This window comes from Cucurbita pepo, chromosome LG09 (genome assembly GCF_002806865.2).
Source record: "Cucurbita pepo subsp. pepo cultivar mu-cu-16 chromosome LG09, ASM280686v2, whole genome shotgun sequence".
Lineage (NCBI taxonomy): Eukaryota > Viridiplantae > Streptophyta > Magnoliopsida > Cucurbitales > Cucurbitaceae > Cucurbita > Cucurbita pepo.
The window spans coordinates 4,009,258-4,078,988 of NC_036646.1; the positions used below are offsets into that span (position 1 = coordinate 4,009,258).

General features: G+C 35.7%; 8 protein-coding genes, 1 long non-coding RNA gene and 4 other non-coding genes across 20 annotated transcripts in view; 6 read left to right on the top strand and 7 right to left on the bottom strand.

Annotated features, from left to right (window-relative positions):
- The first annotated feature begins 3,230 nt into the window (after nt 1–3,230).
- Nucleotides 3,231–7,237, top strand: LOC111801384 (proteasome subunit beta type-5-like). The gene is made up of 8 exons (XM_023685360.1): nt 3,231–3,407; nt 3,817–3,942; nt 4,033–4,162; nt 4,791–4,897; nt 6,011–6,145; nt 6,226–6,329; nt 6,687–6,787; nt 6,875–7,237. The coding sequence occupies exons 2-8, from the start codon at nt 3,826–3,828 to the stop codon at nt 6,997–6,999; spliced, it is 819 nt and encodes a 272-aa protein (XP_023541128.1). The 5' UTR covers nt 3,231–3,407; nt 3,817–3,825; the 3' UTR covers nt 7,000–7,237.
- Nucleotides 7,238–10,226: 2,989 nt separating this feature from the next.
- LOC111801377 (receptor protein kinase-like protein ZAR1) lies at nt 10,227–14,880 on the top strand (the record flags this gene model as incomplete). The annotated part of the gene is made up of 2 exons (XM_023685354.1): nt 10,227–11,928; nt 13,895–14,880. Coding segments are annotated over 2 exons (2,337 nt in total), but the record flags the coding sequence as incomplete, so codon positions are not given.
- A 1,054-nt stretch (nt 14,881–15,934) lies between these two features.
- LOC111802620 (nuclear pore complex protein NUP54) lies at nt 15,935–20,339 on the bottom strand. Of its 2 annotated transcripts, XR_002816271.1 has the most exons (10): nt 19,726–20,339; nt 19,579–19,632; nt 19,344–19,403; nt 19,126–19,236; nt 17,704–17,769; nt 17,546–17,632; nt 17,269–17,370; nt 16,657–16,806; nt 16,178–16,453; nt 15,935–16,106 (listed from the first exon to the last, which is right to left on the bottom strand). XR_002816271.1 is itself a non-coding variant. In XM_023687054.1 (9 exons), the coding sequence occupies exons 1-9, from the start codon at nt 20,185–20,187 to the stop codon at nt 16,337–16,339; spliced, it is 1,209 nt and encodes a 402-aa protein (XP_023542822.1). In that variant the 5' UTR covers nt 20,188–20,339; the 3' UTR covers nt 15,935–16,336. The 2 variants fall into 2 exon arrangements, 1 of the variants encoding a protein (XP_023542822.1); XM_023687054.1 differs by having other exon boundaries at nt 15,935–16,453.
- Nucleotides 20,340–23,091: 2,752 nt separating this feature from the next.
- LOC111801961 (probable signal peptidase complex subunit 1) lies at nt 23,092–23,573 on the bottom strand. The gene has a single exon (XM_023686211.1). It carries the CDS (start codon nt 23,571–23,573, stop codon nt 23,292–23,294), a length of 282 nt encoding a protein of 93 aa, XP_023541979.1. The 3' UTR covers nt 23,092–23,291.
- Nucleotides 23,574–24,949: 1,376 nt separating this feature from the next.
- Nucleotides 24,950–27,844, bottom strand: LOC111801780 (60S ribosomal protein L17-2). Its single transcript, XM_023685935.1, has 7 exons — nt 27,708–27,844; nt 27,548–27,584; nt 27,358–27,398; nt 25,659–25,889; nt 25,474–25,576; nt 25,299–25,366; nt 24,950–25,220 (listed from the first exon to the last, which is right to left on the bottom strand). The coding sequence occupies exons 1-7, from the start codon at nt 27,708–27,710 to the stop codon at nt 25,152–25,154; spliced, it is 552 nt and encodes a 183-aa protein (XP_023541703.1). The 5' UTR covers nt 27,711–27,844; the 3' UTR covers nt 24,950–25,151.
- LOC111802794 lies at nt 26,109–26,237 on the bottom strand. The gene has a single exon (XR_002816328.1). It is a non-coding gene; the product is annotated as a small nucleolar RNA snoR74 (small nucleolar RNA).
- On the bottom strand, nt 26,383–26,509 carry LOC111802792. Its single transcript, XR_002816326.1, has one exon. It is a non-coding gene; the product is annotated as a small nucleolar RNA snoR74 (small nucleolar RNA).
- LOC111802793 lies at nt 26,762–26,891 on the bottom strand. Its single transcript, XR_002816327.1, has one exon. It is a non-coding gene; the product is annotated as a small nucleolar RNA snoR74 (small nucleolar RNA).
- On the bottom strand, nt 27,026–27,156 carry LOC111802791. Its single transcript, XR_002816325.1, has one exon. It is a non-coding gene; the product is annotated as a small nucleolar RNA snoR74 (small nucleolar RNA).
- Nucleotides 27,845–32,741: 4,897 nt separating the features above from the next.
- Nucleotides 32,742–36,362, top strand: LOC111801779 (flavonoid 3',5'-methyltransferase-like). The gene is made up of 6 exons (XM_023685934.1): nt 32,742–32,858; nt 33,052–33,137; nt 33,300–33,444; nt 33,656–33,787; nt 33,912–34,195; nt 36,025–36,362. The coding sequence occupies exons 1-6, from the start codon at nt 32,811–32,813 to the stop codon at nt 36,026–36,028; spliced, it is 699 nt and encodes a 232-aa protein (XP_023541702.1). The 5' UTR covers nt 32,742–32,810; the 3' UTR covers nt 36,029–36,362.
- Nucleotides 36,363–38,457: 2,095 nt separating this feature from the next.
- Nucleotides 38,458–57,252, top strand: LOC111801778 (flavonoid 3',5'-methyltransferase-like). 7 transcript variants are annotated; one of them, XR_002816188.1, is made up of 8 exons: nt 38,458–38,526; nt 38,768–38,853; nt 39,015–39,159; nt 39,608–39,739; nt 39,839–40,122; nt 43,234–43,321; nt 43,424–43,500; nt 43,701–43,779. XR_002816188.1 is itself a non-coding variant. In XM_023685931.1 (6 exons), the coding sequence occupies exons 1-6, from the start codon at nt 38,479–38,481 to the stop codon at nt 49,020–49,022; spliced, it is 699 nt and encodes a 232-aa protein (XP_023541699.1). In that variant the 5' UTR covers nt 38,458–38,478; the 3' UTR covers nt 49,023–49,217. The 7 variants fall into 7 exon arrangements, 6 of the variants coding, with proteins under 6 accessions (XP_023541699.1, XP_023541701.1, XP_023541700.1 ...); XM_023685931.1 differs by lacking the exons at nt 39,015–39,159; nt 39,608–39,739; nt 39,839–40,122; ... (1 more) ...; nt 43,424–43,500; nt 43,701–43,779 and adding exons at nt 46,877–47,021; nt 48,228–48,359; nt 48,488–48,771; nt 49,019–49,217; XM_023685933.1 differs by lacking the exons at nt 43,234–43,321; nt 43,424–43,500; nt 43,701–43,779 and adding an exon at nt 42,586–42,703.
- A 5,243-nt stretch (nt 57,253–62,495) lies between these two features.
- LOC111802621 lies at nt 62,496–68,320 on the top strand. The gene is made up of 3 exons (XR_002816272.1): nt 62,496–64,053; nt 64,138–64,184; nt 68,021–68,320. It is a non-coding gene; the product is annotated as an uncharacterized LOC111802621 (long non-coding RNA).
- A 326-nt stretch (nt 68,321–68,646) lies between these two features.
- The window catches only part of LOC111801560 (cytochrome P450 78A5-like), a 3,569-nt gene continuing 2,484 nt past the window's right edge, over nt 68,647–69,731 (top strand). The window contains exon 1 of the mRNA XM_023685588.1: nt 68,647–69,731. This exon is cut by the window's right edge and continues 1,568 nt beyond it. The gene's annotated coding sequence lies outside the window, so the exon portion shown is untranslated.

Here is a 69,731-nt window from a genome sequence, read left to right on the forward strand (position 1 = left end):
GCGACTTTGGCATGTCGGCTACCAGATCCGCTAATTCCGTGGAGACAAAACTTGCCCCCAAATCCAACTCCGATTTTCAATTTAAATTTTGAAACCAAAATAATAATAATATTATTAATTTCCGACCTGGACTCGTTTTGCCATCTGTGTACACGCTGTCAACGAGTGATTCTCGGAGAGATCCGCATTACCACGTGGCTTTACACGTCTGATTTATTTTTTATTTTTTATTTCCCTAAACCGTGTAGATTTCCTGAAGAAAATACAAAAATAATGCCACGTGTCATTTAAAGGGAGAATATAAAAAGAAACCCACACGTGATTTGGAAATGACGTGGCTCGAGCTTCGAGGTTTGCTTCCTCGTCCTTAATGAATACCAAAAGGACGTAGTAGCAATAATAATTAAATAATTTAGGTAATAATTTATTTAAATTTATTATTTATGAGTAATATCGATACAAATTAATTATTATATAAAAATAATTCAAATAATTGAATATGGAGATGTGTGACATGTTGAAAGATGCCTTATAATATAATTAAATATTTTTAAAATATTTTTTTTTCTTTTTCAAACAAATTAATTCTGTCATTTTCCGAGTTCGACCAAACATTGTGTCTTTGTTCGTGTATCACAACGTTAAGTTAAAAGATAAAAATTATAAAAAATGTAGATTTGAAATTGAGTACGAAGAAATGACGTGATTGTGATGCTCGAGTAAAGGAGAAGTGTATGAATGAATCGATTCCGAGATTGAACGTGCTTGAAATAATTATATGTCATTGGTTTGTATGAGTAATCGTCACGGTTAGAAACACTTAAAACGAGTCAAGTAAATATGAATTTATAGCCGATAGAGACTCACATTTGAATTTTTCAGGGCGGTGTTCCATGGAGACTCGTCCCGAGTGGGGTGAGGAGTTTTCATTTTAACCGGGAATGGGAGAGGGAGCCGGGAGAAAATTTTCCCCGCCCTCGTCACTCTAGAAAGATTTGAAGTTTATTATTTATGAAATATTAATGGATTTATTTAAATATAAAGTTTTCATTAATTTTTTTAAAATTAATATTTTCTTAAAAAATTTCGATAGAAAACTCGATTCTCGACAAAAATAAATTAAAATTTTCACGAGAATAAGAATTGAAATAAGAGACCGAAATAGAGATAGAGAAGGCTTTTCATCCCTGTCTCGTGAACGTCTCTAACCAAGCATTACCTAAAAAGGACTTCAGATGTCACGTAAATAAATTAATATTTAAATAAAGCTTCAAAATTGGTGACATTATATTTAAAATTAATAAATGGAGTGTGTGAATGAAATGGATTTTCAGAATATTATAAATTAAATTAAATATTAATTTTAGTTGGGTGAAGTGATTTATGGTTCGAAGTGGTCCAAATTGAATCACTTTTCCCTATGCACATTGGACTCCACTTGCCTCCACAATCCAATCCTATTTTAAGACTTTTCAAAGCATTAAAAATGTATTTTATACTTATTTATCATCTCCGAGCTCGTATATTAGGTTCACTGACGGCATGAAATGACTCATAGCCCATAGAAGAGAGTAGGTTGTGAGTCTCACATAAACACAGACAATGTGGTGACCCTCAAGTGGCGACCATCCGGCCACGTAAAGGGTCAAGACAAACATATAAAATGTGCACTTGTAGCCAAGATGCGGCATAAATAAGATGGAGGCAACAAGTAGACAAGATGAACACAATATAGGCTTGATAAGGGGACGAGTAGGGCTCGGACCTTAATTTTGAAAGTCGGGGTTTCAAAAGGGTTTGGGTATGTGGCTTTGGAGTTAAGTCCGTTCATATGAAATATGAATGCTCGCCAAATTTAGTGTCGATAGGACACCGAATGTACGATCCATGAGATCATATGACCCTTCACCAAAATCATGTTTACTCCTGTTAGACTAAAAAATGGCTCAGAATGTACTTTAGACGAGACATGGTGTCAGCTCTCCACCACCTTGAGACCTTTGACCTAAGTGACCCTCGCATAAACACAAACAATGTGGCAACCATCCAGCTACACAAAGGGTCAAGACAAACAAGTACCATGATGTGACTACGGAGATTGGTGAATCATCCAACACACCATATGAAATGTGCATTGTAGCCAAGATGAGGCAGAAATAAGATGGAGGCAACAAGTAGACAAGAGGGACAAATATTAGCTTGATAAAGGGACGGGTAGGGCTCATGCCTTAATTTCGAAAGTCGGGGTTTCGGAAGGAGTTTAGGTATGTGGTTTTGGAGTTAAGTCCGTTTGTATGAAATATGAATACTCGCCAAATTTCGTGTTGATAGAACACCGAACGTATGATCCATGAGACCATATGACCCTTTACCAAAATCATATTTACTCCGGTTAGACTAAAAATACCTTAGAATGTACTTTAGACGAGACATGGTGTCAGCTCTCAACCACCTTAGGACCTATAACATAAGCGAGTTATCTTGTAGCACATATGTGTGTCACAGTGAGGATGAGCGTTACGAGACGAGTGTCTTGGGTGACTTCCTTTGAAATTGTTCTTTCAAAGACAATGTTGAACGACACAAGTGTGTCTACATTATGCCCGCTATCCAATATAGAGTCTATAAACAATATGTCACAGCATGCTTTGCACGTTTTACAAGTTAAAACTTGTTTAGAAGCTCCAAAACGCTACTTATATCAACAGAACACGCAAATAGGAGTCGAACAAGATGAACCGAGACCAACCACACGCTTGCACTCTCTCGACCACGTGCACTCTCTCGACCCCCTCCCTCCCGCTAGCGTTATTATTTTTTTTTTTTTATTCAGAATATTACCGTTTGGGCGACAAAATTTGAATGGAAATGTCATTGGTTGGAATAGCGTCTATATGAAATCCATCAAACTGAGTAAAAAAGAATTTATATCTCATGTCTAAAATAATTTTATTTAATTAATTTTAAAATTTATAAAGATATATTTTTTATTTTTTAAAAAAATATATAAAATTATTAATGAAAATTTAAAAGTTTAAAGTATTTTCAATTATATTTAATTAAAACTTAAGAATATTAATAAAATTTTTGAAAAATTAAAAATATTTTAATCCAAAACTATATATATAAATGTATTATTATTATTATTATTATTATTATTATTATTATTATTATTATTATTATTATTATGTTTGAAGGTATTTTATTTTATTAATTTACTCTAATTTAGATTCTCCAAAACTTTTGCCTTTTTCTTTTCCTGGAGCACAAGAAACCGACCGACTTAAAGCTCTACTGAAGACGATTTCGTTAAAAAAAAATTGGCATTTCCCCAATCGTTTCGGCCGCTGTAGCGTTCGTCGTTGTTGATATACGTTTGCAATCGTCTCTGAATCCTTATTTAAACGGTATAGTCGAAAAGTTATTCCCTAATCGACTTGTGTTTTCAGTTTTTTTCTTTAAATGACGGTGATTACCGAAAATTTCGTTCAGTTTCATCATATGATCAATTTCTTTCTTGATTCACACAGTATACGATGTATAACAATAGTTTTAGGATCAGTTTGGTTAATGAGACCATGCAGAGATTCCGAGATTGTTAGCAGAGACTCTGATTTTTTGGTTTGATTACCATGTTTACAGTTTTGCCGCCTCATTGTGTATAATTGATCGCCCGATAGCAACGGATGAGTTTTCTGGGTGTAATTAGTTGATGTTTGATTGTTTTTGGGGTTCTTTTTGTGTGCTGCATTCAATTATGCTTATTAGTGGCAAATCTTTTAATTTTGATATATTTTCTTTTTAATTTGTCACAAGATCTTGAGCATGAAGCTGGATACTAGCGGTCTTGAATCGGCCACTTATTTCTCTGGTTCGAGTAGTACTGAGCTACTCGGTGGGTTATCGACCGTGCCATCTTTCGATGTTCCAAATGCTGCTAATGTGAGTGATAATGTGCTTCTTAGTTCAATAACTTGGGGGTAGTTTGAAGATGACCTTTTGCTAAATATTGACTCCCCACTGGCATTTCAGTTTGATGGATTTCAGAAAGACGCTATTCAGATGGTGAAGCCTGCAAAGGGAACGACAACTCTGGCCTTCATTTTCAAGGAAGGAGTCATGGTTGCTGCAGATTCCCGAGCGAGCATGGGAGGATACATATGTTAGTTCAGCCCTCTCTCATTAAAATCCTGCATTTTCTAATACATGACACTAATATGTTTCTCTTGTAAACCTTCTCAAGGTGCATTATTATCTCGAAAATTGTTTAGCCACGTTTTGCTATTGTACCGTTCTAAGTGAATTTTGATGCACGTGAAGAACTTATTGAGGATAATATTTTTTTTGTCATGTCTCTGACGATGGATTTCCTTCTCTTACTATGGTTGATTTATGTGTACATATTTGTTCAACCTCCGGTGGTAAATGTATATGAGAGAGGTGAAAAGGGAACATAAATTCTGACAGTTCGTTAAGGGAAGGCGTGCCCTGTTTATAGAGGGAGGTTGCAAATGGAGAAAGTTAGTCATTCTCTTAGTTTATAAAGGCACTTGATGGAGGTGCCCTCTCAAATGAAAAATTATTCAATGATGTATGGTACTTGATAGAAGTACTGTAAGATTTGCTTATCCCAGTTTTGGTTATTTTCTATATTGAATTTCACTTAGATTCCTACAACGTTTGGATTGGTCGTGTACTGGACTGTTTTTAGACATTATTCTGCAACAATGACCCTTTCACTTTGCTGTCTGCTACTTGACTAATTCATTTCTGTTTTCTGATATTTTCAGCGTCTCAATCTGTGAAGAAGATCATTGAAATAAATCCGTACATGCTTGGCACAATGGCTGGAGGAGCTGCTGATTGCCAGTTTTGGCACAGAAATCTTGGCATTAAGGTTGTATATGCATTTCTTTAGCAGCAAAGGATTGTCGATTACATTTACACCTATTCGACACAGCTTTCATAACCTTTGTTGAGCACAAAATATTTTCCTACGTTTTATAAAGTTCTGTTGCTGATCACAGCTCTTAGAACTTGAACAGTTTATGTACTGTTTGCTCAGTCAGAATCCCTTAGGAATGATATGAAAGTTATCATCAAAAGCAAGTTGTTTATTGACTGAGATGGCAAAGATATGGACTTTCCCATGTCTTCGTTTCGTGGTAGAATCAATTAATTTGTATGGGGAGAAGCTTAGCTTTTGGGTTCCTATTGATTCCAGCCTTCCCCTTTCTCTCCGTACCAATTAGAAAGGTCATTTCCAGTTTGTTTTTATTGAAAGAAAGGGAACTGAAGATTTTGGACCTTTGACTCTCTGATAGCTAACTAAACAAACTCGAGACATATTTATAAAAGACAAACTCAAGAGATAACCTTTTGGACTGAATAAAGTAATTGATCTTCTTTCTGTTTGATTTTACCATTCCAAAAATCCCCTCGGTTTTCGTTGTAAAAAACTTCAGTCCCTTAAGAGTTTGAAGGTTGGTTGATGTGAGTTATTGGTGTTGAGGTTCACTTCTACAGATTGGTGACCTGAGTATTTGGGTGAATTCACATGTTTGCATGGTGAATCATTGGCTAATAATCATAATATTGAACGAAACTTTTTAGCTTGTGTGAATTCCAGACATGGAACTTAGAGTATTTCATTTCTATTAGTTCACGACAACATCGTTGCTCTAGAAATCATAGATCACTATATTGTTAGGCAGTCAAAACAGTTGCCCTATTATTCTGGAAATGCCTTTTAGTTCTTCAAATTCCTTAATATATGTTTGGACTTGCATTGTGATTACCATGTCATGGCTAGTTTTAGTTATGGTGACATCCCTAGTCTCTTATTAAAGGAGAAACACGGTAAACGAGTTAATTCTTTGATGTTCGTCTGTCACAGAATGAGTTTTGACGTTGATTTAATGCAACTCTTCTATTATAGGCTGTTAAACTTGATCTCATAAATTTACATTTTAAATGAACTTTCTCATGGAAGTTATTTGACATCATATAGTGTCGACTACATGAGTTGGCAAACAAGCGCAGAATTTCAGTGACGGGTGCTTCCAAGTTGCTGGCTAACATTCTGTATTCCTACCGAGGAATGGGTCTTTCAGTTGGCACCATGATTGCTGGATGGGATGAAACTGTAAGTCTGTAACTTCTTCCCTTACAGATTTTAATTCGTGTTCTCTGGTAATATAAACTTCTTCCCTTGTGGGGTTGCAGGGTCCTGGATTGTATTATGTTGACAGCGAAGGAGGAAGATTAAAAGGAACTCGATTTTCAGTTGGATCTGGTTCGCCTTATGCTTATGGCGTCCTGGACAATGGGTATTGCATCTTTTGCTCATTGCTTGTCCTTCATTTTCATAGAAATAGAATCTCATAACCAACACGAAAGTCTTAAGACAACCCCTGAAATTCGCTTCTCAATAAATTGCTTTGTTTCATTACCTCTGTTGATGAAAGTTCTACATCGACTAATTTATCGAATGATTATGGGTTCATAATCAAGGAATACTCTCTCCATTGGTATGAGACCTTTTGGGGAAGCCTAAAGCATAGCCATGAGAGCTTGGGCTCAAAGTGGACAATATCATATCATTGTGGAGAGTTGTGTTCATCTAACATTTACTCTGCCAAACTTAATTTGGATTTGAGGTATTCTGATATCCGACATGTCTGCAGCTATCGGTACGATCTATCAATCGAAGAAGCTGCTGAATTGGCTAGAAGAGCAATTTATCACGCAACGTTCCGAGACGGAGCAAGTGGTGGAGTTGCTAGTGGTATTTCCCGATCGCCCCTTTCTTTATAATGTCGTTGATATCTGTTTTACAAGCATATATTTATTCGAACTTGATCCTTTTGTCCAGTTTATTATGTTGGACCAAATGGATGGAAGAAGGTATCTGGTGATGATGTTGGAGAACTTCACTTCAAGTATTACCCGGTTGTGGCTGATACGGTTGAACAGGAAATGGTTGAAATCGCTGGATAGAACAAATTTACCTCAGGTATTACGCTTTGTTTTTACTGGGAAAAATTAAGATGGTGAAAATGATCCTCTGCTGTAATTATACTAGGTAACTTTTTGCTTTTGAGAACATAGGAGGAGAAGCCAAATTGAATAAGATATTGTTTTCACTTTACTTATTTTATATTAAAAAATTTGGGTGAGTCAATTTTACTCCACGTTAGGTGGTATTATATTGATTCCATCCCCCTAATCATTGTGGCATATGCAGAACTTAGGACTGTATGAGTAGAGACACAAATTCCTAATCATTTTCTTGTTCTTTGGATCTCCAAATATATGCCCCAAAAAATCAATTGACAAATAATCCATTTGGATAATATTTGAAGTTTAGTATAATTGACTGTGAGATCCTACGTCGGTTGGGGAGGAGAACGAGACATTCTTCATAAGGGTGTGAAAACTTCTCCCTACCAGCGTGCTAAAAAAGACAATATCTACCGGGAGTGGGTTTGAGCCATTACAAATGGTTATCAAAGCTAAGTTTTGGGCGATGTGCCAGTGAGGACACTGAGCCTTGAAGGGGGTAGACACGAGGTGGTGTGCCAGCAAGGATGCTGAGTCTTGAAGGAGGGTGGATTGAGGGGTCCCCACATCGATTGGAGAAGAGAACGAGTGCCAGCGAGGACGCTGGCCTCAAAGGGGTAGACACGAGGCAGTGTGCCAGCAAGGACGCTGAGCCCCGAAGGAGAGTGGATTGGGGGGTTCCATATCGATCGGAGAAGGGAACAAGTGTCGGGCCCCGAAGGGTGTGGAAACCTCTTCCTAACAGACGCGTTTTAAAAACCTGAAGGAAAAATCCAAAAGTAAAAGGCCAAAAAGGACAATATTTACTAGTACTAGCGGTGTGCTTAGGCTCTTACATTGATTAACAATAACAACTCTACTTTTACTATTTAGTTGATGCTATATGTCTAATATGTGCAGAAATTCATATATAAATATTACATGTCTTGTCAGATCGTGCATGTTCCTATCGTCACACCTGCACTCGGTGAACTTAAAACTAAGGTTTTTTTTTTTTTCTTTTTTTTCTCATATTGCATGTTGTGGGTAGTAGCCGACCTTCCAACTACTCCCACAAGAATCCTTGAAGATTAGATTAAGCAATACAATCTAATATATACGATTTTAATTAGTTAGTTTGTGATTTAGGGTGTAAGCATGATTTAATGATATCCTTTATATATATCTTCCCACTCAAATCCTCTCTCATAATGCATTTAAATAATTATTATAAAAAAGGAAATTAATCAAGTCAATGTGGACCGTCAGATATTTATTGGCATTAGTTGTAGAGTCATGATTGCTTTTAATTCATGCTTCAATTCTCCTGTTCTCTCTTTTCTTATTCTGCTCTCTCACCCACCTGATTCTTTTTCTTTCCTTTCCATTTTGTATTTTTTTTTTTTAAAAAACTATATTAATAAAAATGCTCTATTTTTTTTTTAAAAGATGCTCTTAAATTTTAAAAACTATTAATAAAAATACTCTTAATTATATATATTTTTTAAAAAAAATACTCTTAATGTTATATTTTAAAAAAATACTCTTAAATTTTAAAAACTCTAAATATTGACATAATAATTTTAGTTATATTTTTAATTTTTTTTGTAGCGTATTTTTTATTTTTTTTTAAGTAGAAAGGTATTGTTAAAATTTTTTAAAATTAAGAGTATTTTTTTAAACAAAATATTAATATTTTACCTCTAAAACTAGTGGTTTTTTTTTTAAATTTTTTTTTTTGAAAGTTTTAAAAGAATTTTTGAGATGAAATACACAAATTTAGGGGTATTTTTATTTTTATTTATTATTATTATTATTTTTTACATCCTTTTGCCTTAATTCCAAACCTTTTTTTTTCCTTTTAGTACTTATTTTCTTTTTTAAATGAATCCCATTTGTCTTTTTTTTCTATATTATTTTTAAATTTAGTTGGTTATTCAAAATATTTTTAATGGAGGTAAATAATTAAAAAAAAAAAGGAATATAAGGAAAATATTTGATTTTTCAATAACATGAATTTCAATAATTTTAAGGTATTTTTAAAAAAAAAAATTATTAATAAAAGCAGGAAATACAAATTTGCATTTATTAATGGTTGTTAAAGAGTTTATTAGGACACCAAACATTGGCATTATGTCCAAAGATAATGATAAAAACAGAGACATACAAAAACATCCATTCTCCCCTTTGCTTTTCTTTCACTTCCATTAATCTTTTTTTTCTTTTTCTAATTATTATTTATGTCAAATCGTCTATTCCGTGTCACGTGAGTTGGAATTGCATTAAATTTTATCCTATAGTTTTAAAAGCGCTAATTTAATAATATAAACTAATTTAGAACTTCATCCCGATGCCTCTTGATCTTGAGCACATGCGTGTGTCTTTTTTTTTTTTTTTCATTTTGAATTTTTACCGCTTTTGTTTAATATTCAATTGAGAGAGCTCTTGACGGAAGTTTTTTAGCTCTCGTATCTCCCTTTGGATCTCTTTTTGACCTCTCGTTTAATTCACAATCCAGAGAAAACTCTCTGAGTTTGCTCTTGCTCCCACTCGATCTCTGCTTGAATGAGTTCTCTTGAATACCATGTCAATGTATACAAACTACTCGAAGATAGTAGTTCTGAACTACATGGACGCACATTTTTTCTTCACAATCTCATTTGCACTCTAAATGCGCGACAAACAGGTACCTGGGTCGAGAAAGTGATCATCCACATTGATCTTCAAAACACGTGCCATTTTCCATAATCATGCATTATGGTATACAAAGACTCGGGATTAAGATAAGATGCACATTTCTGGACTCTCATCTATTTTTACCGACACACTATGACTCAAAATTCTTGTAATCAAACACATCCACACCCTAAAACTAACGGTAAGAGCTCAAACCCACCATTGTACTCTTTTGACATTCCCCTCAAGGTTGAACTTAAAACTCGTCTTCTAGGGAGAGGTTTCCGTACCCTTATGCTTCGTTTAGCTCTCCAACCGAGGTGGGATCTCACAACAACGTTTAACCGTCGAAAGTTTTTCATGATCGAACGATCAGATTTAATTTTTACCAATATAATAATAATAATAATAATAATAATAATAATGAAAATTGAGTTGAAATAATGGAGATGAAAATGAGTAATTTTAATTTTTACCGTTATTTTATCCTTTTTATTTATCCTTTTTATTTATCCTTTCATCCAAAGTCTCATAGGCAACCACCTCTCTTCTTCTTTAACAACATTTCTCACTTCCTCTTCTTCATTCCGATCAACCTCCGATCTTCCTCCATATTCTCGTCGCCGTTCGATTCCTCTTTTTCTCCATTTTCTTCTGCTTACTGCTTCCTTCTCCGGTCTCCGTCGCCGCCGCTTTCGGGGAAGACGACGGTGGTGATGATGAAGAAGACTCTGTTGTTTCTCCTCTTCATTTTTCACTTTCATGTCTCGTTCAAGGTTTTAGCCCTTTCGCCGGACGGTCTCTCGCTTCTTTCTCTCAAGTCGGCGGTTGATCAGTCGCCTGATTCATCTATTTTCTCTGATTGGAACGAGAATGACTCCACGCCTTGCCGATGGTCTGGCATTTCTTGCATGAATGTTTCCGGTGATTCGCGTGTGGTTGGGATTGCTCTCTCTGGTAAGAGTCTCCATGGCTATATTCCTTCTGAGCTTGGTTCGCTTGTTTATCTCCGGCGATTGAACCTCCATAACAACAATTTTTACGGCTCGATACCGGAGCAGTTGTTTAATGCTACCTCTTTGCATAGCTTATTTCTCTATAGTAATAATCTCTCTGGTCCTTTTCCCCCTTCGATCTGCAACATTCCGAGGCTTCAAAACCTCGATCTCTCTAACAATTCTTTCGCTGGACCAATCCCCGACGAATTGAAGAATTGCAAGCAATTGCAGCGTTTGATACTCGCTAGAAATCAATTTGAAGGAGAAATTCCTTCTGGTATGTGGTCCGGGATGGATAATTTACGGCAACTCGACCTCTCATCCAACGATTTCAGTGGACCGATTCCGGAGGATTTGGGGGAACTGACGACACTTTCCGGTACGCTCAACCTGTCCTTCAATCATTTATCGGGAAAAATTCCGAAGACGCTAGGAGATTTGCCGGTGACGGTGAGTTTCGACCTCCGGAGCAACAATTTGAGTGGAAGCATACCTCAGACTGGTTCTTTTGCAAATCAGGGACCAACTGCATTTCTCAACAATCCTAAGTTGTGCGGATTTCCTCTTCAGAAATCCTGTGGGAGTTCAGAGCGTGGCTCACCGGGAAATCCGGCTTCTAGGCCTTCGTACAATGCCCCTGGAAAAGGCTTGGGCGCCGGATTAATCATTCTCATCTCTGCCGCCGATGCCGCCGGAGTGGCGTTTATCGGCCTGGTAATAGTATACATATATTGGCGAAGTAAAGACAATCCAAACGGCTGTAGCTGTACGTCCAAAGGAAAACTCGGAGGGAACCAGAAAAACGATCTATGCAATTTTCCTTGTATGAATGGACATAATAAGAACGAGGAGTCCGAAATGGAGGAACAGGAGAACAGTGACGGAAACAGAGAAGAAGGAGGGCTTGTGGCCATAGACAAAGGCTTTACGTTCGAGCTGGACGAGCTGCTGAGAGCATCGGCCTATGTGCTGGGAAAGAGTGGATTGGGGATTGTGTACAAAGTGGTGCTCGGAAATGGGATTCCGGTGGCCGTACGGCGGCTGGGCGAAGGCGGAGAACAGAGGTATAAGGAGTTCGCGGCGGAGGTGCAGGCCATTGGAAGGGTAAAACATCCCAATATTGTGAAACTGAGAGCTTATTACTGGGCGCCAGATGAGAAGCTCCTGATCAGTGATTTTATCTCCAATGGAAACTTGGCCTCTGCACTTCGCGGTACGTTCAATCATTCCTTTCCACTCGATTACCTGATTGTTCTTGTTTTTCTGTTCTGGGATTGCTTTTATTTTCACATTCTTCCTGATTGTTCTTGTTTCTCTGTTCTGGGATTGCTTTTATTTTCACAATCTGCCTGCTTATTCTTGTTTTTCTGGTCTGGGATTGCTTTAATTTTCACAATCTTCCCGATTGTTCTTGTTTTTCTGTTCTGAGATTGCTTTAATTCTCACAATCTTCCCGATTGTTCTTGTTTTTCTGTTCTGGGATTGCTTTAATTTTCACAATCTCCATGATCTCGTAGCTAGAATTCAGGTCTCTACGTCACAGAACACCAGTAATTAGTTATTACATTAGTGGGCTAGCTTTCCTACCCCTGGTAGCTTTTGGACATATGGGTTCCACTCAGCTGACCGTTCATCAATGATCTTTTCGGCGGCCGTAGACACAATTAATGCAAAGTTCTTTTTTAACATTTATCTGGGTGGAGTGGGGGAGAAAATTCCCATATTGGATAATTGTCTTCTAGTTTTGGGTCGGTACTTGAAGGGGTGTAGTTTTGGCACAATGCTTGGTGCCTAAATGCCATTGCCAAGCGTGGGATCCAACAATGGCTGTCCCCGCGCTGTGCCCACTGCACTTTCCACGTAGCCTTGGATTGTGGGCGCTGCTCCTTAGGCATTCTGAGGCTATGAGTCTAGTAACCAACCAGTCAACTCTTTGCCTATTCCCAATTAGGTCATTTCAAGTGACTTGAAAATAGTCTTAATCCCAATCATTTTAACCCTTGGGTTGGTTTATTTTTACTGAATTCGAATAAATTCGGTTTGTGTTTGAGGTTTACTGGTCAAACTTAGGGTTCACCCGAACCAAACAAAAATTTATAATATAAATTAACATATTATACATGAATAGAGTTTGTTAAAGTATTATTTTAGGATTACCAACCATCTTTGGTACTTATATACAACTTTTATATTATAGTATCTTATTGTTTTAATGTTTGAGGCTCATGTTACTAGAATGAATTAGTTTCCTAAATTATTATAGATTTGTTTGAGTTTTGTTTGTGAATTGTTAATTTTTTTTTAATGAATTTTGGATAAATATATATATATTTTTTAACTATCTCTAATTTTTGGGTTGGGTTACTAATCCAACAAACCCAAACTTTTGGATTAGTCCAAAATATTCCCTAAACCAACCCAACCCGACCCGACCCGACCCATGTACACTCCTGAAGTGTAATTGACGTATAATTTTAGAGAGTTGTAAAATTAAAAAAAAAAAACTATGAGATCAACCAAATGTAATAGTTTAATGTATATATCATGGGTTTTGGCTCGATGAAGTATAAGATCGAAAATGATTAAGTTTGAGTTGGATAGATTTTTTTGGTCTCGATGCTTTGAGCAAATTTGTCTTGGTCCAATCCTCAGCAGTTCACTGACCTATCATTGTAAGCCCAGAAATTGTAGACACAGAGATTGTAGACACGTGACCTCTATGACATTCTTGACACCTTTTCTCGTATATGTCTAATAATAGAAGAAAGCTCCAACCTTTTTGGGAGAGTAGCTCATCCTAGTTCAGAGAAAAGTAGCTTCTTAGAAAGAGGAGTTATAATCAAATAAGATCAAATTATTCATTGATTTTGATAAGTTTGTATAGAAATTCACTTCAACATTTTTTTAAATTTAGTTCATATAATTATAAAGTAGCTATGATTATATCATCCAATATTGAAACTGATACAACTAGTTTATACCCTACGCTTTATTAGCCACCATTGTCCATAATTCCTACTTGAAAACATATACTCTTATCATCATTTGGTCTCTGACTATGGAGAAAACAAGGGAAAGGCTCTTAGCTTTTGCAAATTACACTATGAATATCTGCTTATTGGTGCATATATTTTGGAAATTTGAACTAATGTGACGCATTCCTGATGTCAACCAAACAGGGAGAAACGGGCAGCCATCTTCAAGCCTTTCATGGTCAACCAGACTACGAATTGCCAAGGGAACTGCAAGGGGGTTGGCCTATCTCCACGAGTGCAGCCCAAGAAAGTTCGTCCATGGCGACATCAAGCCCTCCAACATCCTCCTCGACAACGAATTCCGCCCCCACATCTCCGACTTCGGCCTCAGCAGATTGATCACCATCACCGGCAACAATCCCTCCTCCTCTGGCGGCCTCATCGGCGGCGCCTTCTCCTATCTCAAATCCGCCCCAACCGACCGCAACAACAACTACTGCGCTCCGGAGGCTCGAGCTCCCGGCGCCCGCCCTACCCAAAAATGGGACGTCTATTCCTTCGGTGTAATGGTCCTCGAATTGCTCACCGGAAAGCCGCCGGAGCTTTCTCCGAACGCGTCGAGTTCTTTGGAGATTCCGGATTTGGTGAGGTGGGTCAGGCAAGGGTTTGAAGAAGCTAAGCCGTTGTCGGATTTGGTTGACCCTTCTCTTCTACAAGAAGTACATGCCAAGAAAGAGGTGCTTGCTGTATTCCACGTGGCGCTCGCCTGTACAGAGAGTGACCCGGAAGTTCGGCCCAGAATGAAAACGGTGTCGGAGAGTTTCGACAGGATTGGATGATGAGAAATGATTGTGGGTTATGAAGGTGGCCGCCATTGTTGTAGCAGTCAAGCTATTGCTGTAATTGCTTGCAGGAACCCATCATTCTTTTGGCCAGCTTTAGGGAAGAGTTTGCTAACAGGGCAAGCAAGATTCAGGTTGGGCCCGATTCTTTTTTTCCTTTTTGATTTTGTAATTGTTGTTCTTCTCCTTCTTCTCTGATTTTTGTGGTATAATTTGTTTTCGTTTTATATTTTGCAGTAATGAATGAGGAAAGTAGAAATTTATGCTCTGTAGTTTGAATAAGTTTATGCTATGTAGTTTGAAAAATTTCAGTCATATTCCTTTATAAGATATGATATGAAAGATACGGAAAAAAAAGGAATATGAAAATTGTTAGATGAAGATGACTTCCACGATACGACTTCTACAATGGTACGGTATTATCCACTTTAAGCATAAACTTTCGCGGCTTTGCTTTGAGCTTCCTCAAAAGAAGATAATATTCATTAATTATAAACCCATGATCATTCCTATGATCATTCCCTTTATCGAACTCATGAGTGATACAATTTTTATTTGTAAATGTTATGTGTGTTCTAAACGAAAAATAAACTTAGAAGTTGAAATTAATCAAATTCAAATTTTTTCGTTCTAAGTAACTATTGAAATTATTAAAGTTAGCTTTACTTTCACGAAAATCAGTTGTCAAATGAAATTTTTGCAAACATATATTTCAATTAAACATGAACTTGCATTTTTTTACAACATAATTATATGAAATTCTATATAATTTAAATTACAAAAACATCATGAGAAGAATTGTTATAAAAAAAAATGGTTAAAACAAATTAAGTTAAAAAAAAGTTCTAATTTTAAAAATAGAAAATTATAAATAAAAACTTTATCCAACGAACGAGTCAAGATAACTTAAAAACAAAAGTTAATTTTTAACACAAAGTGCAAAGAACATATTTTCATCATTCAAAATCTCAAAACTTGATAATATTTCGCAGTTGCCTTCTAAAACTTCCATTTCCCTTTATATATAACATTTGTTTCTCTAGCAATTGTAGCATAACCCCCTCCAGTTTCTTCCTTCCCTCGCTCTAATCTCTATAATCTCTCTGTAACTTTCACAAGTTTTAATAACAAAAACCGACACCTAATATGTAAAATAAATAAATCTTGTGGAAGGAATCATATTGAATATTTGACAAGAGATTCCGTACCTTGATAAAAAACCAATCCTTGTTTACCAACCACATTGTCTAACCAAATCTAATTCTCTTGATATGTTCCTTAAAAAAATCCGATTCGTGTAGAGTCTTCCCCCAACTAAAGAGAAAATATCGACCTTGAGGGGTTACTCAAGATATGCATATCTAACTATAAAGTATACAAAACTAAAATTTAAGAAGCCACATTTCTTCTTCCTAGCATAAGCTTTTATATAATAAAGAGGTACATCATCCAAATACCAAGAATTTAAAGGTTTTTCATGAATCCAATACCTTGCTGATGTCGACTACGCTAAGCGACCAACATAGCAACTGTTCACGCTGCCTTATCACTCAATTACAGTTCATCCCTTAACCCTGCATCGAATCAAAATCGAATAGGTATTAAACATTTCAAATTGACCACATCTTAACGAAGTACTACTAACCCAGGCTCTCTGAAGAGATGTCGGCCAGCACTAGACGAATAACTTGAGCAGCATATAAAACATTTGAAATCAGATTTTAATTTTTCCTTTTGGAAAATTCAAGGCAAATATATCAATAACAAAACAGGAAATCGGCTAGAAATGTGAACTCAATTCCTTTTAACTCAAATCATCTATCATCTCTTTGTCTTCAGCCATTATAATTTCCATGTCTCTAACATCTCGCTTTAAAACAGTTCCAAGTCTAGCAATGGCCTCGGTCTGCTGCTGCAATACCTGGCACACGACATGTAGATGATGTTGGTTAATAAATCAGACAAAAACACAACTGCATTTAACAAAATTCTCACTAACAAATCATTATACCACATTTTTCTTTTATTTTTGAAAGACTGTCAACACAATTTAGGTAAACCTCATTATGTTTATTTTCAGCAAAACTTCGAGTGAAAAAGCAGACTCCGAACACATATACGCACCTCCTGCATATCAGCAAGACTCTGTTCGTGTATTTTTGTCGAACCTTGAAGATAGATAGAATTACCAGCACCAGAGCCATTTGCTTGACCACAAGTAATTGTAAGCAAATTTTTCACCCTCCTCGAAAGCTCTGCTCCAGATCCTCTCAACTGAAACATGTCCAAGAATCTCATTACGATAAACAACTTTTTGGGTAAGTAACATATTTTCCCCTAGTTAAAATTTTAATTCTAGTTTATCCTCCCATTGACTTGATAAAGAAGAAGACAACTTGCCCTCCTACATGGAAACTAAATTCATTTTTAAGGTATATTATAATGGTAGACAATAATATCATATTATAGTAAACATTAAAAAGCAATAAAAGATAATGTAAATACGATGTTCTTTAGAAAGAAAAATTAAAGCACTGATTCTAAAATTTCAGTCTGTTTCTTTTTGCTGAATGATAATTGAAAATTTTATCAAGTTATTTAAATTTTGCAATAATTTACATGTTTAACAATGAGGATAAAGTTGAATTTGATTCAACTATGGAAATGCGCTACGAATTCCGTGCATGGATATTTTCAGTTTTTGAAATTGAGGTAAAGGGGGGGAAGGATACCTACCTGTCTTGTTATCAAAGCTAACTTCTCAGCCAATTCAGCCTCCCCTGTCATTATAGGCACTCGGCAACCCTTACTTTCTAGCGCCTCCACAACTCTCATCATCTTTAATCGAACAAAAGGGAAAATATAAAATAGAAGCACTTTGGCATCAGTAGCATTATGAACATTTTGTGTGTGTGTGTGTGTTGGGTGGGGCGGAGGGAAGGAAAACATGAAGATCACATCCTTATCATTCTTTTTTCTTTTTGGCCCACTGATTATAAAAAATAATACATACTCTCAAAAGACGCCTTTGAAGACCTTGCTCCTTCTGTTTCAATCTTTGGATCCAAGGTAGAGTATCAGCTAGAAAATGCCTCTGAAGCTGTATAAAGCAATCGTCAATTAAAAAAAAAGAAATTAAAAAAATTTATCCTCAAGGAAGCATCAGATTACCGTTTTGACATTGCTTTGGGTCATCCGCAGTCTCTCAGCATCAGAAAGAATGACTTCATCTTGAATCTGTATTAACCCCAGAAGTGTCAGTGCAACAAACCAGGCTGCTTCACTCAGCAAACACGAGGACGTGTGAAAAGGATAATACACTTAAAATGGGTTGCACAAATATTACTCTTTTAAGATATTTTCAGATGTTAAAAATATTTTTATAAACAGTAACAGAAACAAAACAGATTCACTATTTGACAACTTTTAAGAACATTTCAATTGGAATAAAAAAACTTTCACAAGGCATGCTGGAAGCACACGCAGAAGCTAATATGGCACAGCACTTTCAGCACACGCAATAGTGATATACCATGGATATTTCCAATTTACATATGCCCTGCAACTTGAACATAAAGATAATCGTACTCATCCAAGAACATATTAATAATCTTGAATGAAAACATAAAACCAGTCACTAGGCTATTGCATTTGTTCCACCAACATTGATGGATTAAATAAACATAATTGGCATCCTATCAAACATAACTTGTGTTCTCCCACTTAACAGTTTTGAATGTCAATTACACAAGGACCAGAATTTGTCACAACAATTAACATCCAAAAGGGGCAGATACAGTACAGGCACAACGGAGGCAATACCTTAGCGACATTTTGAATCTTACTGATATTTATGAGGAAAAAGTTCTATATAAGCACATTAGGACAATCTTGCTTGCTATTAGAATTTTATTTTTGAATAATGCTTACACTTTAATGTGTACGGTTATCATGAATTTAATTTTTTTCACTATAACCGAAAGTATAAATTTACTTTAAAGAAAATTAAATCTTGTGTATTTAAATAAACTATAAAATTTTAGGTCAAGTTTAGCCATTCAGTAAGTCCAAACATGATTATCTTAAATAAGTTTTATTTATGTTAAAGGTTATCAAAATAATTTTTTAAGGGAAGCTATAATCATCGAACTATATATTTATTTCAAACCTATCGTTTTTCTTAATTAATCATTGAGTTCGAAATAATAATAATTGAGTTCGAAATAAAATGAATCCTTAATACAGTGAAAAAGGTGAACTAGAAATATAATTGCATCCATCAGTACAATCTCTCAAATGTAACTTTGGATCAGCCACCTTATGAACTCTAAGTATCTAATCAGATCCATGACGCAGGTTCAAATTTATATGTATATGGTTAACATTGCTTAAGAACACGCCTGCAAATCCATCATCGTTGATGGAAATAACTACAAAAAGTTTGATGCTGTAACAAAAAATATGCTAAAACTCATAGAGCATAATCAAATATGCAAAGATATTGAGGACATACACAAGTTTCAAGCGCTGAGACAAATATTTTAAAATATAATCAAAGAATTTCGCAACACATTTCGCAGTAAATTGAAATACCTTCAATCGCTGAGATAAATCCTTAAAACCTTGAACAAGCTGTGGCCACAATCGCTCTCTATCAGCACTTTCCATGCCTTCAAGTTTTGCCATAGCCTCAGCCCACATTATCTGGCAATGCAAACTATTATCCGCACTTAGTGTAGAATCCGATGATAAAAAGACATACAAAGATATGAAAGTTCTTCAGACGTAAAAACACGATATACGGAACTCACATCCGACACACCAGCAGGTTTCGCCCTATATTGAGGATCAGTTACACTGAACAACAAACGCTGCAAAATAAACACAAATATCAACTTCCTAGCAACTGGAAATGATGAATACACAATTTTCTAGAACTTAAAAGAAAGTTTATAATATTCTTCCTCACGATTATCAATTCTCAAGTGTAAGCGAGGGTAAAAACACAAAGGCACTACGATTCCAGTCGAGAACAGTAATACAAACCTTGAAAGCATACTTAGGGTTTCCTGCGTCGTCCTTGTAAGCCTCAACAATTGCCTGATGCAGACAATACAATCAAAATAAACGGCGCAGACACAGAAGGAGAAAGGAGATATTGCTAGTTCTTGCCAGTTACTTTCAGAAACGTACTTGAATATCTCGATCTGCCATGGAGAAAGGAAGCGGTGCCACCGGGGCCATCTGAGTGGTCAATTGAGCATTTGGAAATGGACTGGACTGAGGCGCTGCAAACGGAGTCTGGAAACCAAATCCTGTTGCTGCTGGTAGCTGAAACAACGGCGATTGCTGCTGCTGCTGCTGCTGCTGCTGCTGCTGTTGTGAAGGCTGAGAAGAGAAAGGAGTGGAGAAAAGAGACGAGCCGAAGCCGGTAGCAAAAGACGACGAAGATGGAGTTCCAAAGGCAGGAGTTGAGGAAAAGTTTCCAAATGCGGGGGATGCCGATGGAGTTCCGAAGGCCGGAGTGGACGCCGGCGTGCCAAAGGCCGGAGTTGATTGTGGAGTGCCGAAAGCCGGAGTTGATTGTGGAGTACCGAAGGCCGGAGTTGATTGTGGAGTGCCGAAGGCGGAGGAGGAGAGTTGAGCTCCGAACATTGTGCTTGCAATGGAGAGTGAAAGAGAAACCCTAATCGGTCTCAAAGGGAAAGCGCCATTTGAGAGTTGAAACTCGTGCTCGACAAGGTGCCTCTCTCAGATATTCAGAGTCGGGGGGTTTAAGTGAGAACGATGGGGCACTCAACCCTTTTGCCGCATCTTACTTTCCGGAAATTTTAGACATATTTGGGAATTATTTTTTTAAAATATAAATATAAATTTCTGCCAAAAAAAAAATAATAATAATAATAATTTAGTATAAAAAATTAACCTTTATAATTATTTATTCAATTAAAGTATATATTTATTATGATTAATTAACTAATTAAATTAATATCATAGCAAAGACAAAAAAAAATATATATATATATATATATATATTATCATTCGGCATGTAACTCAATGGTGCTCCTCGATGGTTATTCCGAGGATTGTCTTGCTCAGATCAAGGAGGTTTTGTTTAATAGAGTAGTGATTAGATTATATTATTTATTGTATAAAAAATTCCTAACTATTAATATAATCTAAAACAATATGATATTCAAGAGGATCGTGTTCGAGTAACAACATAGAAGGTGTATAGTATATGAATAAGATTGAATGTCTTATCTGGTTAAGACTATTAATATAATTTAGTTTGTAATTAACAAATTTAAAAAGAGAGATAAAATACTCACAAATTATCACTCATTTTTCCGGTGAAAAAGCATATAAAAAGCTTTAAATTACACTATTATCGGCCACCTTAAAATAACTATGGATGAATTCTACCCACATTGATAAGCGCCAACCATGCTGAATTTTGCAAAGCTAGAGGTCCTGGAAAATTAATTTAACGAATGATTTCAACCAAGAGCAGGATGAATAACTTAGAGATCGAACTTGAAATCTAAGACCCAAGACGACTCACTCTAGAATTAGCTCAATCATGACTAATATGATGAATCGAATTTAACATCAAACCTAAAAAGGTTTGAAAGAAACATAACATCTAACGGTTTCAAACACAAGTTTACCATATTACACGCCTTTAAATAGGTCAAACGTATCACACATGTATTATTATCATAGTTCATCGGGGTCGTGAAGTAAGCGTACGTAAATGAAATAAACGAAGAAAATCGAAAGAGTAGATCATTCTCATTCATTTATCATAATAATGTCAGCAAACATCACAAGAAAAAATGAAGGGGAGAGAAGAAATAAGCTGATAAAACCTTGGGAAGGAGAAACAAGAGTTGAATGACTTGATTAATCTGCAGGTCTACATTGATATCTTCATTAAAATAGTGTACAAACAAGATATTCAAAACCTTATCCCATAGTGAAAAACATGCTCTAAATCAGTAAGAACATGGAACTCCAAAAGATTTCCAGCTGATATAGAAATTTTCAATTCATAGCATTAGAAACATAAATCATCTTAACACGACGAGACCATTATCGACTCATTCGGCTAATGTCAAACGTAACTATCATAACAAACCTTGTCCTATGTTCTTGGTCACTGTGGTATTCTACAAATACTTCATCAGTACACGGAGATATATGGAAACATAGTTGTTTTAAGCAAAAAGGGGAAAAAGAAATTTGAGTCGAGTCGGAAGAGGGTAACGCTATCAATGGCCGACTAGTAAACCCACTAATTACTTGATGTTCTAGCTATGTGCTCGAATGAGATGAACACATAGATCTCCATCTTTTGATGGTGTAATAACCAAGTCTACCATTAGTGAATATTGTCCTCTTTGGACTTTCTCTTGTAAGCTTCTCTCAAGGTTTTAAAATGCGTCTGTTAGGGAATGGTTTTCATACTCTTAAGAATATTTGGTTCCCTAGTCCAACCGATGTGGGATCTCACAATCTACCCCACTTTGGGGTCCAGCATCCTCGTCGACACTCGTTCCCCTCTGCAACCAATGTGGGATCTCACAATCCACCTCCCTTCAGAGTCCAACGTCCTCGTTGGCAATCGTTCCCCTCTCCAACCAATGTGGGTTCTCACAATTCACCCGCTTTAAGGACTAGGGTGAAGGGTTCTCACTGGCACTCGTTCCCCTACTCAATCAATGTGGGTTCTCACAATCCACCCCCTTCAGGGCCCTGCGTCCTCGCTGGCACACCGCCCGGTGTCCACCCCCCTTCGAGGCTCAGCGTCCTTGTTGGCACCCCGCCATGTGTCTGGCTCTAATACCATTTGAACCCCTTCGAGGCTCAGCATTCTTGCTGGCACACCGCCATGTGTCTGGCTCTGATACCATTTGAAACAGCACAAACCAACTATTAACAAATATTATCTGCTTTGGGTTTTCCCTTCTGGTTTTCCCTCAAGATTTTAAAAAGCATCTGCCAAGGAGAGGTTTCCACACACTTATGAATGCTTCGTTGCCCTCTCCCACCATTGTGGGATCTCACAATCCACCCCCCTTCGAGGTACGGCGTCCTCGCAGGCACTCATTCCCCTCTCCAATCGATGTTGGATCTCATAGATGGACTCCAAAGTCCCTTCAGTCCCGATCCAACCCTTAGAGTCAATCACATAATAAACCCAAAGAAGAACTCACGATTCACACAGAACATATAGCAGAGTGCCTTTAGAAACTCAAGTGAACAAAAGAGTGCACGAATGCCCAATTTCATAAGAAAGTAGACTAACTTCAGAGCCAAGCTATATTCCACCTTGAGAATAGGCAAACAATGTACATAAGACCAATAGAAACAGGAACGTATGAATAATGAAAACTTGCAATGCATTCCTGGATGTAATGGTGTGCGGATGACAATCTGTAAATGCAACATTCATCCTCTAGATGAATGAATTCAGTTTAGTTTCAAAATGCTCTTCACATTCATATGATCACAGCCACAAATCCTTAACAACCAAGGAAGAAAAGCAGACAATTAACTTAAAAGTATGAAGATTTAATCTATTTTAACCATAAACTGAAAATCAATAGCGAAAACCAAAAAAGAGACATGTCTTTCTCTAAAACTTCAAAATTATAATCCATAAAAACAGTGTATGTATCATGATTTTGGGGAAATTAGTAATCCAACGGTTCAAACTGTGTGTTAATACGAGAACAAAGTCAAATCGAACAGACCTACTTCTTAGTGGATTTCTTCTTCAAAACCGCAGGCTCCGGCTGCTGCGGCTTAGGGTATTTTTCAGCCACACTAGGATCCAACCATTTGAGCGGGTGGAGATTAAAGAAAGGCCAATTCGGAACAGTAATCAACGTGGTGAGAATCACACCGCCGGCGTAAACCAAGATCATCGTCCGAAACGATCCCATAACATAGCCAGTCGAAAAGGCCCCCACGGCAAATGCAAGCAACATAATCTGCATCATCTGCTCCGCAAGCTTCTGCCCTTGCCAATCCATCTGAAAAATGGAAAAAAAAAATGTTAGAAAATCGACAGATCGAAACCAGCGGAGGGGCGTAGAACATAATTCGTCGATCAAAAACAGGTAGTCAAGGAAAATTACTGAGAATTCGAAAGGAAGATTTAACTATAATGAAAAGACCTACCTACTTGGAAAAAAGGAAATCGTTTCATACCGCTATGAGCAAACATTTAAGAAGATACAACCCAAAATAAAGGGAATCAGAGAGAGTAGTAACCTTAAGGCGAATTTGGAGACGACAATGTGCAGTTCGAAGGGTAATGATCCGCCGGAGGAAATGAGCGGAAGAACTACGTCAATTGTTTTGAGAAATCAAAGGAAGAGCGGTATGTATTTAACGGTTCTGATTCGGAAGAATTTAGACGTAAGATCTCAGCCGTCCGCTGAATTCGCGCATCTACTCAACCAGTATAAAGAAGAAAAAAAAAAGGTAGTAATTTACCTTTTTGTCCCTGAGTTTGGTTTTGAGGTTCGCTTCTATTTCTATCCCGACTCTGTTCAATCCTTGTCTGGCTGGTCTATATTGAAAAAACGAAAATTATTCATGAATTTTCTTGAAAATAATATTTTATTAAAAATAAATATATAAAAAATGGAGAAAAATTCTTTTTCTTAATTTTTGTTTTAATTTTTAACTGAGATACATTTTCAATTAGATTAGTTGAATTGTTGTTAAATATACATTTATGATTTAATTATATATACATATATTTTATTTATTTTTATTATTAATTATATTATTATTTATTCTTCAACATTTTTTAAAATAATTTTTAGCTATTTGAAGTTAATTTTTTAAAATATATATTAAAATTGTGTCCAAGTAAAACAACATTCTGGTTTTACAACATAAATGATCTAATTAATTCAATTTAAAAAATTTATGATTTTATTTATTAATTAATAAAAATATTTTGAATTAAAAGATTTTCTAGTGTTTGGGTCTAAAAAAAAATTAAGACTTCTCTCGGCTTTCCCTCGAGAAAAAGAGTCGAGAGACCTCTCCCCTCGGCTTTCCCTCTAGAAAAAGAGTGGAGAGACCTCTCCCCTCGGCTTTCTCCCGAGAAAAAGAGTGGAGAGACCTCTCCCTCCAAGGTTAGCAATCCTATCTCTATAGAGAGATAGTTAGCAATCTTCTCTTAACCAAAGGATAAAAAAGACTCTTGATAAAAGCAAAAGACCTCCTCACTCATTTTACATCTTAAAACAAAGACAATTCATATCTTCAAACAAAGCTTACCTTAAAATAAGCCTAAAATTGCAATCAACTACCTTGCCATTAATTATCAAATTTTTACGGTGAAAGAATCCCGAACAAAGTCACCTGAGTCGATGATAAAGAAATGGATGAGTAAAAAAGAAGAAATGATTTGTAGAACTGTTGGCATAAAAAGGAATAAAAATCCAAAATGAACTTGATCGAGGATTCCATAAACTACAAAGTTAAGAGGCATTGGATACCGAACAACTCAACTCGTTCTAATATTTGACTTAAGCAACCAAACTCTGCTTTAAAACCAAAAAAGAAGTACAAAATGCGGCAATAATATTGGATCAGGATGAAGCACCACTGCGGAGAGCTTGACCCTTCTTGCTTTTACTCGTTGCCAACTGGGTCTCAGGCTGCCACCACAAAACCAAGCATTTATGAACAACCCTTCCTAAACACCATAATATATACAAATCTAATACAAATTTTACCTCTTTCTTCACAGGTTCTTCCTTTTCGGACAAAATAAGCTCGATGTGGCATGGAGATGACATATAGGCTGCACAAGAAAAAATAGACACCAAACGTTCCAGATAGTTTATGCAATGATCAAACCCAGAAACAATTTAGTGTTGTTCTTTTTGAGATCTTAAGGAAAAAACATACGGTTAATTCTTCCGTGAGCACGATAGGTACGACGTCTTTGTTTTTGTGCTTGATTCACCTGGATGTGGGATACAATGAGAGAATCAACGTCCAGTCCTTTCACCTGAATTAAGAAGATACCATAGTCGGTCAGAATCGTTATCAAAAACAGGGATGGCATAACTAGGAGAGAAGGTTATACGTACTTCGGCATTACTCTCGGCATTCTTAAGAAGATCTAGAATGAATTTTGCAGACTTAACAGGCCATCGTCCTTGACCATTTGAGTGCCTATTTTTTGCCTGTGCAGTTCGTCCTACTCCTCCACAGAAACGTCGGAATGGAATAGCCTGCTTGTGGGCAAGAACATCCTCCAAATACCTCTTTGCCTTGGCCAAGGGCAACTTCCTAAGGGCGTGTGCAGTCTCTCTAGTATTCTACAGACAAACAAAATGATGGTGGATGCAATAAGTTAAAAACCAGGTAACAAAGGATGCATTCAAGAAGTTTATACAAGCTGTAAAAAATTAAATCAATTCACAATGACAAGAATGAGAACAGCCACACCTTATTATAATAAAACAGTATGAAATTCTACTATGAGAATGTTAATTGTTACAATTAGATCCATGTTCTATGTCGATAAGCTATATTATTTGTGTAGCATCATTTACTGAACCTTCAGCAACTAGCTTTACAGAGGTTCACCCAATAACAATGCATTCAGTTTCCCTGAATTTGACGAGAGCCACCATTCACAAAAGGCAACAGAGCCCTGCTTTTTGAACAGGTACATTTATCAAGATAATTCTTAGCAAAATGGTGATGCCCCACATAAAAATGTCTATCTAGGATCACTTCTTCAATGTATATCAACTTATTTTCTCAAATTTTATGTATACAACCTTTTTGAACACTATGATATAGTAAAATTGTAGCACAATTTACTGAACCTTCAGTGATAATTACTACAGAGGTTCACCCAATAACCATGCACTTAGTTTCCCTGAAGTTTACGAGAGCCCAGTTCACAGAGGCAACAAAGCCCTGCTTTTTTCATCAGGTTACAAGACAAGTCCAATTTCAGAAAATCTTACATAAACGTAGTAAATTTTTTCCAATTTCTACATAATATCTAGTATGTATAATATAAAATTATTTTAATAAATGGTCATCAAAAACAGTTTACTAACATTTAACCCGTGTTGTTGTTCGAGTCAAACAAAAAAAGGCCTATCAGCAATAAAATTTTAGGTCCCAAGTACCATCATCGATATAAACTTACAACAGACAGTAAATACTATAAGGCTTATGTAGCATCATTTACTGAACCTTCAGCAATTAGAAAAACAGAGGTTCACCCAATAACGATTCATTCAGTTTTCCTGAAGTTTACGAGAGCACTATTCACAAAATAGGCAACAGAGCCCTGCTTTTTTCATCAGGTTGGTTACAAACTTACAATCAGCCCCAGATAATTATCAAATGCACAACATAAAGTCAGATAGTGCAAAATTAAAACTCTTGTACGCACAATCCAAAAACTATCAACCATGACAGCAAGCAGCAAAGATTATGTAGCATCATTTACTGAACCTTTAGCAATTATTTATACAGAGGTTCACCCAATAATGATCCAATTCGATTTTCCTGAAGTTTACAAGAGCACTATTCACAAAATAGGCAACAGAGCCCTGCTTTTTTCATCAGGTTAATATCAGACAGTCATAAAATAATCACATTCACGGCATCAAATATGTAGATGACATTACTCTTAATCCAAAACATTAACAACTATAAATGAATACTTGTATTAAAAATCTACATATTTGCACAGAATTGGCGGGATTTCATCCAACGAAGAAGAACAATGAAATGAGAAAGAAGTTAAAGCAGCTAAGTTACCTTGAAATGGACTCTGAGGTCGGAGCCTCGAGCTTTGCAGGCTGAATATAAATTACAAACGAAAAGCATTAGATTCTGAACTTCTAAGTTTCTAACAGAACTTCAGAAATAGTGCAAATCACAACAACTGCATAACGAAAATCAATATGAAACGAAAAAAAAAAATACAAATTAAGAAGAACAAACTTACACTTGGTGATGTTATCCGGCTCCCTCGAGTACTTAACCTGTAAAAGGGAACATTAACATAAATCTGAATTCAGAAACTTGCTAAGCTCGTGGAATTTCAAGCATTGTACAGATAATAAGAAGTGAAAAAGGAGATCGGAACGCTGCAAGAGGAAATGTACCATGGCGGCGGATGCTAAATCTTCACCTCTCTGAACCAGATTGAGTCCTCCTGCAAGCAAGAGTACTAGGAAGACGAAATTCGAGTTTCTTATAGTAGAGAAACCCTAATCGTGAACCGTTGAACATGGACTTTATATTGGGCCAGGCTTACACGGCCCACTATCATTTTTCCTCTATCCGTTATTTTTATATATATAATTTTAATTAAATTGAAAATTGGGTCAGAAAATTAGAATTTATTGCTTTCCATTTAAAATTTTCTCCCAACCATGGACGCTCGACCCAGGCCCACCATTAGCGGATATTCCCTTTTGGGCTCCCCTCAAGGCTTTAAAACGTGTCTACTAGGGAAAGGTTTTCACACCTTTATAAATGATGTTTTGTTCTCTTCCCCAACCAATGTGGGACATCACAATCCACCCCCCTTCGGGGCCCAGCGTCCTCGCTGGCACTCTTTCCTTCCTTCAATCGATGTGGGACCGCCCTCAAATCCACCCTTCTTCGGGGCCCAGTGTCCTTACTTGCACACCGCCTCGTGTCTACCCCCCTTTGGGGGAAAGCGAGAAAGCTGGCACATCGTCCCGTTTCTTGACTCTAATACTATTTGTAACAACCCAAGCCCACCGCTAACAGATATTGTCCTCTTTGGGCAGGGTAGTCGCATTTATTTTCTTAATCTTAGGCTATGATGTTTTTAATTTAAATGTTTATTTATTTTATTTAGTTTTTTGTTGTGTCGTTTTAGAGTTGTTTTTAAAACACGTAAGTCCATGACTGTGTTTTAAGCTAAATGTTATGTTTTATGAAAGTTTAAACGAAGTATTTCCGCATTCATGTTTATGACATATATACAGTAACGAACTTAAATTAAGTAGAAAATTTCAGGTAGTTACATTTTACTTATTATTTATGTATCTATAATTTGTTTTTGTGTGACACCGTTTAGCTCAACAACTCCATCTCTAGTTAAATCACACGAGAAACAAAATTTTTTATATCAATGTATTTGTTGCGTCCATACATGATAACGTTCTTGTATAGCGTATTGGTAGAACTATTATCATATGATATGGTGAGACACTTGTCAAAACGAGAGGTAATTGCCACTATATATCCATCATAATCATTGTTTATATATATATATATAGACATCTTATAAAATTAGAACGAGGTCCACCCCTTTTTAGGCCGCCTCTAAAAAAAATTTCATATGAATAAGGAAAAAAACATGTTGGAAGGGCTCGTGTTGGTCTATTAAGATAGTCTTTAGTCTTAAGAAAAAATGAGTAAGCAACGTGACCATGTTGTAGGGGATGTCGGGCCATCAGATGGTGACCAACTGAACTCTTATACTTTCTCTTCTTCCTTTCTCATTCTCCCTCGTCCTCTCGTGGCCGTCCTTTATCCGTAGTCATTTTTACCTTTCACTGTCGTCGTCACAAGATGTTGTCATTTATCGTCGTCTTCCCTTCATTAATAGATTTGAAAATAACTAAAAAAAAATGATCATAATAATCCCCGTTTACGATAAGATAGTGGTGGGTTACACACTCCTCGAAAGTCTCTCGACTCTCTCGTCTTGCAACGAGTTCAACTCTCATATTTAGTTGCCAACAATTAAGATTGAAACCCTTGTTGAAGATTGTTGGGACGGAGTCCACATTGGCTAATTTAGAGAACGAACATGAGTTTATAAGTAAGGAATATATCTCCATTGATACGAGTCTTTTTGGAAAATCTAAAACTTAGGTACATAGCTGAACATTATGTTCACCGTGAACAATATTATACCATTCTGGAGAGTCGATATCATTTTCAGAAAAAGAAAATCTTCCATTAAAATAAGATTATTTATTTGCAACTATTTGTGGGCCCTAAAATGTGTTTGTTGCATTATTTAGGAAGCAATTTCTTTATCCACCATATCTTTGGTAGGACATATTATAATAAAGTAGCACATTAACTAACCTTCACTTTCATGTATTTAAACCATATTTCAATTATATCTTTGAATTAATTTTTTTTTTTTAAAAAAATACTAAAATAACTTTACGGTTAGTTTGAGATAAACCGTTAAAACTTTGTTTCAAAAATATTTATGGCTTCGTTGGACCTTAGATAAAGTTTGTCTTTGTCAATCGAACACAACTCATGCGAAATCTAAGTTTGTTTGGCCACACACATCACTAGTGCATGCATGTTCAATCGTCTGCGACTCTATCTGACTTGCCTCTACACTAGGTCAAGTCATCCAACTCGAACTTGCCGCTATTTGGGGTCAAGGTGTCTAACATATAACGTTGCATCTCATATTCTCATCTTGATTCCCAACAATTTGACATTCACGTCATGATATCATCTCAAGTTCAAAATGTCATCGACCATTGTAGCTTATTCGAACATGTCCATCGAGAATGGACCCATGTGTCGTTCATGTTATCGGGGTCCCCAAAATATCCATCCATCCATTTGGGTTCTATCGAGGCATGACTCCTCTCGTATCCACGCTAAATCATTTATGGACTCTGTACCTGATAGTTAGTGCATATATCAACCTCTAACACATGGGCAGGGGTGCAATGTCTGCACACCCATCTCGTCTGACTCTGTCTTTGAAGACCAATTTCAAAGAAAGTCACCTGAGACACTCGTCTTGCAACACGAGGCCTCAGTGTGACATACGTATGTGTCATAAGGTATCTTACTTAGGTCACAAGGTCTAGGGATGGTGGAGAGTTGACACCATGTCTCCTCGTAAGGTACATTCTGAGGCATTTTTTGGTATAGCAGGAGTAGACATGATTTTGGTGAATGGTCATATGGTCTCGTGGACCGTCCGTCCAGTATCTGGTTGACATAAAATTTGACGAGTTTCAAACTTAACTCTAGAGTCGCATGCCCAAGCTCCTTTTAGATTCCCGACTTTCGAGGTTAAGGCTTGGGGCACTACCTAGCCCTTTATCATGCTTATCCTTGACCCTTTTGTCTACTTGTTGCCTCTATCTTGTTTATGCCTTAGTTTGACTCGAATGCACATCTATTTGGTGCATTAGATAACTGTCCTCCTCGGTCGCATCATGACACTTGTCTATCTTGGCGCTCATATAGCTAGATGGACGCTACTTGAGGGTCATCGCCTTGTCTATCACTATGTTAGGATCACTAGCTACTCTCTTCAAAGTACAGGGGCTTGCATCGTGTGTGCCGCTTGATAGACTAACTAAACAAACTCGATTTTTCTGTGTTGACCTAAATTTTGTCTCACGTTTAACATTTTTCATTAATATTGTTCTCTTGATCTAATTTTACTCGTAACATTAGCACAATTTTCTCGTTAAGATTTATAATTTTACTTATTGTTAAAAGATGACTATATATATCTTAATTTGAAGTAATCTTTTTCATTTTATCGGAGATTTGTTCATTTAGCTTTCCATACACGAAAGTACTTTTGGCGTTAAGCTAATACACACTCCAACTATTTTGAGCTACTAAAGCAATTATTATGTGAATCGTATCCCACATGGTCCCTGATGCAAGCACTCGGTGTAATCGATGTAATAACGTCATCCGTACTCTTTTGCCACCAACCGACCCTTTACTTTTCAACCTCACCGTTTTTCATTTAATTTAGTTTTGGAAATTCGTTGTATTTCAAGTCTCATTTATGTGAGATCCCACATCGGCGTGAGAGGGAAATGAAACATTCCTTATAAGGGTGTGAAAATCTCTCTCTAACAGACGCGTTTTAAAATCGTGAGGCTAACGGCCATACATAACGGCCGAAGAATATTTTCAAAAATTTTAATAATTAATGCAATTTTCCATTATTTATTATTTTTTTTTTTTTTGTAAATATTATTTATTTGCAATGGATTGATTCTATTACATTAAATTTGATTTTTGTCATTATTAAAGCTATTAATTGAACGGTTGGCATCAATATGTGGGATCACTTTCTCCAACCCTATAATCAATAAACCTTCGCTACTATCTTTTTCATCCATTTAAAATATTTTGTTTGATTATTATTTTAAATTATCAACCTTTTTTTTTACATTTACGCGTATTTAAAAAAATAAGGAAAAAAAAAAGAAAAAAAAAAAGTGAACACGACCTTTCGAGTTCGGAGAAGATGAGTTGAGTTTTTGGAGCTCTTGTTTATGATATTTCGGGCAATAATCAATGTCGTGATAGAACTAGGTCAGTATGAGAAATATCACTCGATATTAGTCAATTCTAAGAGATTCGTAATGTCATTTCATTGAGAGGGAGCGATCCCGTGCTTGTTAAGCTACTAACTTCATGTAGTCCCTTGCCGTTTCTGGAAGCGTTTTGAGCAAGGAATAGTTTAGGATCCATTAATTGTACCCACATAAGGTCTCTTTATGACACTATATTTCAGGGCACGACTCTACTACTCCATCTCTTGACGGATCGTTATGGATAACTGTAGTCTCATACTCCTGTGATAGGTTCACTACCAATCTCCATTTTGTTATACAACTCGTGAGGAGTGACCTTCGTAACTATTGTCATACTGCAAACGCTCGCCCCTCTTTGAAGCAAGTTCGTGATTAGGGGTGAACTAGCGAGCTCGTTCATCGTCCCTATTATGAGATTCTTGTGAATTTTCGTGCTGCGTACATCTTAAATTATTGGCCATGTTTGTTATATTGTTACGCTTTATACCCCGGAAGTTTTATGACATACTATGTACCATAAACCTAACGCGTTAGTTGCAATATTATAAAAACTAAATTTTTATTTTGCTTAAAAAAAATATCGGTAACTTTCAAAATTTTCAATAATGCCATTAAATTAAAAAAAAATAAAAAATACCTTTGAATTTTCAATAATTATCTTTTTAATTAAGAAAAAACACCATTATTATTAAATATCCATAAAAATTTAAAAGGATATTTTTGAAATAAATATTATTTTTCTAAAAGACTTTAAAAAATATGGACAAAGTGCAGCCGGTTATTATTTATTTATTTATTTATGAATTTATGTATATTATAAATAATCCCCTGCGTACCAAAAAGGTCACAGTAAGTCACTGGTTGCAAGCATCCACCTCGTTTCTTGCAGAGCAGTTCATGGCCGACGATTCTAAGAACATCCTCCAGTGCCCCGCTCTTCTCCAGGTTCGTTCCGGTTCCTAACTGAATCCTGTTCGTGATTTTATTTCAATTCTGAGGACAAATTAATAATCTCTGCACTGCGCCTTCATTACGTTAATTACTCGCGATCGTTCTAAGATGAATTAGTTTAATCAAACACGGTTTATAAAAATCGCTGAAGATTAGAGAAGTTTAGAGCACTTGTATTTGATTGCAGTATATACTGGAAGAGAATTCGTATCCGAGAGAGCACGAACAGTTGAAGGAACTCAAAGAAATCACGTTAGAAACGTTCAAGTCCCGGTGAGATTTCGATTCTTCTTACGATTTAGATTTTTGTGATTTCGATCCGTTTGGATTAGATTAGGATAGACTTAGAACGATCGATTCGGCTGGATTGAGTTCGATAATCGTGTACGAGAGTGTTTTATGATTTTGGAAGAAAATTTGGGGATTGAGTTGCAGGAGCGTGATGAGCGTACCAGCGGATCAAGGATTGTTTCTATCAATGCTTCTGAAATTGATGAACGCAAAGAAAACGATCGAGATCGGCGTATTCACTGGCTATTCGCTCCTTACCACTGCGCTAGCACTGCCCGCTGATGGTCAGGTACGCCCTAGATTCCCCCTCAATGTTCATCGCCATCATCCGCTGCTTAATTTCGATTCAATTAGCTTAAACTATCATTTTCCACTAATTCCTTTCCTTTTTCTTTCCTCAAATGCTTAAATTTAGTTTATCTATATTAAATAAAACTTAAAATTACTTCGTTTCAAAGTTAATTTTGATCGAAATTAATATATTTAATTATTTTATTTAGATTACTGCTATTGATATAAGCAGAGAATCATTCGAAGTTGGCTTACCATTCATAAAAAAGGCCGGAGTTGATCATAAGATCAATTTTCTAGAATCACAAGCATTGACTGTCCTCAACGATCTCCTCAGTGACGTAAGTCGTTATGTTCAAGGAAAAAGAAAATGACATAAATGATTGTCGTACATTTAATTTAAAATACAATAAATTCATAGTTGATACCAAATTAAATATTATGTATTTTTTTCTTGTTGAACAGGGAACCAAAGGAGAATTTGATTTTGCATTTGTGGATGCTAATAAAGGAGAGTACATTAAATATCACGAATTGCTTCTGAAATTGGTGAAAGTCGGTGGAGTAATTGCTTATGACAATACCCTATGGTTTGGAACAGTGGCACAGAGCGACGACGTCGTTGATGAGAAATTAAAGGCTAGTAGAAACCATATACGAGAACTTAATGCTTTTCTTGTTAATGACTCGCGCGTTGAGATAGCTCTCCTCTCCATTGGAGATGGCATCACTCTCTGCAGACGTATTGAGTAAGTTTCTCATTCTTTCTATCTTTAAATTTTTTTCACAAAATTTATAGATGATTTGTTGTTTATTATCATGCAAAATTTATAGATATTTGTTTAAGATCAAAATACGGAGGTCTCGATTTTACAAAAATATAGAAGAAAATGTATAAAAGAAAAAAATATTTAAATTATTAAGTGAAAATAATTAATGGGATGAAATTATTGAGGGCCCCAAAGAGAGTGATGTATTTTAACTCTGTCCTAAGAAATAGTTTAATTTATGATTGCTCAACCCACTCGTGTGACAGCCGAACAATAATTGTGCGACAATTGTTCCAACCCAATGAACAAGTCAACTATATGGAAATTGTAAGTCATGAATAATTCAGACCTATGATCGAGTCTCGGTCACGTTTGAGAGAGTATTTAGGAAAACGTGTGCGAGAAAATGCAATGAAAACAATTTGTTAGAAAGCAATAGTATAGGCTCAAAGCAAACAAGCAATAACCATGCTTTGATAACATATAACTTATGTAGGAAGAATTGACGATTAGTCATACCCTTATGATACATTTGGGAACATTCTAGTCTTGGCCAAGTAGACATGATTTTGGTGAACAGTCATCCAACCCCATGTTTACACAATAGGAATAGTAAAGACATGTGGTCATGGATAGCACGTCCTAGGCAAGCGTGACTGGCACATCTAACACACGACCACAAGCAACATTCCTTAGACAGGCATGACTATGACATCCTCCCCATTTAATCGGTTGACATTCCTATCAACTGACTCTTCACAAACTCAGCGATATAGGATGAGGTTGATTTCAAGTCTCCTATGACATCCTCCCCCACTCCATTAGTTGATATCCCTGTCGACTAACTCTTCACAAACTCAACGATATAAGATGAGGTTGATTTCAGGTCTCCTGTGACATCCTCTCCCACTTAATTAGTTGATGTCCCTATCAACCGACTCTTCACAAACTCAAAAATATAGAATGAGGTTGATTCCAAGTCTCTCGATGGGCTTTCAGCTGATCTATGCTTTGAGGAGTCTCTTTCAATCTGTCGGGAACGGTTGAAAATCACTTCTCGGTTCCTCGACTCTGCACCCCTTTCTCTATCAGAATTTCTCTACTTTTTTCGCAGTGGAATTCTTCTTTATGGCAAGAGGTTCTACCACCTCTTTCTACTTAGTGTGTTCTTGGTTAGGATAGTAATGTTTCAAGTTACTAACGTCGACAATAGGGTAAGTCCGCATCCATAGGAGCAATTGAATTCTATATAATCATTATATATAGAAATGTACGTTATTATATAAGTATATCGATGAACATATTATGAGTCATGATCATGAGATGCTAGTAGAATAGTAATGTTGACCGTGCATGTATATGATTCATGTCATGATATGGTGCTATGATACTACTCTTACGGATAGAAATACTAGCCATGCAAGAAATTATGATATTACATGAATAGGCATATGACAATATGTCACGAATTATTTTGTGTCTTCTTATTTGATGGTACCTCATGCATATATATGTTTACGAGCTATGATAATTAGAGGATATGAAGAGGTGGTGATATGGCCCTTGACGTTTTTGTAACGATGCGATTTTCTGTTTAAACTTGATAATATGGTCACGAGAGAGAGTGAGGATATGACCCTCCTAAATTTTAGTGACGGTATGACCAATAGAGGAAAGTTATGGAAGGAAAGTCTTCATGCATAACATGCTCGTATCTATTTGCATTTTTCGACCTTAATAATGACATCATTTACTAGTATTTTTATTTATAATATTTAACCCCTTAACAAAAATGTTTTATTTTTCAGGTAAGAATAAGTGCAAGCAGCGTGGATGATGACGACGTTTGATGCAAAGCCATGAAAATCATATCCATTTTAGATTTCCAGTATTTTCTTTTCGAACCTTTGAACTAAAGAGTTTGTGTTTCATTTTAAAGAACTTATTTAGTTTATTTGACTCGGACCTGTTCTAAAAAAGTCGAGGCATTTCAAATTGTTCGAGTCGATTTCATGATTATAAGTTCATTCCATACCGGGCCAGACCAGAATAAGGTCCTGGTGGGGAAGTTATAAACACCTTTCTGTACTTGTAAAACGTTATTTTTCCTCTAAATGCTAGAACTATGTTATATTAGTTTTTTAAATGTGATGTTTTTCTTTAGGATTATAAATAACTACATGTTTTGAAATTCAAGTTTCATTCTCTAAAAAGAAGATTATAAATATTTTTTAAAATAAATGTCAAATCATGCATGTAATAGTGACACTAGAGTTTATAGATGGGCGAAGGACAGCGAGTGAAGCTTTCGAGTTGAGGAAAAGAACGACCTCATTGCGTTACGCTTGACCACTATCTCATCGTCTTCTAGTATCAAGGGAGGGACGAACAACGATCGAAAAATGGGAAGAACAACATTGGAGTATGTTATGGGAAGAGAGAAAAAATGGAAAGAATTCGGACAGTCGGGTGAAGAAGAAAGGATCCACGAGTCGATGTCGAGTTGGATACTCATATCCATCTCCAGTAGCCCACGACCCACATCCTGTACGCAGCTTATGCCCGCAATCCATTTCAGTCCAACAGACACGCATGACCTAGCTAGTCACGGCCTACACGCAGCTTACGACCCAATAGACGCAACCATTGCACTCGAGAACATGACCCAACCTGTCCAATAACCCGCACGCACCTCCAACCTCCTTACACGTGCGTGACGCATCTCCCTAATGGCTCTACAATCAGCATGGTCAGAAGAGTTGTCTTATAGATGATGACATATGCCCAATGACCACTGCACGTGTCATATGTTTTATATGATTGTTATGTTTGATGATAAGATATGTTATGATGATATGATATGTTTTGCTATATGATATGCCCAAATGTGCCAAGTAATATTAGAACGTAAATGGATGTCATATTATGACCGATGAATTATGTTATGTTATGAGATGTCATGTTGTACTATGATGTTTGACAATGACATGTTATGACATGCTATGAAGAGTTTTACGATGCACATCTAAACCATAATTTAAGATGCGGGGTCTCATGCATGTTGTATGTCACATGATCATGAATCACTTCTCTTATATGTTACGTACAAACACGCTCACCACTATATTATATGCTTTTATTTCTTTTCGGTTGATTTTTGGCAGATTAAACGTACATTAGCTCTAAACAGGTCTAGGGTTACATATACGAGTCTATCTAATGGGTTCATGTGCATGTGCGTGAACTGTGTGTAAATAAGTACTATCTATTGTGTTACGGTCATGCTTGTCCAAGGCGTGTGGCCATGGCCGCATGTCCGTTACACGCCAAAACCCTTGCCTCGATCTACTTTACCGCTTTCTTTTACTGTTTTCATGTTATATTATTTCCTTCTTGTTTTCTTTAAGAGTATGACGTTCCGGCGAAATCATGGCTATGCCGGGTAGACATGAAATGCCTCAATGTACTATAGGGATGAAATTAGTCGTCAAAATCTCCCTACCCCCGGTTATTGTTGCAATTTTGCTTGCATAGTTTATAACACCACTCTCAATCTCTCTCTCATTCTTGCTTTCAAAACGCTTTTCCAAAACCTCTCTCCCCCATTTTCTAAAATCTTCTCTTCAAATCAGCGCCCGAGGTTTGAATACACGTTGCCCGACCGTAGGCAACGTGATCCAAAGTTAGCTTGACTCACTCAGTGCTAAGAGAGAGTGCCGCACAATCGTCAAATCCGCTGCCAAGAAACGGCTATTGTAACACACTGTGTGTAAATAAGTATTATGCATCATACCCACCGAAACAGACCGTAAAGTCCAAGAAATAGTTTTAAAAAGTAGGTTTCGCCAACCATGAAACATGTCGCATATTGTTGCATTTTTCGACCATCACAATGAAGTTATTTACGGAATATTTTAAAATACTTATACTATGTCGAATATTTTTGCAAGTAAAAGTAAAAGACCGATATACCCTTGATCCTGACCATTGATAGTTATCCGAACAGATTTAGCAATGTTTTTATTTTTGGAATTAAATATGGAATGTTTTTAATTAATTACAAATCATTTTAATTAATTTTCTACTTAAATTAGGCATTACACCATATAGTAATGATTATTTTAAAACAAAAATATAAAAGCCGTTACACATTTCCACTCAAATCATTTAACAACTTCCCTAAAAATGTACAACGCGCTGTATGCTATAAAACGCTCTCAGGAAGTCGTTCGTTCCTTCGTTCGTTCATAGCAGAGGAGGTCATGGCCGGCGATTCTAAGAACATCCTCCAGTGTCCTGCTCTTCTCCAGGTTCGTTCCAGTTCCTAATTGAATCTTGTTCGTGATTTTATTTCGATTCTGAGGACTAATTAATAATCTCTGCTTGTTCGTGATTTTATTTCGATTCTGAGGACTAATTAATAATCTCTGTTCTGCGCCTTCATTACGTTAATTACTCGCTATTGTTCTGAGATAAATTAGTTTAATCAAACACTGTTCATAAAAATCGCTGAAGATTAGAGAAGTTTAGAGCACTTGTATTTGATTGCAGTATATACTGGAAGAGAATTCGTATCCGAGAGAGCACGAACAGTTGAAGGAACTCAGAGAAATCACGTTAGAAACGTTCAAGTACTGGTGAGATTCCGATTCTTCTTCCGATTTACGTTTTTGCGATTTCAATCCGTTTGGATTCGATTAGGAAAGTTTAGAACGATCGATTCGGCTGGATTGAAGTCGATAATCGTGTACGAAAGTGTTTAATGATTTTGGAAGGAAACTTGGGGATCGAGTTGCAGGAGCCTGATGAGCGTACCAGCGGATCAAGGATTGTTTCTATCGATGCTTCTGAAACTGATGAACGCAAAGAAAACGTTAGAGATCGGCGTATTCACTGGCTATTCGCTCCTTACCACTGCGCTAGCCCTGCCCGCTGATGGTCAGGTACGGCCTAGATTCCTCCTCAATCTTCATCGCCATTATCCGCTGCTTAATCTCCATTCAATTAATTTAAAATATCATTTCCGCACTATTTCCTTTCCTTTTCTTTCCTCAGATGCTTAAATTTAGTTCATCTGTATTAAATAAATCTTAAAATTACTTAGTTTCAAGTGAATTTTCATCCAAATTCGTTAAATAATAGTAATAACAATAGTCATGAGCACATATTTCAGAAAAAGATTAACAGAAACTAATATTTTTAAAAGAAATTAACTATAAACAGTTCATTAAATAACAAAAGTTTTATTAATAATGGAGTTTAAATAAGTTATTTAACTTTCAATTTATTATTTAAAACTTACATACACATGAATTTAAATAGCAAGATTAAAATATGTATATATGTATGAAATAGAAAGGCTAAACAAAATTCCGTTTGTTTGGAGGGTAGATTATAGCGGTTGATGTGAATAGAGATTCATTCGAGATTGGCTTGCCATTTATAAAAAAGGCTGGAGTTGATCATAAGATCAATTTTGTAGAATCACAGGGAATGCCTGTCCTCAACGACCTCCTCAATGACGTAAGTTAATGATAGTTTGTATTGAATGTTAATGTCGTTAATTCACGGTTCGTATTGAATTAAGTGTTAATGGTTTTTTTTTTCTTTTTTGTTGAATAGGGAAAAGAAGGAGAATTTGATTTTGCATTTGTGGATGCTAACAAAGATGAGTACATTAAATATCACGAATTGCTTTTGAAATTGGTGAAAATCGGCGGTGTAATCGCCTATGACAATACCTTGTGGTTTGGAACAGTGGCACATAGCGACGACGTCGTTGAGGAGAAATTAAAGGCTAGTAGAGGCCATACGCGAGAACTCAATGCTTTTCTTGTTAATGACTCACGCGTTGAGATAGCTCTCCTCTCGGTTGGAGATGGCCTCACTCTTTGCCGGCGTATTAAGTAAGTTTCTTATTCTCCTTGTTTTCAAATTTTCTCACATAAGTTAATAATGATATTCTCTTAGTATTAGATTTGCTAAAATTTTAAAGCAAGTTACTTAACATCACCGACCTCGATTTTTCCAATCGAGATCTCAATTTTATAAAAATATCAAAGAAAATATCGTAAATTACACTGTGTGGAAGGTGTGCCTCCCCCAATCCTTTCCTTCCTCGTTTTCCTCCCCTTCTCCTATTAACCACCACAAATCCTCATGCATCACCACCCACGCTCGATATATTTCCATCTCGAGTGCTCAACCCACGACTTAACCGCGCACAAGCTCAACTCGGTTGGTCGCTTGTCAGATGTCACGATCATATTCTTGTGACAGCAGAACAACAATTGTGTGACACTTATTCTAATCTAGTGAATAAGTTAATCGTATGAAATTGTAAGTGAACAATAATTCATACGTATGATTGAGTCTACGTGTGCAAGAAAATGTCATGAAAACAATTTGTAAGAAAGCAATATTATAGGCTAAAAGTAAATAAACAACAACCACGCTTTGATGACATATAACCTAGGTAGGAAGAATTGACGATTAGTCACAATCCTATGATACATTTTGGAGCATTCTAGCTCTGTGCAGGTGTAGATACGATTTTGATGAACATGCATGCACCCCATGTTGACACAATAGGTAAATGCCTAACTATTTATGTGAGCTAGTGAAAGGGGTTTGGAACGGACATGTGATCATGGACAATACGTCCTAGACAAGCATGATTGAGACATTTGATACACGACCACAAGCAACACTCCTTAGATAGGCATGACTATGACATCCTCCGCATTTAATTGGTTGACATCCCTATCAATTAGCTCTTCACAAACTCAACGATATAGGATGAGGTTGATTTCAAGTCTCTCGACGTGCTTTCAGCTGATCTATGCTTTGAGGAGTCTCTTCCAATCTGTTGAGAACGGTTGAAAATCACTTCTCCATTCCTCATCTCTGCCATGAGGTTGTACGTTCAGCTTAGTGCGTTCTTGGTTAGGATAGTAATGTTTCAAGTTATTGACGTCGACAATAGGGCAAGTCCGCATCCATGGAAGCAATTGAATCCTATATGATGCCTTCTCGACCTTCTAAATGACTTCGACTAGTCCATATTATTTTCATACTAGTTGGTTGTTGATTCTTGCTGCTTTGGAATCAGAGTTGGTTAGACCTTACCTTAGCTTGATCAAAACTCTCCATTTTGAAATTGTCATGACCGACGCTTTCGACTAGCCCTTCTCTTCATTTTTCTGGATGGTCTTTCTCTGAGTAAACATGAGTTTCTTTGGAGGTTTGTCTTTGTCCCCCCTTCGGAGGTGTTGACTTGGGGTCTCTCTCCAACATTTGGGTGACCACAAACAACCTGGACTCAACCACTAGTAACACGTTCTGAATAAGCATGATCTGAACATCTGACACACAGCTACATGCAATACACCTTGGACAATCATGACCATGACACCAGACACAGTTACTGTTCGACTCAATTCATTGTCCGTTTAACTAATTCAACCATTTTTTTTACTAGTTTGGCCCTTCTAGACCCGTTTAACATTAGTTTACTTCGATTATGATCCAATAGAGCCCGATTGAGATTAGTTTCTCTTCAAATTTGGTTGTTTTGGAATGTATGTTAAGGAAATTGGGTAGAGTAACGGTCATAAAGTTATGCTCAAATGAAAAATAATATTAATAGGATACCTACGAATGTTCCTATGTCAGATGTGAGTGATTTAGATGGTCGTTGAAGTATGTGAAATGCCAGAATAGCTTTGAATCATATTTTAGAGGAATTACACTACAAGTAATGAGCTTATTATTAGACGGTAAGGTAGGTCGGAAGACTAGCCGTTATATATAGAAATGGTACGTTATTATGTAAGTGGATGAACATATTATGAGTCATGATGATCAGATGCTAGTAGAATAGTAATGTTGATGATGCACGTATGTGATTCATGTCATGATATGATGATATGATACTACTCATACCGACATAAATGCTACTCACACAAGAAATGATGATATTCCATGAATAGGCATATGACAATATGTCCCGAGTTGTATTATGCATTCTTATTTTAAGTACCTCATGTATGTATATGTATATGTATATATATATATATATATATATATATATATATATTTACGAGCTATGATAATTAGAGGATGTGAAGAGGTGGTGATGTGACCCGTAATGTTTTTGTAACGTGTGATTACAATTATATTCTTTTTAAATTTGATAATATGACCACAAGAGAGAACGACAACACGACCAACAGAGAAAAATCATGGATGGAAAGTCTTCATGTATTGAACATGCTTCTATGTATTTACATTTTTCGACCTCAACAATGGGTCACTTATTAGGTATTTTTATATTATTTAATCCTTAAAAAAAATGTTCTGTTTTTCAGATAAAAATAAGGGCAAGCAGAGTGGATAACGACGTCTGTTGCTGAGCCATGAAAATCATATAGATTTTAGCTCGGTTTTTTTTTTCTTTTTTTCTTTTCTATCATAAACCTTTGAATTAACGAGTATGTGTTTCATTTGAAGAACTTATTTAGTTTCGTAAAACGTTATTTTTCTTTTAAATATCAAAATTTTATTATGTTTATTTTTTTTCGGGCTTATTTAGTTCGTAAAGTTAATATATTTTTTTTTATAAAGTATATAATTTAAATATATTTTTTTTAATTTAGTCTATTTTAAAATAAAAAAAAAAAAAAAAAAAAAANTGCATGTTGTATGTCACACGAGCATGGATTACTTCTCTTATAAATTAAGTACGGACACGCACACCACTAATTATATGCTCTTATTTCTTTTCGATTGATTTTCAGCATTTCAAACGTACATTAGCCGCCCATAGTCAGGCCTAGGGGTACATATACAGTCCATCTAGTGAGCTCATGTGCGTGTGTGTGAGCTGTGTGTAAATAAGTACTACACATCCAACCTACCAAAAACGAAAATAAAACATGTTGCATATTTCAATCACCACAATGGAGATAAGCGTTTGAAACGGTTATTATCATTTCTTGCTTTATGATTTATTGCAGCTACTTTCGGATCAACTTTAGCTGCACATCAAACAAAGCCTCTCATTTATATTGGTTGCATGAAGTCTAGACACTTCCTTTCACAGAAGTGAGAATTACTTCTATGTTTGTAGCTAATGCTAATTGTCGGGATCTGTAATCTTTGATTTCTTAAACATTTTTTTTTTTTTTTTGTTCTTGGCCACGGGAGAGTAAAGTAGCATTGGACATTTGGTGAAGGAAAGAAGTACTTTCGTCATGCCACGGGGCAACTTTATGCAATTTCAAGTGAGTTATCAACACATTGTTTCTAATCGGTTCTCATATCGTCCGCAAAGTTAGTTGTAATTATCTTTCATTCCAAGTTATAACTTGTATCTACGTACTTCATATTGGCCTAGAATTTTCTCTCGTAAATATAGTCATCCGGCTCACTTCAAACCAACAAAGCTCTATTCTCATTCTGAGATTATTAAAAAAATCCACAGTGTAGACGAAAAAACTCCTCAGTACTAGAAGGTAGCAGTAGCACGAGGAATGTAAAGACTCCTACGTCGGGTATCGTGCTGACATAGATCCTTTTGATTTTTGCTTCTGTTATTATTATTATTATTATTTTTGCAGTAGCACGAGGAATGTAAAGACTCCTACGTCGGGTATCGTGCTGACATAGATCCTTTTGATTTTTGCTTCTGTTATTATTATTATTTTTTTTTTTGCAGTAGCACGAGGAATGTAAAGACTCCTACATCAGGTATCGTGCTGACATAGATTTTTTTTTTTTTTTTTTTTTTTTTTTTTTTTTTTTTTTTTTTTTTTTTTTTTTTTTTTTTTTNTTTTGCAGTAGCATGAGGAATGTAAAGACTCTTAGGTCAAGTATCGTACTGACATAGATCCTTTTGATTTTTGCTTATGTTATTATTATTATTTTGCAGTAGCACGAGGAATGTAAAGACTCCTACGTCACGTATCGTGCTGACATAGATTCTTTTGATTTTTGCTTTATGTTATTATTATTATTATTATTATTTGCAGTAGCACGAGGAGTATAAAGACTCCTACGTCAGGTATCGTGGTGCCATAGATCCTTTTGATTTTTTCTTCTGTTATTTATTTATTTATTATTTATTTTTTTGCAGTAGCACGAGGAGGGTAAAGACTCCTACTTCAGGTATCGTGGTGCCATAGATCCTTTTGATTTTTGCTTATGTTATTTATTTATTATTACTATTATTTTCACTCAAAGTGTTTCTTTAAAGTTCTGTAGACGTAGATTTGAGAGTTTGATGTTATTGTTAAACTCCTCGTATCTTTCTATGGTTTGGCTCTTATAGTTAAAGGGAATTGATTGATCTTGATCGAAAGATAACTACAGCTTTTACCGTGCCTTACTAAACAGAATAACAAACCATCTTGCTATTAATTAGCTACAACGTTGCAGACCAGAAACTCAACAATAGTGAGCAATTTCTTAAAGAACCGATCCGTGAGGCTAAGTCTTGGTGCAGCATAGAAATGGTGTCTCATATTTTACTTATTAACTATTCTCAATATTTTGCTGTTAGAACTTGGATATTGACGATTCTTATAGTTTACAGGAATATCTCCGAGCAGTTTAGTTTTGATTGCTTATCATCTTGCTAAATATCACGGGAAAGAAATTATAAAGTATAAGATACTACAGCAAAGAGTCCGTGACCTACACATATAGAGGTACACATTCTACACTCTCTTTATTCTCTTTATTCTCTTTATTAAAGAAAGCAAATGTAACATAACGTCTTGATGAATGGTTATTTATAGGAAATGGAAGGTGAAAGACTTACCATACAAAGACATGACATGACATGACAGCGGTCCCAAGCAATCAAACATCAATGCAAACAGCAGAGAATACTTTATTTTGTATTGTTTGAACCATTTTTTTTATGGAATAAATAGATTTAGTAAAAAATGAATATTTGAATAATTTTTTTTTATCAAAATATAATTAATGAAATGATAATTAAATAATAAATGAGCGATCAAAGTTATAAATACTATATTATAGCGTTAAAAAAATGTTATAATAAGTTAAAGATAGCATAATATTTTAGGTATATTCAACATACTACGGCTTTAATATGATGCTATGAAATGTTTTTATAACAATGCATATAAGCTATATTATACCTATAAAAAAAACGCTATAAAAATTTTTGGACTTTTAATAACATGGGCTGTCATGACGTACGAAAAACGCTATAAAAAGTCTATGATAGCGTTATAAAAAGTTTTAGACTTTTAATAACATGGGCTGTCACGACGTACGAAAAACGCTATAAAAAGTCTATGATAGCGTTTTTTGTATATTATTGTATCTATTATTTCTTGTAGTGTCATCATATGGTGCCTGTTGGATGATGAAAGTCCCACATCGGCTAATTTAGGGAATGATCATGGGTTTATAAACAAAGAATACTCTCTCCATTGGTACGAGGCGTTTTGGGGAAGCACAAAACAAAGTCATGAGAGCTTAGCTCAAAGTGGACAATATCATACCATTGTGGAGAGTCGTGTTCGTCTAACATGGTACCAGAGCCATGCCCTAGTCTCAATAGAAAAGGAGTCAAGCCTCCTCAAAGGCAGTCAAATCGAGCCTCGATTAAGGGGTGGCGTGCTTTGTTCGAGGTCCCACATTGGCTAAGACTCTAAAGGAGTCAAGCCTTGATTAAGGAGTGACGTGCTTTGTTCGAGGGGAGGTGTTGGATGATGAAAGTACATTGGCTAAGACTCCAAAGGAGTCGAGCCTTGATTAAGGAGTGACGTGCTTTGTTCGAGGGGAGGTGTTGGATGATGAAAGTCCTACGCTGGCTAATTTAGGGAATGATCATGTCTTTATAAACAAAGAATACTCTCTTCATCGGTATGAGGCCTCCCGGGGACTCCCAAAGTGGACAATATCATAACCGTGTCAAGGTGACATTTTAGCAATATTTTTAATTATTATTTTGGTTGTAATATATAATGATTTTAATTAGGCATGACATCTCACAGTAATGATTATTTTAAAAGAAAAAAATAAAAGTAGTTACGCTTTTCCACTAAAATCACATAACAACTTCCCTAAAAACGTACAAAGCGCTCTCCACGCAATGGTTTGGCCTATCTTTGCACAAAAGCTGCAATGCTATAAGCAACGCGCGCGGTATCCCATAAAACACTCACAGGACCTCCTTCGCTCGTTGCAGAGTAGATCATGGCCTACAGGTCTATGAAGAACATCCTCCAGAGCCCTGCTCTTGTCCAGGTTCGTTCCCCTTCCTAATTAATAATCTCTCCTCTCTGCACTTGCGATTGTTCTGAGATGAATTAATTTCATCAAACACACACTGTTCTTAAAAATCGCTGAAGATTAGAGAAGTTTAGAGCGCTTGTATTTGATTGCAGTATATACTGGAAGAGAATTCGTATCCGAGAGAGCATGAACAGTTGAAGGAACTCAGAGAAGCCACGTTAGAAACGTTAAAGCCATGGTGAGATTCCGATTTAGATTTTTGCGATTTCAATCCATTTGGATTCAATTAGGAAAGTTTAGAACGATCAATTCGGCTGGATTGTATTCGGTAATCTTGTAGGAGAGTGTTTAATGATTTTGGAAGGAAATTTGGCGATTGAATTGCAGGAGCGTGATGAGCGTACCGGCGGATCAAGGATTGTTTCTATCGATGCTTCTGAAACTGATGAACGCGAAGAAAACGATAGAGATTGGCGTATTCACTGGCTATTCGCTCCTAACCACTGCGCTAGCACTGCCCGCTGATGGTCAGGTAAGGCCTAGATTCCTCCTCAATCTTCATCGCCACCATCTGCTGATTAATTTAGTTGCTGATTAATTTGGTTTCAGTTAATTTTAAATTCTCCTTTCCCCAAATGCTTAAATTTAGTTTATTTATATTAAATATAACTTAATTTTCATCCAAATTCCTTAAATAATAGTAATAACAATTTTCATGAAAAAAAAGACACATAAATATATATTTCAAAAAGGTTTAACAGAAACTACAATTTTAAGTTTTTTTTTTCTTTTATATATAATTTAGTGAGACATCTAATTTAGTAATTAAAAATAAAATATCAAATCGGACAACTCCCAACCCAACCCAATGGTGATATCTGGCAACTCGACCAACCTAATTCTAATAGAGTGTTAGGTTGGGTGATATCCTAATAGAGTGTTGGGTTGGGTGATATCCGACAACTCGACCAACCCAACCCTAATAGAATGTTGGGTTGGGTGATATTCGACAACTCAGGGTTGGGTGATATTCGACAACTCGACAACCCTAATAGTGTTGGGTTGGGTGATATCTGACAACTCGACCGACCCAACCCTAATGGTGTTGGGTTGGGTGATATCTGACAACTCGACCGACCCAACCCTAATAGTGTTGGGTTGGGTGATATCTGACAACTCGACCAACCGAACCCTATAGTGTTGAGTTGGGTGATATCTGACAATTCGACCAACCCAACCCAGTGTTATGATTTATACATGCATCTATTTTATTTTGAATATAAAAGTATTTTTTTATTGTTTTTAATGTATAATTTATTTAAAGTAATCATTTTTATTATTTTTTAATTTTATCATCTATATAAATTTTCTAGTTTTTTTTTTTTTAATAATTATAAATTATTTGGGTTTGTTCGGAACTTTTAATATTTTGTGTAGTGTGAATAAATAAAACTTTTTAAAAAGATTAAAAAAAAAAGTGTTTGTTGGCGAACTTTTTGTATAGTGTGAGTATAGTGTGAACACCTTAACCCAAACCGAACCCCAAAATAAAGGGTTGGGTTGGGCTGAGTTGTGAAAAAGTTTCAGGTTGGGTTACCAATCCAACCAACCCAAACCCAAATTTTTGGGTTGAGTAAAAAAAAAAAAAAACTCTTAATCCAACCGAGACCATGTAACCTTTAAGGAGTATTACCAAGGTAATAAAATTTACTATTTTGTTTGCTTGTTTGGATGGTAGATTACGGCTATTGATGTGAACAAAGAATCATACGATGTTGGCTTGCCATTTATGAAAAAGGCGGGAGTTGATCATAAGATCAATTTTGTAGAAGCACAAGCGTCGGTCTTTCTCAACGACCTCGTCAATGATGTAAGTCCTTATTGCGTAAGGAAAAAGAAAATTTTAAAAGTTGTTTGGCAATGGTATTGATTGTCGTGTATCATCAATTCATAGTTTGTATTAAATTAAATATTATGTATTTTTTTCTCGTTGAACAGGGAAAAGAAGGAGAATTTGATTTTGCATTTGTGGATGCTAACAAAGAAGGGTACATTATATATCACGAATTTCTCTTGAAACTAGTGAAGGTAGGTGGAGTGATTGCATACGACAATACCCTATGGTTTGGATCAGTGGCACAAAATGAAGACGATGTTGATGAGATTTTAAAGGTTAATAGAATTCATTTGCGAGAACTCAATGCTTTTCTTGTTAATGACTCGCGCATTGAGATAGCTCTCCTCTCTATTGGAGATGGTCTCACTCTCTGCAGACGTATTCAGTAAGTTTCTTCTTTCTATCTTCAAATTTTCTCACAAAATCATATTGGAGTTCATACTTGGAGGCACGTGCGTGTCTATATTTAATAAAAAATTAGTTTTCATTTTTAATATGTTTCATCTGTATTTTTCGATCCCAGTAATAGATCATTTATTAAGTAGTATTTTTATAATATTTACTCTAAAACTGTAGGCACTTACTATGTATTTTTATAATATTTAATTTTTTTAAAATATTTTATTTTTCAGGTAAGAATAATGGACAGCATGGTGGATGATAACGTCTCTTGCAGAGCTATGAAAATCATATATATTTTAGCTTTTGCTCGTTTTTCTTGTTTATCATGAACCTTTGAAATAAAGAGGGTGTGTTTCGAACTTATTTAATTTTGTAAACCGTTATCTCTCCTTTAAATGTGAGAATTATGTTATATTAGCCTTTTAACCATGCTTATCCATACACGATTAAAATGAGCTTCTGGTTGAGTCGTTGCATGAGTTAAGTTTGACCCCATGAGATTTTTTGCCAGTCGTTGATCATGCACATTAACTGTCCATGCTTGATTTGGCTTTGTTATCTTCACCCCTCTCTTAGATTTTTGCCACAATTTTTTTCTTCTTAATTTTGCATCATTGTGGAGAGTTGTGTTCGTAAAAGTAGTTAAGCTTTTCCACTAAAATCACATAACAACTTCCCTAAAAACGTACAAAGCGCTCTCCACGCGATGGTTTGGCCTATCTTTGCACAAAAGCTGCAATGCTATAAGCAACGCGCGGTATGCCATAAGACGCTCACAGGACGTCCTTCGCTCGTTGCAGAGTAGATCATGGCCTACGCTTCTACGAAGAACATCCTCCAGTGCCCTGCTCTTCTCCAGGTTGGTTCCCCTTCCTAACTGAATCTTGTTCGTCATTTTATTTTATTTCTGAGGACTAATTAATAATCTCTGCACTGCGCCAATCACTCGCGATTGTTCTGAGATGAATTAGTTTGATCAAACACTGTTCTTAAAAATCGCTGAAGATTAGAGAAGTTTAGAGCGCTTGTATCTGCTTGTATTTGATTTTGAGATTAATAATCTCTGCACTGCGCCTTCGTTACGTTAATTACTCGCGATCGTTCTAAGATGAATTAGTTTGATCAAACACTGTTCTTAAAAATCGCTGAAGATTAGAGAAGTTTAGAGCGCTTGTATCTGCTTGTATTTGATTCTGAGGACTGATTAATAATCTCTGCACTGCGCCTTCGTTACGTTAATTACTCGCGATCGTTCTAAGATGAATTAGTTTGATCAAACACTGTTCTTAAAAATCGCTGAAGATTAAAGAAGTTTAGAGCGCTTGTATTTGATTGCAGTATATACTGGAAGAGAATTCGTATCCGAGAGAGCACGAACAGTTGAAGGAACTCAGAGAAGCCACGTTAGAAACGTTAAAGTCATGGTGAGATTCTGATTCTTCTTCCACTTTAGATTTTTGCGATTTCAATCCGTTTGGATTCGATTAGAAAAGTTTAGAACGATCGATTCGGCTGGATTGAATTCGGTAATCGTGTAGGAGAGTGTTTTAATGATTTTGGAACGAAATTTGGCGAGTGAGTTGCAGGAGCGTGATGAGCGTACCAGCGGATCAAGGATTGTTTCTATCGATGCTTATGTTTTGGATATTATTTTTTAATTTCATAATCTATCCCTATATTCTTATATATTAAGGTTACAATTTTTCTTATTTTGTATTGTAGTTGTCACGAATTTATTTATTTCTTATTTTGTATGGTAGTTGTCATGAATTTATTTATTTTTTTAAAAATTATAGATTATTCGGGTTTATTTGTGAAATTTTAATATTTTCTTTATCTAGGATCGAACAATTATGAAGTGTGCATAAATCAAACTTTTAAAAAAAATTAAAAAAAAAAAAAAAAAAAAAAAAAAAAAAAAAAAAAAAAAAAANCAATCCGACACCCTAATCCGAACCCAATCCAAAAATAAAAGGTTAGGTTGGGCTAGGGGTTGTGAAAATTTTTGGGTTAAGTTACCAATCCAAGTACAACTTTTGGGTTGGGTCAAAAAAAAATTTTAACCCAACCCAACTCGGACCATGTATACCTTTAGGGAGTATTACCAAGGTAATAAATTCTACTATTTTGTTTGCTTGTTTGGATGGTAGATTACGGCCGTTGATGTGAACAAAGAATCATTCGAGGTTGGCTTGCCATTTATGAAAAAGGCGGGAGTTGATCATAAGATCAATTTTGTAGAAGCACAGGCGTCGGTCTTCCTCAACGACCTTGTCAATGATGTAAGTCCTTATTGCTTAAGGAAAAAGAAAATTCTAAAAATTGTTTGGCAATGATATTGATCGTCGTGTATTTAATTTAAAATACGATACTCTATATTAATTTCATTAATTCATAGTTCATATTGAATTAAATATTATGTATTTTTTCTTGTGGAACACGGAAAAGAAGGAGAATTTGATTTTGCATTTGTGGATGCTAACAAAGAAGGGTACATAAAATATCACGAATTTCTCTTGAAACTAGTGAAGGTAGGTGGAGTGATTGCATACGACAATACCCTATGGTTTGGATCAGTGGCACAAAACGAAGACGACATTGATGAGAATTTAAAGGTTAATAGAAATCATCTGCGAGAACTCAATGCTTTTCTTGTTAATGACTCGCGCATTGAGATAGCTCTCCTCTCTATTGGAGATGGTCTTACTCTCTGCAGGCGTATTCAGTAAGTTTCTCATTCTTTCTATCTTCAAATTTTCTCACAAAATCATATCCGAGATCACACTCGGAGGTGCTGACGGTGGCGTGCCTATATTTAATCCTTTGAAAATTAGTTTTCATGTTTAATATGTTTCATCTTTATTGTTCATCCCAATAATGGATCATTTATTAGATAGTTTTTTATAATGACTCTAAAAGTGGAATCACTTACCATGTATTTTTATAATATTTAATTTTTTAAAAATATTTTATTTTTCAGGTAGAAATAAAGGAAAACATGGTGGATGATAACGTGGCAGAGCTATGAAAATCATATATATTTTAGCTTTCGCTCGTTGTTTTCTTGTCTATCATGAACCTTTGAAATAAAGAGTGTGTTTCATTTTGTCGAACTTATTTAGTTTTGTAAACCTTTAAATGTGAGAATTATGTTATATTAGCTTTTTAACCGTGTTTATCCATACACGATTAAAATCAGCTTCTCGTTGAGTCGTTACATGAGTTGAGTTTGACCCCATGAGATTTTTTTTTTTGTAGATCATGCACATTAACTGTCCATGCCTGATTTGGCTTTGTTATCTTCACCGCTCTCTTAGGTTTTTGCCACAATTTTTTTCTTCTCAATTTTGCGATATGGTCTACTTTGAGCATGAACTCACATGGTTTTGTATGGTCTACTTTGAGCATGAACTCACATGGTTTTGTTTTGGTTTTATCGAAAGACCTCATTTCAATGAAGATGTATTTTTTATTTATAAATCCACGATCAACCCCTTAATTAGCCGATGTGGGATTCATCTTGTAACGCCCTAGATCCACCACTAGCCGATATTGTCTTCTTTGGGTTTCCCCTTTGTCCTCCACCCCAACCAATGTGGGACATCACAATCCACCTCCTTTCGAGGCCTAGCGTCCTTGCTAGCACTCTTTCTTTCCTCCAATCGATGTGGGACCGCCCCCAAATCCACCTCCTTTGGGGCCTAGCATCCTTACTGGCACACTGCCTCATGTCTACCCCCGTTCGGGGAACAGTGAGAAGGCTAGCACATCGACCGGTGTCTGGCTCTGATACCATTTGTAACGGCCTAGATCCAGCGCTAGCAGATATTGTCCTCTTTGGGCTCTCCCTTTCGGGCTTCCCCTCAAGACTTTAAAACGGGTCTTTTACCTATTAATCTAAGGTCATTATTATACTTTAAATGCAGAATTTACCTTAAATTGGCTCTTATCATAAATGTGACATAAGTTTGCCTTCTATTACCTCATAATAACGAATACACTACCTCGTGTCTACCCCCTTTGGGGAAACAGCGAGAAGGTTGGCACATCGTCCGGTGTCTGGCTCTGATACCATTTGTAACGGCCCAGATCCCCCGCTAACAGATATTGTCCTCTTTGGGCTTTTCCGCTCGAGCTTCCCCTCAAGGCTTTAAAACGCATCTTTTACCTATTTAATCTAAAGTCATTACTATACTTTAAATGCGGAATTTACCTTAAATTGACTCTTATCATAAATGCGACATAAGTTTGCCTTCTATTACATCGTAATAACGAATACAAGGGAAAGAAAGAAAAAAGAGAAAGAAAAAAGAACAAGCTGAAACAAATGTCTTATACTACCCTATATTTTATTATACGATTACAATTCAACCTAAACTAACCTATACTATTGATGCAAACGGGAATTCAACCTAAACTAACCAATATTATGAATGTAAACGAAATTCAACCTATACTAACCTATTCCTCTAACATCTGCACGTTTTTGTGCATTATTGATTATGAATATAAATGCTAAGTTCTTATTGAAACTCAAATATTTTATTTTTTAAAAATGGTTGGATGTGTTTGCTCTTATCGGACTCGTTTATGTGATAAGATGCATTATTGATTATGAATNAGCGCTAGCAGATATTGTCCTCTTTGGGCTCTCCCTTTCGGGCTTCCCCTCAAGACTTTAAAACGGGTCTTTTACCTATTAATCTAAGGTCATTATTATACTTTAAATGCAGAATTTACCTTAAATTGGCTCTTATCATAAATGTGACATAAGTTTGCCTTCTATTACCTCATAATAACGAATACACTACCTCGTGTCTACCCCCTTTGGGGAAACAGCGAGAAGGTTGGCACATCGTCCGGTGTCTGGCTCTGATACCATTTGTAACGGCCCAGATCCCCCGCTAACAGATATTGTCCTCTTTGGGCTTTTCCGCTCGAGCTTCCCCTCAAGGCTTTAAAACGCATCTTTTACCTATTTAATCTAAAGTCATTACTATACTTTAAATGCGGAATTTACCTTAAATTGACTCTTATCATAAATGCGACATAAGTTTGCCTTCTATTACATCGTAATAACGAATACAAGGGAAAGAAAGAAAAAAGAGAAAGAAAAAAGAACAAGCTGAAACAAATGTCTTATACTACCCTATATTTTATTATACGATTACAATTCAACCTAAACTAACCTATACTATTGATGCAAACGGGAATTCAACCTAAACTAACCAATATTATGAATGTAAACGAAATTCAACCTATACTAACCTATTCCTCTAACATCTGCACGTTTTTGTGCATTATTGATTATGAATATAAATGCTAAGTTCTTATTGAAACTCAAATATTTTATTTTTTAAAAATGGTTGGATGTGTTTGCTCTTATCGGACTCGTTTATGTGATAAGATGCATTATTGATTATGAATATAAATGCTAAGTTCTTATTGAAACTCAAACGTTTTATTTTTTTAAAATGGTTGGATGTGTTTGCTCTTATCGGACTCGTTTATGTGATAAAATGCATTAGTGATTATGAATATAATTGCTAAGTTCTTATTGAAACTCAGATGTTTTATTTTTTTAAAATGGTTGGATGTGTTTGCTCTTATCGAACTCTTTTATGTAATAAGATGTATTATTGATTTTGGGACCCGTGTGTATTTTGGGACACTTTTAAAATGTTTTATTGTGGTAAGGGTTACACACTGTGTGTATCGGGTAACAAACCATTAATAGTTGCTCGATGAGTGATATTTGAAAAGGATTATCGGTGGGAAGACTGCACGTTATGTGTTTCGAGTAATTAACCACTAAGGTTCCATGATTTTCATTTGATCAACCATATAAAAGTTTGCACATTAACCCTAATAAAAGAGTGTCGAGTACTTTTAATACTCATCGTGTTTTCAAAACGATTTTCAAGTAAGTGCAATTGGTGCACGAGTGAAGAGTATGAAGAAGAAGGCTGATAAGTGTGCAGAAAGTTCTGTCGTTACAAATATATATTGTTATGTATCACGACTCTTCACAATAGTATGATATTGTTCACTTTGAACATAATTTCTGACATAAGTTCTCATAGCTCGGGAGACCAAAAAGATCTCATTCCAATGGAGAGAAGTATTCATCACTTATAAACTCATGATCAGTCTCTAAATTAGCCAATGTGGACTCACTCTTACATAAATATTCCTCACTCAAAAACTCATGATGAGTCCCTAAATTAGCCAATGTGGGACTCCCTCCTAACAATCCTCAACAATTATACGTATCTATACATTTATAATATAATTTTGATAATTTGTTGTAACCAAATCAACCTTGCACACGTCACGGTCGATGTGTTGCATGTAACTGTATGCCTATTCCAAACACACCAAAATCATATCTACACTCACCATGACTAAAATGCCTCAAAATGTACTTATTATAGTTAGATATGACTAGTTGTCAATTCTTCTTACTAGGGCTATATCGGTCGTAGTTGTTTACTCACTTTTTAGCTTATAACATTGCTTCCTTTCAAATTGTTCTTAATGTATTTTTTCGATCACGTTTTCTAAAATATTCTTTTCAAACATGACTTGAGGCTCGAGCATAAGTCGATATTGTCTGTAAATTTATACAATTAGATTATTCTTTGAGTTAAAATAAGTCTAGGCTCTATTGGGGGTAGGCTACTTTTTTTTTTTTAATTACTGTCCCACATACTTTCCACCAGAGCTGCTGTATTATATAAACCATGCGCGGTTTTCCATAAAGGCTCACACGAAGTCACTGATTGCAGGCCAAGCGCGTTCGTTGCAGAGTAGGTCATGGCCGACGATTGTCCAGATAAGAATATCCTCCAGAGCACTGCTCTTCTCCAGGTTAGTTCCCGTTCCAATCTGAATCTTGTTCATGTTTTGTTTCCGATTCCGATTCCGATTCCGAGTAGTAATTAGTCTCTTGCGTCTTCATTTCGTTAATTACTCGCGATTGCTCTCAGATAAATTAATTTAATCAGATATTGTTGGAAAATTGGATAAAGAATTGAGGAGTTCAAAACGCATGTATTTGATTGCAGTATATACTGGAAGCCAATTCCTATCCGCGAGAGCACGAACAGTTGAAGGAACTCAGAGAAACCACACTCCGAAAGTTCGACAAGTCCTTGTGAGAATTCCGACTCCTCTTCGAATTTAGATTTTTGCAATTTCTATCAGTTTCGATTCGATTAGGAAAGATTTAGAACGATCGATTCGGTGTACGAGACTGTTTAATAATTTGTAAGGAAATTTGTGGATTGAGATGCAGGAGCGTGATGAGCGTACCGGCGGATCAAGGATTGTTTCTATCAATGCTTCTGAAACTGATGAACGCAAAGAAAACGATAGAGATCGGCGTATTCACCGGCTATTCGCTCCTAACCACTGCGCTAGCGCTGCCTGCTGATGGTCAGGTAAGGCTTAAAGATTTATCAATGCTTTTGGAACTGCTATTCATTTGTTTATCGAATTCATTTCATATTTTTTTTGATTCCTCTGTTTGTTGATTTGGATGGTAGATAACAGCCATTGATGTAAACAGAGCATCATTTGAGATCGGTTTGCCATTTATCAAAAAGGCAGGAGTTGATCACAAGATCAATTTTGTGGAATCACAGGCATTGATTGTCCTCAACAACCTCATCAATGACGTAAGTTCTTGATTCCAAGTTGCTTATTGAACTTGGCTTCTAATTTTATAACATAATTAATTTTCTAGTTCTATATTATAGAACTGAAAAAGAAAAAATTCTAAAAATTATAGATTGTTGTCTAAATCTTAATATTTTCATTGTTTTTGTAAATTAATTTAAATAATTTTTTTTAATAGGACACGAAAACGGAATATGATTTTGCATTTGTCGATGCTGTCAAAGGAGAGTACATTAAGTATCACGAGTTCCTTTTAAGATTGGTGAAAGTAGGTGGAGTAATTGCATATGACAATACTTTATGGTACGGATCAGTGGCACAAAATGATGACGTCGTTCCTGATGATTTGAAAGCTAATAGAAGCCATATACGAGAATTCAATGCTTTTTTAGTTAATGATTCACGTGTGGAGATAGCTCTCCTCTCCATTGGAGACGGCCTCACTCTTTGCCGACGTGTCAAGTAATCTGTTCATCCCTTCTACCCTTTGGAGACTATTGTTTTAATAACAAATTAGCCCAAAGGCTCGTCGAATCGGTTCTTTTCAGGACCTTTTCTTATAACGCCTTTTTTAACGCTTCTTAAAGAATAAGTCATGGATGGTGAACTTTAAAATGTTTTTAGTTCAATATCAAATTATGGGGCAGTGCGGGGTTGGAGTCGACCCCGTCCTTGACCCCATATAGCTAATAGGGAGAAGTCTCTCCCCGCTCTCTCCCCTATTCACGATGGGTCTTGTCTTTAGCCTCGTGATTTAAATAAACATCATTATTTGTCTTTAACTTTTAAAATTTTAGTTAATCTTAGTATAATTTCATCTGTCGTTTAAATTATAATTTTAAATTTATTTTATGAAAGTATTTCATACGCCTTTAACATAGTTTGAGCAAACTTTTAGTCACATCAAAGAAGCCCCATTATGCAATATAAAAGATATCAAGGGACCTAAAAGTAAATATTCTTTCTAAGAAGCATAATATTTCTTTTCAATCAAAATTTTTCTAAATAGTTTCATGTAAAGATATAAAGAAAAAGCAATAAGAGAATAAGAATCATTTTGCATGATAACATGATAATCTATTTTATCACATAAATATTTTTTAATATAACCATTAATAAATATAATTATACTTTCTTCTTACGGAATTAGTTTGTTTTTAAAAGAATAATAACAAATATTTATTATATATTGATATAAAAAAGTCAATTTTAAAAGGAAAAAACAGAATTATAAAATTATTTATTTATCAATTATATATATATATATATATTAAGGAAATATGATTGTTCTGAAATTAGACACGTGTAAATAACTTGTATTTGTATCGATATAGTGTATCGGCCTTTGGCTTGTAATCCTTGAAGATTTTATTGAAAGGTTGAAATTTTTGTGTAATAGCCAAAATAATAATAATAATAATAATAATAATAAATAAATAAAGTAATGAATAAATAAAATTAATAATAATAATAAATTAGGTTAAAAAAATAATAAATAAATAAACAAAGGAGAGAAACTAACCCTTTTCCGGTACTAGTCATTTCCCCCGATTATCTCTCCTCAATCTATCACTTACACCTGAATGTCACGGCAAAAAGAAAAATATCAGATCCCTTCCCCCAACTATCTCTCCTCAATTCATCCCTTAAAAGTCTACAAAAGAAACAGAAAAAACAATCTTAGATTTACTTCAAGAAAAAATGAGTGACATTTATTGGTTGAGATTCACGGGAGATTTATTTGAAGATAGATTTTATAAGTAAGGTATATATTAAATCTTCATTTTCTTTTATACTGTTTCTTTTTTTTAAAAAAAAATCACAACCCATTATAGTTAGATCTTCATCAAATCCTTATTACAATGGTTTAGCTTTGAGTTAGAAACTGAAATGTCAATCATTTATACGAATTCTAGTAAATCATGTTAGATTAGTAATATTAGATTAAATTTATATCAGTAGCCAAATAAATAGATTAAAAATAAAATGGCCAACAAAATTTGTAAACAAAAGGAAACACTGAGATAAAGAAAGATAAAATGGCCAATAAAATTTGTGAACAAAAGGAAACACGTAGATAAAGAAAGATTTGGAATATGTGTGAACAAAATTAAAAGGCAACAGAGTAAATACAGATAAAGAAAAAAAAAGATTCGGGAATTAAAAAACTTAAACTAAATATGGAGAGAAAAATAAATACACAGGAAGCACAAAATAACTTAAATAACTCTATCAACTTTTTTATACCAGAGTAACTATAGAAAATAAGATTTTTAATGAAAATATAATTATAGATATATAGCATTTCAAGACTTTTAACAATGGATGAACGCTATATTAGAGAAATAATTTTATAGAGTTCAAACTTGAAACTGATATCATGGGCTCATATAGGTTGACTTGGATTTTAAGGGACAGAATCGAACTTTCATTAAGGATATATTCGTGACAACAACTTAAGCTAACCAAGTAAGTGGTCTTACTATCAGCACAGTTATATTTGATGTTGACACGTGCCTGTGATTCTGCACGTGTCATATATACTGATATGTGTGAATTATCTGTGAATCGATATGCTTATGTTATGTTATAATATGTTAATTGTATGATAATAATTGTGGTACGATGTGTTCAAGGATATGTTTGAAATAGGATACGAGAAGGATGCACAACGAAATGTAACGATAGGAGTAAGATACGTTCATGAAATGTTAAGGTTAGGTTACATACCGGAGTGCTATGGACAGGAGAGATTGATGAAAGAATATGGTTAGGATATGGGTAGAAAGGGATAGGTTTGTGATAGATTGATAGAACGATAGCGTTACGATACATTCCTGTGATGATATGACTAAGGTACGTTCACGTAACGATATGACTGTAATAGGTATAAGAACGTTAAGACTATGATAAGTTAGGGAACGATATGACCTCGAAGTGTTTACGATATGACATGTTTATGATACGATATATTGTAATGTGATGTGTTATATTTAGATTGTTTTGTGTAAGCATTGAGGTAATGGTTGTATGAATTGCATGTTATGAAATGACATGTTAAAAGCATGGAGCGTTATGTTATGTTTTCTAAATTGTATGTATACAGTATATTATGAATGACATGATATCACGATAAATGAAATGAAATGTAACCCCGTTAGGATTATGTATGATACATAGACTGAAAAATGAGAAATGACATGTTAAGCATGAAAGATGATAGCGATGTTATATTCATTAATGATAAAAGTAGAAATATTGGGGACCTCATGCATTATGTGTGCTCATGCATTTGGGGGATACCCCTCCATCACGAGGGTACGACGCGTACATCCAATGGTAGGACAACGATTGTTATGTTTTGCATAGCGCTGCCGTGACGGTTACTAATTCTAACGGGTGTCCGGCCTAAGGATCTCCCAAAGTATGCTTGCCTGACAAGGAAAGTGGCCCAGCGATGTGCGAACTGACTGGTGAGCCCATACTCGCATGTATGGGCTGTGTGTAGAGTATATGGTACACGTCCAAATTACCCGTTAGGACAGCACGGTAGGAAAATAGATTGAAAGGATAAGTCCTGTCAATGCATTCGCATGTTCTTGTATTTAACCCAATAGTGGGGTGATTTACTGAATATTTCTTTAAATACTCAAGCCATGTGCTACTACATTTTTCAGTTAAGGCAAGGTATTCTTGTACGGCTGACGACGACATCGCAACTCGAGACCATGACACATGCATAGGATAGTGGTATTTATTTTCTTAGACTTAGGCTAGAATAGGATGTTTTTAACTTAAATGCTTATTTATTTTATTTAGTCTTTTGTTGTGTTGTTTTAAAGATGTTTTCGAAACACGCAAGTCCATGACTGTGTTTTAAGATAAGGATATGTTTTATGGAATTTAAATGAAATATTCTGCATTCAATGTTTAGGATATGTATACAGTAGCGACCTTAAATTAAGTAGAAAATTTTGGGTCGTTACATTTTGTGTTTCAAATGTCTTCAACACTCTAGGAATGGTTTAAGAAGATCGCAACATCAGCCTTGTCCCTACCCTACACTCAATGGGCTTCAGAGTTTTGTTAAGTTTTTTTAATCGTGTTTAGATGTTTTGGTATTTTACTAGGTTGTTAGGAGTGTCTAAGCGAATTAAATCTCATCTCTCATTTTCAAGACGTTCGAGGTTAGCTCCTTAGGCTAAACCAAACTCTAGGTGCACACAGGTCTACACTTCTGATTGTTCACGATCCCGGGGTGCAAGGTTTACTGAAAACATATTGAACAAGGCCAACATGTAAACCACACTAGTTGTAACGCTCTAATCTTAACTGAGTTCTCTTGTGCATGCTTTGCTAGGGAGATATTTTTATCGATCACCTAAGCTTGTAACACATAATTTCAAAATTTATATTAGTCATATCTGGGAGCTGAGGAGATCTACTGGGTTCTTAAGGCAGCTAGGTGGCTTAATGTGGACTTCTGATTCTAGGTTGCTCTGTTCTGACACATTGAGTCGTCCTTAGTCTAGGAGCACTAGGATCTAGGCTCTCTAACCATCACTCACGATCCTAAGGTGCTCAATCTACTAGAGGCGTTCTGACCTATGTAATCATCTAGCCAACTTAACTCTAACGCCCTAGCTCTGTATGTGGAGAACACACGATCAAACACCTAGAGCTAACACATACCATATCATGCACACAGACAAGCCAACAAGCTCAACGGGGAGATAACCTCCATCAATCACCCATCGCACAGATCATAATAACTCATCCTTCTTTCTAATACAGCGGAAAGCACACGAAACCAACATTCCTCACAAATCTTATCATAGGGGCATTTTGGTAATTTCTTACCTCATGCATAACATACTCATCCATGTTGGACAACATATATTAAACAATAATTGGACAACATATATTAAACAATAATTTAAGGTCTCCACTTATTTTTAGAAATAATTAAGTTTATTTTTTTAATTATTTTATTTGCACAATAATACGTAGATAACTTATAAATAGAGATGTTCATTTAATCGGCAAGGTTGAAGATGGGCTTCGAACACGCTTAGAATCTCGGAGAGAATGGAGAATGAGTGGAGAGATGATAGAGAATTACCACTCAAATCTCGTAAAAATAAATAAATGAAAATTTTCGAAGAAATGAGTATTGAAATAGAAGGTAAGGACAGGCATGAGAACAATTTTTCTATCCTCGACCCGTTCCATGAACATACTGCTCGGAAGACGACTAATCAAAGGAATTGGGTCACATTTTATTCATTCACGTGGGGTGAAAATTTGCCACTCGTTTGGCGATGCCGGACTTTCTCGCTAAGTCGAATTGCTTGACTAGATCTCGGAGGCATACAATTTTGCTTTTGATTCGAGGCAGGAAAAAACATTGACCCGCGAACCTGCCTAAAAAGTGAGGCGAAGACCTACGCTTCTACTTAGGAAAGTTTACTTTTCGAGCGGAATTAGACTCAATACCATAGATTTTGAAGTGGCTAGATCAATCAAAAAACTTAGCGAGTAGTCTCGTCTGACCTGGAGTCACGTCGAGACCATCGTCTTTGGGGACAATGTTCAAAGGGTCAACATAAGATTCCTCCCTCGCTCACAAAGAGGAGGCATGCGAGCTGAGGACGAGACACGGTACCGAGGGTGAATCAACCACCGTAGTGTCACGACAACAGATGCCGAGGACTCAATTTTAAATCATCCATGCGACAGTGCGCATGGGAGACCAACATGTGCCTCCATAGGTGAACCTACAGTAGGATCATTATCGATGCCTAAACATCACACGACCTATGAACGTGGTTCCAAACTTTTTGTGTTCGGGGGAGCATTCGTGCCCCCTCCGATGCCTAAACCAAACCCGACGCAAGTCGTGCTAAAGAGTTCAAACGAGTAAGCTTGCCCCTTGCCCCGATCTCAATGTACGAGGGGCAAAGCATTGTTGTCGTATTATTCGATTAAAAGCTACAGAGGAAAAGACTTCCATGACATTGTAAGTTCACCCGCAACGCCGAGTCTGAGAGAATATCCGTACTCTCATTTGATTTGCAGACGGCGTGGGATGATGAGCGCGAGGGATGAGGAATCAGAGAACTACGGAGATTGTTCGGCGCTGCTCACACATTTCCTTCGCCGTCTCTGGTAATGCTTCTCTCAACGCTTCTTCTCTATTTGCCTGTTCTTAGACGCATTTGAATTAGCTTTCTTTAGGAATTACTGCAAGTTTCAGTCAGATGCAGGCCATACAAACTCACTTGATATGGTGATTTAGCCTGTAAAAGACTTGCGGTTAGTATCATTTTTCTCAGCCTCCGCAGGAGTGAATTAGAAAAGGAAAAACGAGGTAGAATAGGGAAAGATCTGGTCGGGTACTATTTTTCTATGTTGTTCAGTGATATAATGGCTGATTTAGTGGGAATAGTTTCAAGTTTAAGCTTAAATTTGAACCTGATCATGTGATGTGTGGAACGCCAACTTGGATTGGCAAGGGAATCACTTGCATTTGCTTCAAGCTGAACGGAAATTATGACCGATTTCGTTCTACCTGACTCCTGCACAAATTAATCACGTTCTGTACGAACAAGACGCTTCCTCCATATGGATACTTTTCAAATTTTCAAATAGTTTTGGTAATGATTCTTGTCATCTATGTATGTACTGTCTTTTTAACTTGATGAAAATCGTTGTATGGCTGATTGCCTCAGAATAACATTTGCATTTTTGATCTCAGGAAGATAGGTTAAGAACATTAAAGCACCGATCAAGAACAGACCGACAAGTTTCCATATATTTTCAAATTTCATGCCTAAGTTTAGTGCTTAGACGATTCTCAAAGCACAGAAACTTTATTTCATATGTGGAGTAACTTCTCAACCATCAATAACGTTTGCTTCTAATGTCACTGTACAACAATCTTTATGTTATTAGTTGTATGTGCACACCTTGCTTTTTAGGATGCTTATTATGAAATTTTCACCAAGGACAGGATGCTCTAAGAGCTCTGTGGTATGCTGCTTATCCTGATCAAGAGCTTCAGGCGTGGTATCAGATCAATGGAAAGAAATGGGATGGCAGGGAAGAAACCCATCGACTGATTTTAGGTCGTCAATTTGCTGCATGAGTTGAGGGCTCCTTTCATTGCTCTGAAAAGCTTTTACCTAATCCAAAGGATCTGGATTTATCTCTTTGGAGAATCTGCTGTTCTTAAGATCCTAAACTTCATTTGATACCTGACATAAATTTTCAGATTCTTTTCACCTGAATGGGCCAACAAATTTATGAAATTAAGTTCAAAACTCCCAATAGATGACCGAGTATAGCATGCTATTATGCCTTTACTAATCCTTGTTGCCTTTTTTATTGTTTCAAACATCTTTCCAACGTCTGTTAAGAAAACAAGGAAGAAACCCAGCTGCTTAGGAATACCACTTTGCTTTTGCTGGTGTAAATATCACATTTATGATCATGCAAATGCTCGATCTAGATGGTTGTGAGTTGAAAATCCATTTCTGCGTAGTGACAGTTCACCAATGGAGCTTCATTGCTTAATATTTTCTAAGTAGAGCACTGCCGTTTTGATATTTTATAGAAACTTGTATATTTTTTGAAAGAGAACTAAGGCAGCTCACCTTTTCAAATGCAGCAAACCAAGGACTTCTATCAGATCAGTGTTCCTTCAGATGTTGTCAGGTACATATCTAAACTTAATCCAGGAACATATCAAATATGAAGTTGTGCATGAATGCAAGAAACACAATTTTCTGATAACAGAGAATAATTTCATGTTGGAATGCCTAAGCTACGTGATGTTCTTTGTACCATTACAAATTTATCAGTACAGGTAGGTGATTCAATGTTGTGGCATTGTTCGTGTAGATACTATTATGGATTTTAGTACTGGGAAATAGGATCTGAAGAAATTAGTTTTATAATTGCTTCTACATTTCACTTCCCCTCACGATCACAAGTTCATTCTTCAGCACGAGAATGGACCAATATTTTCCTATTGTTGAGAAGTTTGATTCAAATCTGAAGATTTCTTGCTTGATTTTCTATGGTTAACAATTATTATTTTGCCAACATAAATATCTCATTGGTTAAATTAGTATTCCTACCTATTTTCTTTAAGATGTGAGATGCTATATTACAAAATGGCAATTATTGTCATTTTAATTTGGTGTAAATCCTATTTTGGTTTCAAAGTTTATTCTATTTTGGTTCTCAAATTTTCAAAATATTCATTTTGGTCGTTAGAACTTTTAGATTTATTCTCTGTTGGTCCGTGAGCTTTTAAAATGTTTTCAAAAAAGATAGGTTTGAGTATGTATACATGTTAATATAAACATAATTTCAAGTCATATGAGTCAGGAACAAGTATTTGACAAGTCGAGATTAGATGGAAAGATAATACGGTTATGACTAAAATAAACATTTTGAAAGTTTGACCAAAATGGAATGAACTTGAAAGTTTACTAACTAAAATAGTATTTAACCCATCTAAAATTTTCCAAATTTTGAATCTTATTAAAAAAGTTAAAAAATTATTTTGATTAAAGTACTTTTGAACTTATTTTATTTTAGTCATTAAACTTAGTTTGAATTTAATTTTTGCCCAACTTGACAGCAAAAAAAAAAAACAGTAATAATATATCTCCATTTAAGAAAAGATACGATATGAATATCATTTGAACATTTGTAGAGGAAAGATTAATATATATATATATATATATATATATATATATATATATATATATATATATATAGTTAACCATAGACCAATTTAAAGATTTAGTCAAAGTATATGAACTAAAATATCACCAAAAAAAAAAAAAAAACAATAGGTCTGAGCATCTACTTTTAAACGCTTTTTTTTCTCCTAAAGGCTAAAGATATTTATTAAATAAAAATTTGAAGGGCATGCGGTTTCAAGTGCTTTTGTTACTGTGTACAAAGTAAAGCTTCTTTTGTCTCTTTTCCCTCTCTACTTTTTTCTTCTTGAATAATCCTGATGGTAGTCAATTAGCTGGAGGCTGTACTTGAATAGGATGCACTACTTTCTGTTTATATTTTTTCTGGTGGGAGTTCGTCTGCAACTTACTTCCTGTCCTGCTAGTGATTTAAACTGTGATGATTGGTTCTAGTTTTGTTGTGTCCCCGCTCCTTTATGTGCCTATTATGAACAAGATTTTGCCTTAGATCCTTGCAAAAATTACTCTGTTCCTAGCAATGTGGGGTTATTGCTGCATATCCTGCAAGGAAAGATTTGATTTCAATATCTGCCGGATTCTTTTTGTGCGATTATGATTTGAAAACATATTGTTTGTCATAGATTCCTTCATTTGAAGACTTGGTGTATAATTAACTGAACGTTATTCTTATTCCTAAGATTGCTTCTGATTACTTTACATATACGATTTGAGAAAAAAAAACAGTTCCATATGCTTCAAAATGCATACCTTTTGGGCGTATCTAGATGCATGATTAGAGATTTAATAAAGAAAAAGTGGTAAAGAGAAACTTATTGGCTATTAAGCAGTGGCCATTAAGCTTGCACTACATGAAATAAGTTCTGGATTAAGCAACCTTTTTAATTTATTAAATACTTTGTTTCTTTATTCTGGGTGGCCCCGTACATATGGCTGCCACTTTTTGATGTTCTTATCCTAAGAAAGCAACATTTTTCCACAACAGTTCTTAATTTGACTGTATTTTACATTATACGAAGGTAGAGGAACTTTATCACTCGCCCAACCATGCATGTTCTTATCATAGCTAGCCTTTAGCCTTTCCCTATACAGCAGGATTAGGTTGTCTGGTGAGTTTAAGTTTAGTTAAAGGCTGGTGTGTTGGTTGGGGATGTTGAGGATTATTGAGAAGAGTAGTCTCGCATTGGCTAATTAAGAGGAAGATCATGAAAACACTATCTCCATTTGTACGAGGCCTTTTGGAGAAACTAAAAGCAAATCCATGAAAGTTTATGCTTAAAGTAGACAATATTATACCATTATGGAGGTTTGTGGTTTCTAACATGGTATCAGAGTCATGTCCTTAACTTAGTCATCTCAATAGAATCCTCAAGTGTCGAACAAAGAAGTTGTGAATCTCGAAAGTGTAGTCAAATGTGACTCAAGTGTCGAACAAATGGTATATTTTGTTCGAGGGCTCCAGAGAAGGACTAATCTCGCTTAAGGGGAGACTGTTTGAGAGGTCTAGAGAAAGAGACCTCAATGGAGGCTCTATAGTGTACTTTGTTCAAGGGGAAAATTGTTAAGGATTATTGAGAGAAGCAGTCTCACACTGGCTAATTAAAGATCATGAGAACACTATTTTCATTAGTATGAGGTCTTTTAGAGAAACTGAAAGCGAATCCATAAGTGCTTATGCTCAAAGTGGACAATATCATACTATCACGAAGGTTCGTGGTTTCTAATAGAAGACACCTTGATATTAGTAGTGTCGATGGCCACCTTGGTATTAGTGGTGCCGATGAAGAAGATCTTGAACACACCTTGCTACTAGTGGAAAGAAGCCTCATGGGAAGAAAGCAACAGATAACAGTCACGGGGGGTGGTCCAGCGACTGGGTTAGTGGATATAAAAAAGATTAGAATAGGGATATTATTCAAATGTAAAAGCTAGCCAGCATTCCGAATTCTGTTGCAGGGGGAAAATTCTTGATTCCTGTTAGTCGAGTTCTAATTGGTGGTCTTTGTCCCAAAATTATAATCACCAGCCTGGGAAAACCACAGGTCATTTAGCACGCCAGCGAATATGCGAGTAAGTGGGAGATTTTATATTCCCTGCTTTGAGCAAAGTAGAATCGTCATCCTCCCAAATTGAGAGATCCATTTTATATTATACAACCCAAGTAGAGGAAGCCACGCGTCTTGTTTGGCACATCCCAAGCTTGTACATATATTGGTATTGGAGCTCTTTTGTTGTAATAATATGATATGCAGTGTGGATCATAGGCCCCAATAATGGGGGGATGCTTTGTGGATGGACTGCTGGCGATTATAATATAGTGGGTGCTCCTGTCGGCTAGACTCTTCTTTTGTGCTGATTTATATGTATTACTTATATGAGTGAGTGGGGTAAAAAGGGGCACTGCCACACAACATTTGTACGAGATGATGTAGTAACTGTGGGGCAGGGTGGCATCAAGCGGTGACATAATCATATGGATTTGACGGTTATTAGTGAATTGGCCCTTGTAAAATATATTGAACCTCAGCCCTTCACTGCTAACTTATCTTATGCTCTTCTCATTAGTATTGAATCCTGCACTAATGGATGTCATTGTGGTTCCACCAAATGAGTTGCTGTTATATACGTCGCTCGTACCTCTAATTTTTTAGTTGAGAGTATATATTGTATCTGGTCAGCGTGGGATCTATGAACGTAAGTATTCTAATTGCTCGTTGCCTATTTTAAGTGAAAGTGGACTTTCCATTAGTTATTGGTCGAATTCTCTCATTTTCATGATATTATCTTCCTACTAATATTAATTTTTCTTGTTTTAAATAGATGAAAGATCATTGGAGCCGTCATCGGCCCTTTATATCAGGCAGCCATACACCAATCCATGTGCACAGAGGTACGAATCCTAGACATTTATTAATATATATAGAGATTTAGAGAAGTCACCATAACTCGTGAATGAGAGGGCATGTACTAAAAAGTTCTCCACTATTAATTATTATTATTATTTGTTCTACAAATTTATTACCATAGTACATATTCAAAAATATAGTTCAACTTATTAAAACATTAGACATTTAAATTGTTAGAAACCACAACTCTGTGTAATGATATGATTTTGTCTACTTTGAGAATAAGTTCTCATGGCTTTACTTTTGATTTTCCCAAAATACTTCATACCAATGGAGATATATTCCTTACTTATAAACTCATGATCAACCCCTTAATTAGCCGATATGAGACTTTTCTCCCAACAATCCTCCCCTCGAACAAAGTACGTTATAAAGCTTCTCCTGAAGCCTATGAAATCCTCGAACAACCTCCCCTTAATTGAGATTCGACTCCTTCTCTAGAGCCCTCAAACAAAATACATTTTTTCTTCAACACTTAGAGGCACTTTTGACTACACTTTCAAGGCTCACAATTTCTTTGTTCAACATTTGAAAATTTTATTGACATTGCTAAGTTAAGGGCATGACTTTGATACCATGTTAGAAACCACGACTCCCCACAATCGTATAATATTGTCAATTTTAAACATAAGCTCTCATGACTTTATTTTTTGTTTCTCCATAAAACCTCATACCCATGAAGATACATTCCTTACTAATCCACGATCAACCCCTAAATTAGCCGATGTGAGACTCTTCTCCTAACAATCCTCAACATAATTCTCCAACGATTCATTCCTATAAATGTTATTAATTCCTTTAATAATAAAATTATCTTCAAGTTGGTGAGGCAAATAATCTTTCTTGCAAGAATTAGAAATGACCGTTTGGTTTACAAAGTGAACTAACTCGTCAGCTTAACAATAAGAATGGAGGGCAGATGTTTTGTCCAGAAGAACCCAAAAAAAAAAAAAACATTATGATGTGTAGCTTTACAACCTGTCCTTTCACTTTATTTTCAACTTGTGAATAATATTTCATGTGTATCCCAAATAAGTATAATAAATTACTTGTTTTACTGTTCATTATTGTGTTATATATGTGTATTATTATGAACTTATTAAAGAAATATTATCAAGGACTTAAAAGTATCAATCCAACCTAACTAATGAAGCTACATGAATCCTCTAATCATGAACCCGAGATTAGAAAACCAATTAAATAGATGTTTTCTGTCTACTATTGTTCTGCTCATTTTTGTTCATGTACTTTTAAAACATCCATTTGGATCGTTGTAATTTTAAAAAGTAACCATTTTGGTACAATAGTTTCATTTTATACCTTTATTTTAGTCGTGCTTTTAAAAAGTCACAATTTTAGTGGGTAATTTTCATTTTTTTTATCATAATTTTAGGATAATTTACTTGCTAAGTTTGTATTACAAGATCTTTTTAGTTTAAATTTTTTTACGAAATTAATTAATTTTTGAAAGTGGGTGGACAAAATGAATGTTTTTAAAAAGGAAGTGGATGCCAAAATAAGTGCCACGTATTTGATTAACAAGATGCTTCTCCTGATGTCAGCCAGACAATTCTCCAAATTTTTTAAACCTTTTTTTTTTTTCTTTTCTTTTGGAATTATTATAC

What these genes read in the sequence shown, in the direction of transcription:
- LOC111801778 (XM_023685928.1), top strand. Translation starts at nt 55,605, where the DNA reads ATGGCCGACGATTGTCCAGATAAGAATATCCTCCAGAGCACTGCTCTT. An exon ending in AGAGCACTGCTCTTCTCCAG is followed by an intron (nt 55,659 to 55,855) that starts GTTAGTTCCCGT and finishes ATTTGATTGCAG; the next exon opens with TATATACTGGAAGCCAATTC. An exon ending in TCAACAACCTCATCAATGAC is followed by an intron (nt 56,468 to 56,646) that starts GTAAGTTCTTGA and finishes TTTTTTTAATAG; the next exon opens with GACACGAAAACGGAATATGA.
- LOC111801779 (XM_023685934.1), top strand. Translation starts at nt 32,811, where the DNA reads ATGGCCGACGATTCTAAGAACATCCTCCAGTGCCCCGCTCTTCTCCAG. An exon ending in AGTGCCCCGCTCTTCTCCAG is followed by an intron (nt 32,859 to 33,051) that starts GTTCGTTCCGGT and finishes ATTTGATTGCAG; the next exon opens with TATATACTGGAAGAGAATTC. An exon ending in TTAGAAACGTTCAAGTCCCG is followed by an intron (nt 33,138 to 33,299) that starts GTGAGATTTCGA and finishes ATTGAGTTGCAG; the next exon opens with GAGCGTGATGAGCGTACCAG.
- LOC111801780 (XM_023685935.1), bottom strand. An exon ending in ATGCCGAGAGTAATGCCGAA is followed by an intron (nt 25,577 to 25,658) that starts GTACGTATAACC and finishes TTCTTAATTCAG; the next exon opens with GTGAAAGGACTGGACGTTGA. An exon ending in AAGAACCTGTGAAGAAAGAG is followed by an intron (nt 25,221 to 25,298) that starts GTAAAATTTGTA and finishes TTGTGGTGGCAG; the next exon opens with CCTGAGACCCAGTTGGCAAC.
- LOC111802620 (XM_023687054.1), bottom strand. Translation starts at nt 20,187, where the DNA reads ATGTTCGGAGCTCAACTCTCCTCCTCCGCCTTCGGCACTCCACAATCA. An exon ending in TGGCAGATCGAGATATTCAA is followed by an intron (nt 19,633 to 19,725) that starts GTACGTTTCTGA and finishes TGTCTGCATCAG; the next exon opens with GCAATTGTTGAGGCTTACAA. An exon ending in ACCCTAAGTATGCTTTCAAG is followed by an intron (nt 19,404 to 19,578) that starts GTTTGTATTACT and finishes TTTATTTTGCAG; the next exon opens with CGTTTGTTGTTCAGTGTAAC.
- LOC111801384 (XM_023685360.1), top strand. Translation starts at nt 3,826, where the DNA reads ATGAAGCTGGATACTAGCGGTCTTGAATCGGCCACTTATTTCTCTGGT. An exon ending in ACAGAAATCTTGGCATTAAG is followed by an intron (nt 4,898 to 6,010) that starts GTTGTATATGCA and finishes GACATCATATAG; the next exon opens with TGTCGACTACATGAGTTGGC. An exon ending in AAGTGGTGGAGTTGCTAGTG is followed by an intron (nt 6,788 to 6,874) that starts GTATTTCCCGAT and finishes CCTTTTGTCCAG; the next exon opens with TTTATTATGTTGGACCAAAT.
- LOC111801961 (XM_023686211.1), bottom strand. Translation starts at nt 23,573, where the DNA reads ATGGATTGGCAAGGGCAGAAGCTTGCGGAGCAGATGATGCAGATTATG.